Source organism: Anas platyrhynchos, chromosome 35, assembly GCF_047663525.1.
Source record: "Anas platyrhynchos isolate ZD024472 breed Pekin duck chromosome 35, IASCAAS_PekinDuck_T2T, whole genome shotgun sequence".
NCBI classification, from domain to species: domain Eukaryota; kingdom Metazoa; phylum Chordata; class Aves; order Anseriformes; family Anatidae; genus Anas; species Anas platyrhynchos.
In genome coordinates, this window is record NC_092623.1 from 2,611,214 (window position 1) to 2,680,992 (window position 69,779).

General features: G+C 48.5%; 3 protein-coding genes and 1 long non-coding RNA gene across 5 annotated transcripts; all 4 read left to right on the forward strand.

Moving 5' to 3' along the window:
- The first annotated feature begins 23,330 nt into the window (after nucleotides 1-23,330).
- Nucleotides 23,331-37,172, forward strand: LOC119718229 (ATPase family AAA domain-containing protein 2). 2 transcript variants are annotated; one of them, XR_011806137.1, is made up of 7 exons: nucleotides 23,331-23,600; nucleotides 25,339-25,493; nucleotides 27,100-27,226; nucleotides 28,208-28,391; nucleotides 29,387-29,572; nucleotides 31,095-31,557; nucleotides 32,411-37,172. XR_011806137.1 is itself a non-coding variant. In XM_072032052.1 (6 exons), exons 3-6 carry the CDS (start codon nucleotides 27,129-27,131, stop codon nucleotides 31,122-31,124), a joined length of 498 nt encoding a protein of 165 aa, XP_071888153.1. In that variant the 5' UTR covers nucleotides 23,331-23,600; nucleotides 25,339-25,493; nucleotides 27,100-27,128; the 3' UTR covers nucleotides 31,125-31,621. The 2 variants fall into 2 exon arrangements, 1 of the variants encoding a protein (XP_071888153.1); XM_072032052.1 differs by lacking the exon at nucleotides 32,411-37,172 and having other exon boundaries at nucleotides 31,095-31,621.
- A 54-nt stretch (nucleotides 37,173-37,226) lies between these two features.
- Nucleotides 37,227-40,365, forward strand: LOC140000947 (ATPase family AAA domain-containing protein 2-like). The gene is made up of 5 exons (XM_072032053.1): nucleotides 37,227-37,363; nucleotides 38,177-38,630; nucleotides 38,848-38,963; nucleotides 39,350-39,524; nucleotides 39,895-40,365. The coding sequence occupies exons 2-5, from the start codon at nucleotides 38,613-38,615 to the stop codon at nucleotides 40,042-40,044; spliced, it is 459 nt and encodes a 152-aa protein (XP_071888154.1). The 5' UTR covers nucleotides 37,227-37,363; nucleotides 38,177-38,612; the 3' UTR covers nucleotides 40,045-40,365.
- Nucleotides 40,366-40,385: 20 nt separating this feature from the next.
- LOC140000948 (uncharacterized) lies at nucleotides 40,386-41,574 on the forward strand. The gene is made up of 2 exons (XR_011806138.1): nucleotides 40,386-41,281; nucleotides 41,495-41,574. It is a non-coding gene; the product is annotated as an uncharacterized lncRNA (long non-coding RNA).
- Nucleotides 41,575-46,408: 4,834 nt separating this feature from the next.
- On the forward strand, nucleotides 46,409-52,886 carry LOC140000946 (maestro heat-like repeat-containing protein family member 7). Its single transcript, XM_072032051.1, has 13 exons — nucleotides 46,409-46,551; nucleotides 46,929-47,085; nucleotides 47,610-47,701; nucleotides 48,132-48,281; nucleotides 48,465-48,619; nucleotides 48,995-49,142; nucleotides 49,408-49,545; nucleotides 49,981-50,157; nucleotides 50,407-50,562; nucleotides 50,873-50,974; nucleotides 51,136-51,238; nucleotides 51,379-51,438; nucleotides 52,067-52,886. Exons 4-13 carry the CDS (start codon nucleotides 48,246-48,248, stop codon nucleotides 52,201-52,203), a joined length of 1,212 nt encoding a protein of 403 aa, XP_071888152.1. The 5' UTR covers nucleotides 46,409-46,551; nucleotides 46,929-47,085; nucleotides 47,610-47,701; nucleotides 48,132-48,245; the 3' UTR covers nucleotides 52,204-52,886.
- The last annotated feature ends 16,893 nt before the right edge of the window (nucleotides 52,887-69,779 follow it).

Below are 69,779 nucleotides of genomic sequence, written 5' to 3' on the forward strand. Positions count from 1 at the left end.
GAAAAAAAGGGGCTCGGGGTGCACCTAGGAGGTCCACTCTACAGTCGATCCCACAACTGAACAGAGTCCTCCCGCCTGGCTTGCCAAACTGACGTGTGGAAAAGACTCCACAACCATTGGGTTGTAACGTAGGTATACTTTCTTATAGGGCACCGGGCGCACTGGGAATAGCTTCCCTCAAAAAGTGCTCACCTGCCCGGTCATCTCTCACAATTTTATGCACAAACACTGTTACATATTACATGAGCTCTAATACATATTCATTAATTTCCGGAAAAGGCAGACCTCTTCCAAGTACTCATTTCCATACTCCCCACCCTTTGCTCCTTTCGGTTGCGCCTGCGCAATGTATCCTGGTGGTTGTGGGCAGGGGTCTTTCAGGATGAAGGCACCGAGGAAGAGGGGGTTAAGCTCTCTTTGCCTTTGTGGACTTTGACATTCTGTTGGACAGTTTAAGCCTTTTTTGCTTGTCTTTGCCTTGTTTCCTGCCACCAAGTTGTTCATTCATTTTTAACAAGATGTTCATTCTTCCCTCATCCATTAGCCTTGAACGATATCTTCTTTTTACATCTCCTTCTAATCTACATCCCTATAATTAGGATATTTTGAGGTTCTCATCCACATCCCCAATACTTAAGATATTTTACCATATACGTAATGTAGCTAGATACTAATTCAGATAGTTTATTTAACATCTTCCCCATCTCACCCTCCATTAACAAACAGGACCTGGCAAAGCTCTATGAATGGCTAGTGCTTCTGCAGAGGATGAGGAATTCCCCTACATTATGTCAATTATATGTGGCCTGGGCATTACAACCAATTCAGACAGCGTGGTGTGACGTAATTATTTACCATTATATGGATAACATTCGGTTTGGTAGGCCAGAATGCTGCCAGGATTCCGATTTCAAGTTTATTTGTGATACTTTGGAAGCAAAAGGGTTGAAGATAGCCCCAGAGAAGGTTCAATGGGAACAGCCATGGCTATATTTGGGTTGGAAAATATCAGACTCTACTATTCGTCCCCAGAAAGTTGATATAACTATGGTGTTACATAATTTGATAAATGTACAAATGTTCTTGGATAATATTCAGTGGGGTTGCCACATTGTCCAGATTACTAATGATGTCTTAGCTATATTACTACCTTTATTGCGGTGCAGGAGTGCAAAGCACCAGATTACACTAACAAATGAGCAACAGCAGGCTCTTTCACAAGTAGCTTCTCAGGTTGCAGCTGGCGCTGTTTGTAGACGTATAGCAGAAGCTGCACTCTCCTTACTGGTAAGCAATCGTGTGTCTCATCCATTTGCGGTGCTTGGTCAGTGGCAAAAAGAAAAGGGGGAGAGTCGGGGCAACAAAGACAGAAACGGTATCAGGAGGATACCACTGACACTGACAGCACTGGGAATAGGAATGGCATAAACGAAACAGGTGATAGCAAGGGTGGAATGATAGGGCAGCATTTTTGAGTTCTGGAATGGATTTTTCTACCGATTCAGCAAAAATCGCGTGTTCAGACACGGGCGGAAGCTATCGCAGAGTTAGTACTTAAGGGTCGCTCTCAGAATATTGAGATCAGCGGGCAGAAACCAGGAGATATTAGTCTGCCGATGACTCAGGATCATTTGGAATGGTGTTTACAGCAATCCATACTGCTACAAGAAGCTGTGTTAGATTACCCAGGATTGGTACATTCCCAAACTCCAAAGGGGCCTCTCTGGCAAGTTATAAGATCATATAAATGGCATGTAGTACCATGGCTTTCGTCCCGACCAGTGGTGGGTCGCACTGTATACACTGATGCAGGTGTGGCAAGTAGAAAGGCTGTGTGTGTGTGGTACGAGAACAAAAGTTGGGAGAAATACATAATTCTGGAGGAGACAGGGGATTCATTACAAACATTGGCATTGTCTGCAGTTGTTTGGGCTTGTCAATGCTGGATGCATGAGCCGATTAATATCTTCTCAGACTCTGTGTATGTTGTCAACGTGGTAAACCAGATAGAGGATGCCTTGATAAGGCCAACTAAGAGGGACAGATTATTTCTGCAGCTGCGAGATGCCATTCAGGGGAGAACTGCACCTTACTATGTTATCCATATACATAGTCATCAGTTCTCGATCGGGTTAGCAGAAGGTAATTCACAAGCAGACAAGTTGGTGAGTATAGTCACAGAGGGGCCTGAGAGTGATTTTGCACGTGTGCGAGTGTCGCACAAAATTTTCCATCAGAATGCAAAGGGTCTTCGGAGGATGCTTGGATTTACTTGGACAGAGGCAAAAGGAATAGTAAGAGCGTGCTCTTCCTGTAGTCATCATGGACCAGGGCTAGGTTTGGGTATTAATCTACGGGGTGTTAAGGCACTTTAGGTATTGCAAATGGATGTAACACATGTACTGGAATTTGGTACTAAAAGATATGTTCATGTGAGTATTGATACTTTTTCAAGATTCATATGGGCAACGGCGCAGGGGGGAGAAAAAGCACACCATGTATGTAGACATCTGACGGTGTGTGTTGCCATTATGAGAGTGCTACAGCAGATCAAGATGGACGATGGTCCAGCGTATGTCAGGAAAAGGGTTAGAAAATTTATGAAAATGTGGGGAGTAAAGCATATCGCAGGTGTTCCATATTCTCCCACGGGCCAAGCGATTGTCAAGCAATCACATCAGGTTTTAAAGGAACAATTAGTGAGATTGAAAGAAATCAAGGACATCGATGAGCGATTGTCCAAGGCACTGGTTGTCTTGAACCACTTATGTTCGACTAGTGACCGAGAAGACCCTCCTGCAAGTATTCATTTTCAAACAGAAAATAGAGCAGCACCAAATGTGTTACCACAAATAAGAGTGAATTACCTGAGATCCTGCTACAGGAACTTGGAAAGGGCCATTCAGGTACAGAAATACAAATAACACCTGTGATTACAATGATGCTGCTAAGCAGGGTTTAGGGGCTTATGTCACGGAGACAAGGGGTAACAACTATAGCGTTTGGAACAATCGTACAGCTATGGCCTTACCTCCTGACGCTTTTCTGATTTGCAGAGATAGGGCCTGGTAAGGTATCCCTGCAAATGCTATTGGAGGTCCTGTTACTTAGATAAACTCACTATATTTGCTCCTCGCTTGTCACACTTGCATAAATCACCAGACATAAATGGGCATTGCTCACACCGGATTGCAATGATAATGTTGAGTTGCTTGGTGTTCTGACTAGAGTGGCATCTGCGGCCGCACTTAATGATTTAGAAAAATTGGTATGCTCTAAGCCCATGGCACGACAGAGATGCTTGAGGACATGTTCAAAATAGTCTGCGACATGCGTTCTTACAGGATCGAGCTGCTATTGACTTCTTGCTTTTGGCTCAAGGGCATGGGTGTGAGGACTTTGAGGGAATGTGCTGTTTAAACCTTTCTAATCATAATGAGTCAATTCACAAATCCATTACTTTCCTGAAAGAGCACATGAGAAAGATTCAGTATGATATCAATCCTTTCAATCAATGGCTCACTGATTTGTTTGGAACAATGCATAGATGGTTCCTGGGATTAATCAAAGAGGGATTAAGGATTCTGTTTATTGTGTTGTTAATCATCATTGCGTGTTGTATTGTAATAAATGTGGTTAAAGGGTTACTTGCAGAACTGTTACATTGGGCTTGGTTTGCTCAAAAAGAAAAAAGGGGAATTGTTGAGGGATTTTTGAAACAGTAAGGAGGCCGTGACTTGCTGCAGCTGAGCAAACCAAGCTACTAGGACAACTATGAGAAGTTCCCATGACAGTGTTCCCACATAGCCCGACTGAGAATTTAGAAAAATATTGTTGCCAGCAGATGGCTTCAAGGACGAGATCTATGTGACAGCTAATCCCCAGGGGCTTGTTTTCTTGCAGTTGTTTATCTGAGTGCTTTTGACCATTAATCTTGTGTGAGACACTATCCGCCCCTGTTAAATTTGCTATAAAAGTCAGGCTATTCGGGTAATAAAGAGAGAGCATGATCTGACCATGCTGGTGTCTGTTGTGTTTTTGGCCTTTCTTCCTGCAACACCCACTTCTGAACTGGCCTTGTGCACTGCTCATACACACAGGGCTGTTCAGAGACACGAGTCCTTGCCTTGCACTCACATTGGCAGTGCACTTCAGCACTTGCAGGGTCTCTCTGGCTCCTGCAACCACTGCCAGAGGCTGGGAGGCACCTCAGCCCTGTGGTGGGTGCATCGCCCTGCTCTTGCCTCTTCTGGGATGCCCCAAGACATGAGTATTGAGCACAGGGACCTTGGAGTTTCAAGGAAGCAAATCTCAGAGCTGCATTCAGCTCTTGCACTTTGAACTAGACGGTCTCTGAAGGTGCCTTCCAACTGAACTATTCTGTGTTATTCAGGAAGATGCCCCATGGCTATTATGCTAGAATGACGGCATCTGAAGACGCTCTCTGCCCCACTGACCTTCATGACACCCCTAGGGATAGCTGATGGCCTTTGTGCTCACTTGTGTTCCTGTGCATACCATGTGCCTGCGGGTAGCAGCAGCAGCAAAGGATTTCAGGTCCCGTGTCTCCCCTGTACATGGACAGGCCCTGCTCTTCTCCTAAGCCACCCCATCTCCCAGGGAGCCTCTCCCAGGTGAGCCCGTCTGTGCTGGCCTCACCGGCCACTGCTGCAGCCCCTGGCCATGCTCCCCACAGCCCCAGCTGGCGGCGCTGCTCTGCAGAGCCAGGTGGCTGTGGTGCCCGGGGCATGGGGGCACTTTGCAGGGCCGTGCTGGTCAGGCTGGGTGTCAGAGCCAGCTAGTGGGGGCCCTGCCACTGACCACATCCCACAACTGTGGCCATGGGGTGCTCAGAGGTGCCCAGCCTGGCAGAGTAAGGAGCCTCTTTGGACTCTCTTCCTTGGGCACCTTTGGATCTGACAGCAGCTCTGAAAGCAGAAGTGAGCCTTCAGGCACAGCCCTTTTAGGAGAGAGATGATTCTCTGTAGGCCAGTTGTGTCACAGAATCACAGAATCACAGAATCTCTAGGTTGGAAGAGACCTCAAGATCATCGAGTCCAACCTCTAACCTAACGCTAACAGTACCCACTAAACCATATCCCTAAGTTCTACATCGAAACGTCTTTTGAAGACTTCCAGGGATGGTGACTCCACCACCTCCCTGGGCAGCCCGTTCCAGTGCCTAACAACCCTATCGGTAAAGAAATTCTTCCTAACATCTAACCTAAAACTCCCCTGGCGTAACTTTAGCCCATTCCCCGTCGTCCTGTCACCAGGCACATGGGAGAACAGGCCAACCCCCACCTCGCTACAGCCTCCTTTAATGTACTTATACAGAGCAATAAGGTCACCCCTGAGCCTCCTCTTCTCTAGGCTGAACAAGCCCAACTCCTTCAGCCGCTCCTCATAGGACTTGTTTTCCAGGCCCCTCACCAGCTTCGTCGCCCTTCTTTGGACCCGCTTAAGCACCTCGATGTCCTTCTTGTAGCGAGGGGCCCAAAACTGAACACAGTACTCGAGGTGCGGCCTCACCAGAGCCGAGTCCAGGGGGACGATCACCTCCCTAGCCCTGCTGGTCACACTGTTTCTGATACAAGCCAGGATGCCGTTGGCCTTTGTGGCCACCTGAGCACACTGCTGGCTCATATTCAGCCGACTGTCCGCCATCACTCCCAGGTCCTTCTCTGCCTGGCAGCTCTCCAACCATTCCTCTCCCAGCCTGTAGCTCTGCTTGGGGTTATTGCGCCCCAGGTGCAGGACCCGGCACTTGGCCTTGTTGAACTTCATACAGTTGACCTCAGCCCATCGGTGCAGCCTATCCAGATCCTCCTGCAGAGCCTTCCTACCCTCGAGCAGATCGACACACGCACCTAGCTTGGTGTCATCTGCAAACTTACTGAGGGTGCACTCAATGCCGTCATCCAGATCATTGATGAAGATATTAAAGAGGACCGGCCCCAGCACCGAGCCCTGGGGGACGCCACTAGTGACTGGCCTCCAACTGGACTTGGCTCCATTTACCACAACTCTTTGGGCCCGGCTATCCAGCCAGTTTCTAACCCAACGAAGTGTGCGCCAGTCCAGGCCAAGAGCAGCCAGTTTCTTGAGGAGAATGCTGTGGGAGATGGTGTCAAAAGCCTTGCTGAAGTCAAGGTAGACCACATCCACAGCCTTTCCCTCGTTCACCCAGCGCGTCACTTTGTCGTAGAAGGAGATCAGGTTCGTCAAGCAGGACCTGCCTTCCATAAACCCATGCTGACTGGGCCTGATCGCCTGCTTGCACTTCAAGTGCCACTGCAGTGCCCACTGCCTGTTCCTGCCTGCAGTCCCAGCACAGCCCCACAGCAGCACTGGAACCAAGCCACAGGAGCAGCAAAAAAAAAAAAAAGCAAGCAAACAAACAAACAAAAAACAAAAAACAACTTTAATTGAATAAAAAGCACAATAAAATGCAGAATTATATTTCTTTTTGGACAACTTTTGTAATAAAACTGGGGGAAAAACAATCAGCACGAGAACATAAGACAGGCTTTGCTTATTACGCGTACCTTTAAGAGTGATTTGCAGAACAAGGCAGGCAGCTTATTGTTTATGAAATACAGTTGGTCTTCAGTTCCACACAGCATTCTTAAGTTCCTGGTTCCTCATGCTGTAGATGAGGGGGTTCACTGCTGGAGGCACCAGCAAGTACAGAACTGCCACTACAAGGTCCAGGGTATGGAATGAGATGTAGGGGGACTTCAGGTGGGAAAACATGGCTGTGCTGAAATTCAGAGAGACCACAGTCAAGTGAGGGATGCATGTGGAGAAGGCTTTGTGTCGTCCCTGCTGTGAGGGCATCCTCAGCACATCCCTGAAGATCTGCACATAGGACAGAGCAATCAAAACAAAACAACAACTCAGTAGAAAAAAACTAGCCATAGTAATTCGAATTTCCCATAGGTAAGATTCTGAGCAGGAGAGCCTGATGATCTGGGGGATCTGACAGAAAAATTGGTCCAGGGCATTGCCATGGCTGAGAGGTAAAGAAAATACATTGGCAGTGTGCAGTACAGCGTGGAGAAAGCCACTGCCCCAAGCAGCTGCTGCCATGGTGGCACAGGCTCTGCTGCCCAGGAGGGTGCCATAGTGCAGAGGCCTGCAGATGGCGACGTAGCGGTCATAGGACATAACAGTGAGAAGGGAAAATTCTGCTGAAAACAAAAAGACTAACAGAAAGACCTGTGCAGCACATCCTGCATAGGAAATGGTCCTCATGTTCCAGAGGAAATTTGCCATGGCTTTGGGGAGAGTGGTGGAGATGAGGCCAAGGTCGAGGAGGGCAAGGTTGAGGAGGAAGAAGTACATGGGGGTGTGGAGGCAGTGGTCACAGGCTATGGCTGTGATGATGAGGCCATTGCCCAGGAGGGCAGCCAGGTAGATGCCCAGAAAGAGCCCGAAAGTCAGGAGCTGCAGCTCCCGTGTGTCTAGCAGGAGGAACTCGGTGATGGAGCTGCCATTACACATTTATCACCTCTGAGCAAGGGAGCCTGTCGAAAAGAAAAAATGACAGCGTAAAATTTAATTACTTCTCTGACCAAAACCCATTGCAAGTCTCACAGAACACCTTCCCACACAATAATCTGTGCCACGTTCTTTTCAGGAAGAGCTTTCTGCAGCTCCTTAGCTTATGTCCGATTGTTGCTCTGAGGGTGCCACAACAAGCGTGGGGCTCTTCTGTGCGCTCTTCGGCAGTCAGTCCTGGTCTGCAGCAACACTTAGAAGGGAACCTGGAGTGGTCTGAGAAGTCTGCTGGCCAGGGACATCTCCCCGTTTGCAGGTCATGAGAAGGTCAAACAATTCCCTAAGAAAAAACAAAGGTAATGTCGGTACTGTCTGTACACTGAAGTGTGTGAGGTGCCTCATATCTACAGCAATGATCAAGGAGCCTTAGTCTTTAGTACTACTACTCCATTCCTATCCCTCTGAATCACCACACAGGTGGGAAAACGAAGGCAGAGAAAAGTGTAGTGCCTTCAGGTAGGTCTTGCCTTGCAGTTCTGCTGTGCAGTGCCCCGGGGAGGTGTGGGGCTGTGAGCAGCCTGTCCGTGGCAGCAGGCTCTGGGCAGCAGCAGGACCCTGCCCTGCCATGCCGGGGGAGCTCCTTCCACCCGCAGCTTCTCCCCGCAGCCCCTGGGCAGCTCCCTGGCCAGGCTGAGTGCTGAGCCTGGCAGGTGGCAGAGGCCCTGCCCCAGCACACAGAGCCCCTGGGGCACAGCAGGGACCCTGCTCTGCACCACAGCCCTGGGCACCCCTGCCTGCACCCCCGGCTGCACAGCCTGCAGCCAGCCCCAAGAGAAGGGAGCCCTCGGGCCCTGCACGCTGACCCTGCAGCACACAAGCCCTGCATGCCCTTCAACTCCAACACTGACTGTACTCCTGACAGCTCCCATCGGCTGAGGGCTGTGGCAGCTCCAGGAGAGCCTGGCAGGGCATGCAGAAGCATTGCCCTGCACCCAGAGACCTACCGTGGGGAGGTGGCTCTGATGATTTCTCTCCCTGCCAGCTCTCCTCTGCCTTCCCCCCCAGGCTGCCCTGAACCTCTCTCCCACTTGTCTCTCCTTCCCCCATGCCAGCTGCAGGCAGTGCCCCCAGCCCTGCTGCCCCTGGCAGAGGAGCTGCTCCTGAGTGGCTGAAGCAGCTTTTCAAGTAGTCCAAGTCTGATGCAAACTCCAAAGCCTCTCACAGCCTTAATGATTCCACTGAGGGACATTACTGACAAAGCCTCCCCATGGCCTTGTTAGAGCAGAAAAGTGCAGGCAGTGATTACAGGGAGACCAAGGCCATGGAAACGTGGACCTGAGGCTGAGGAAACCTTGATGTGAGCCAGTCAGACCCTGACTCCAGCCCCTGGGAAGGGAGATCCTGTCCCTCCAGTGGGGTTTAGGGCTCTTCCTGGGTCAGTGCAATATGGGGATGGCAATGCCAAGCACAAGGCTACAGGAGGACATCTCCTAGGCTCCCCAAGGAGGATGAGGAGGCAATGAGACTGTGATGCTGTAAGGAGAAGGTGTCTCCTCATAGGCCTCCATGACAGAGACTAAAGCCAGAGCCCAGCATACAAAGCTGTTAGCTCTGTTGAAGGCTTTCAGCCTTGCAAAATATCCCTGACCATAACCACCACAGGGTCTTCTATGGTATCCCATGCATGTGCAACTTTTTCCTTCCTTGCTGGCCTCTGACATCCACCTTGCTTCCCCACCTTGCTCTCACCTGAGCACCTCCCTGCCTTGACTGATGTCTCTGCATCTGCCCTGAGAATTCCATGAAATACAAAGCCAAGGGGTTCTCCAGAATTTTTCTGGGGGACCTGTAGCACCACAGGTGCAAAAAAAAAGATTTCTCCTCAGACCCAATCTCAGTGCCCCAAGCTGCACTTGATGCACTTGATATTTCTTATACTCTTTCCCACTAGAAAGAAAAGCTCCACGTGCTCTGAAACCAGTTTCAGTCTACTCCTCTACTGCCTCCATGCCACAGGGCCAAAGAAGCCCAGGTCTCTCAACCTCCCCACACAGATGGAGAACTTCAGCCCCTGAAGCCTGGCAGACCTCCCCTCCACTCTCTTGAGTTCCTCTGCACTCCTCCAAAACCTGGAGCCACACCCTGGGACAAACTGCTCCAGAGGTAGCCACAGCAGCACTGAGTCGAGGAGGACGATAACCCAAGTGGCCTGGGTGGCCCCCGCTGCCTCTAGTGCAGCCCCGTAAGGAGCTGGCCTTCCTCCCTGTCAGCATGTCCCACTGGCTCCTATGGTGTCCTCGTAGCACCCAGGCACTTCTCCTCAGGGTCCCCCCTCAGCTGCTCACGTCCAACCCTACCCTGATGGATGCGGGTATTCTGCCCCACGTGCAGCACTGGCCACAGCTCCTTGCCACGTTCAGGGGGTTTCTGTCAGCTAAAGGCTGGAGATTCCCAAGGCTCCCCTGCCCTGAAGCTCCCTTTTGTCAGCTGTTCATGGTCAGGTGCAGATGGCTCACCCTGATGGTGGTGACTCTCACAAGATAACAGTGTGAGGAGTGTTAGGACTCCAGAGGCACTAAGGGAGGTACTTCTTAAGTGGAATTTCCTACCCAGGCAATTACCACGAGAACCATCTCTGAAACACCCAATGACACTATGAAGCAAGCAAAGCCAGGACCAGAGGAAACATGTGTTGGGCTCTTTGTATGCTAGGGTATTTTCTGGGGAAATATATACCTCTACAGACACACATGCAATGTGGATTCTTCCAGCAGCTGGTCGTGAACCCTGTGTAAAGCCAGGAGCAGGGCCCAAGATCCCCTCACGTTCCCTGAGCAGATAACTTCCAATGGAAATCTCCCACACTGAATCACTGAACCTCTGTCAGCATCAATGATAATGGAAGGCACCCAGATGCAGTGGTTTAACTGCTTCCTTCTTCTCTCTGGTTTTGGTTAGTAGCTCCTTCCTTATCCGTGACAGGCTCCTGCCACTTTTTCTTGACTTCATTTGTGTCTGGGTGGACAGCACTTGGGTTCAAAGAGAAGATCCTCAAGCATTAAGCTGCTCCTTGTACCACTCCTCTCTGCAAGGCCATATTCCATTGGATTCCTCCACGCAGGCCCACCAACTGGGTTCATGTATGCCCTGTGGAGATGGTGGGGTGCCCATGAGTGTTTCTTTTGTGCCCCCTGGAGGTGCTTGGTTGCTGCAGGCTCTAGCAATTCCCGCTGTGCCACAATCATCTCACATAGGCAGGCAGGAATTTCCCAGGGAACTCAAGCATCTCCACACTTCTCTGATTCTCTCATCCATGGAGGTGCTTGTTGACCCCACGGCCATTCTAACTTTCTCCAGTGTGGACCTTGGGTGTTCCAGGGAGATGCTTGGTGAGTCAGCAAGGAACTAAGTACCCCTGGGGAAATGTCTGAGTACATCAGGAGGAGCCTGATTTTCCAGGGGACATGCGTAGGTGCCCAAAGAGGTGCTTGTGTTCACCCAGAGGTGCTTGAGTGCTCCAGGGCAGGAGCCTGGTTCTTAAAGATTGAGTGCTCCAGGGAGAACCTTGTGTATCCAGGGAGACAGTCAGGTGCTGCAATAAACTGCTTGGGTGCTCCAGGGTGGTGCCTTCTTTTCCCCAAAGATGCCTGTGTGCCCTGGACTGATAGTGGAGTCCTCAAGTCCTCATTTGTTCCTCAGTATAGCTGCTTGCATTCTCTGGGGAAACGCTTGAGGTATTTGGGTGCTTGAAGGATGTTCCTTTGTGCCCTGGGGAGATGTTTCAGTGTTCTTGTTAGGTTCTTGACTTTTGTAAACAACTCTTCAGTTGTCTGGGAGAATTTTTCAGTGCATCTGGAGTGAGATGCTTGAGTGCTAAGAGGGAATTCATGAGTGCCCCACTAAAATGCTGGTGTCCCCTGGGGAGATGCCTGGGTGCCTCGTGGTCATACTTGAATGACCCTGGTAGGTGCTTGTGCACCCCACAGAAGGTCTTGGGTGCCAAGGGAGGTGCTTCCCATCTGCAGTGAGAGGTTTGTGTGCCCCGGGTGGTGTTTTGGAACCCTGGGGAGATGCTTGGGTTCTCCACTCAGATATAGGCATGTGGTGGGAAGATTTCTGTGTGCTCCGGTGAGGTGCTTGGTTGTTCCAGGGAGGTGCTTCTGTGCTGCAGGGAGATGCTTGGGTGACAGGGGCAGAACTCTGTGTGATTAGGGGATAACTTTGTGTGCCCCAGGGAGGCTTTTCTTGTGCCCCAGGGGTATGCTTGTATGCCCTAGGGAGGTGCTTGTGTGCCCTGGGAATATCTTTGGGCTCTCCAGGAAGATGCTATATTCCTCTGGGGTCACTTGGGTGCCCCAGAAGATTCTTCAGTACTGCAGAGAGCAGTTTGTGTGCTCCAGGGAGGTGCTGGAGTGCAACTGGTTTGTTCTTGTGTGACTCTGGGAGGTGCTTGGGGCTGTGGGAAAATTCTCGGTTACCCTCAGCAGCTCCATGGGTCCTCCAGGAAGGTGTTTGTATTCCCCAGGGTGATGCTGGTGCACCCAGGAAGGTGTTTGGCTGACCCAGGGCGATGGATGGTTTCTCCAGAGACGTGCTTCATTGCTGCAGGGAGATTCCTGGGTGCTTTAAAGATATTCTTGGATGACCTATGCAGATGCTTTTCCAGTGCTCCAGAGAGATGTTAGAGTGCTGTGGGGAGGTGCATGGGTCCTCCTGGAAGATGGCTGTGTTCCCTGGGGAGAAGATTGGCACCTCAGGGAAATGCTTGTGTTCCCGTGGAAATGCCTTGGAACTCCAGGGAGATGCTTGGATGCCTTGGGGACATCCTTGAGTTGAAATCTTGAGAAGTGATGGAGTTCTCAGGGGACACCCTATGATTCCCTGGGGAGTTGCTTGGTTGTCCAAGCAGAAACCTCTTTGCTCCAGGCAAGTTCTTGAATGTCCCGGGGACATGCTTGTGTGCCCCAGGGAGATGCCTCACTGCCCTCTGGAGATACTTGCTGGCACCACTGAGTGCTGGGCAGAGATGCTTGTTTCCACTGGGAGTATAATGAAGTTCCTCAGAGAGCTGCTTCGATGGGAATGGGAATGGTTGGCTCCTGCAATGGCATGATTTTGTTCCTGCTGGGCATGTTTTTGTGTCCAAGAGAGGTGCTTGGTTATACCAAGGAGATGCCTGGCAAACAAAGCATTGCCCTGGTTCACACCAACATCTCCCTTAGGCAAACAAGCACATCCCAAGGGTACGCAGGCTTCTCCCTGGAGCACCCACGAATCTCCCCAGACAACTCAAGAATCTCCCCAGACCACCAACCTATCTTACAAGGAGGACCCAAACACCTATCAAAAGCGGAAGATATTTTCCAAGGAGCATTCAGGCACCTCCCTGGAGAAGCCAAGTACCTCCTTGGGAAAGCAAAAAATCTCCCCTGGGAATACAAGCATCTTCTCGGAGAACCCTCTATAGCATCCAAGTATCTCCCAGGAGCACTCAAGCACCTCCCTGGGGCTGAACAACATCAATGTCTGTAGCCAAGAATCTCCAAAGAGCATCTTCCTGGAGGAGACATCTCAGTGGAGCACCAATGCATCTCCCCAGGACACCCAGGAACCTGCCCGGGGCATTCAAGAACCTCCCTGGAGCACCCTACTGTCCACCAAGCCACCCTGGTGTCTCCTGGAGCATGCAAACATCTCTGTGCAGCACCCAGGTGTCTCTCCCAGGCATACTAACACCTCCTTGGGCATTTCCCTGGGGTACACAAGCACCTCCCTGGGATCACCCAAACATTTCCTCAGGGCACCCAAACACCTCCCTGGAACACCCAAGCCTCTCCTTTGAATTATCCCAACATCTTCCCAGGGAAGCCAAGCACCTCCCTGGAGATATTAATCAATGTCCATGTGGCACCCAAGCACCTCCCTGGTCACCCAAGCATCTTCCTGGACATCCCAGAATCTCCCTGGGGCAAACAGGCATCAACCCAGGTCACCCCTACACCTTCCTAAAGCTCCAAATCTCCTCCCTTGGGCATCAAAATATGTGTCCCTGGGGCACATAAGCAGAATCTTGGTGCACCAAAGATCTCCGCAGGAAACCCAAACACCTCTCTAGAATACAAATACCTCCATGAGGCACCCAAGCATCTCCCCAGGGGACCATAACATCCACCTGGAGGACCAACACTCCTCCCCACAGCACTCCAGCATCTCACTGCAGCACCAAAGCATCTCCCCTGGAACCCAAGCACCTCGAAGCACACAGACATCTCTCCAGGTCTGCTTAGTGTCAGGCTGAGTCACCAAGCTTCCCCCTGGAATGCGCAAGTCCTCCTTGGAGAAACCAAGCATGGCCTTGGGGCACAGAAGCACCTCCCTGGATCAGCCCCACAGAGCCTTGAAGTAGGCAAGAATCTCTCCGGGCACACCAGGGTATTCCCAGGGCATGCAAGCACCTCCCAGTGCTCTGTGGAGGTGCTGGAGTGCTCTGGGAGATGCCTGAGATCCCTGAAAATGCCTGGATAACTGGGGAAGATGCCTGTGGGATGCAGAAATCTACGTGGGTGTTGCAGAGACATGCTTGAATGCTGTGGGGAGACGTTTTGGAGCTCCAAGGTGACACTTCTGTGCCCCAGGGAGACACGTGCTTTCTGCAGGAAGGTGCATGGCTGCTGTGTGGAGATGCTTGGGTCTTCCAAGAATGATCCTGGTGCCCATGGAGATGCTTGGGTGCCCCCAGGTGATACTGTGGTGCCCCTTATTTTGCGCAAGGAGAAAAGACGGGGATCCACAATGATGCTTGGACTTGATTTATATCTCCAAGCCAGTGTTTGGATTCCCTAGCAAGATGTTTGAGTCATACATAGGATATGCTTGTGTGATCCAGGGAGGGACTCCAGAGAGGTCCTGGCATACTTCAGAGAGGTGCTTTTTGAACAATCGAGATGCTGCAAGAACTTGCCTGGGAGCTCTGGAGGGACGTCAGAGTACCTTGGGATGTGCTTGGGTTCCCTGGGGAGATGCTTCAGTAACGTTGCAGTGGGATGCCTGAGTGCTGTGGGGAGATGCATGGGTCCTCCAGGGAGATGCTTGGGTTCTTAGGGGTGATGGTTGGGTGCCTCAGGGAAATATCTGTGTTCCTGGGGAGATGCTTTGCAGGAGATCCCTACAGCACCCTGAGCACCCAAGGTTCAGGTTGAGGAACCCAGGCATCTCGCTGGAGCACCCAAGCATCTTTGCAGGGCAACCAAGCATTCCAGAGCAGCAGCAATGTGCTGTGATGCCCTTGCATGATGCCTGACAGATAGAAGGTAAAGCTTAGGTGTCTTGGGAAGATGCTTGTCTACTCAAGTGCACTGCTGTGTGCCTTTGGGAAAACCTCAGTGATTTCAAGAGGTGCTTGTGCGCCCTGGGGAGATGCTTGGGTGCCATGGAGGGTGCTCCAGGATGATGCTTGTATTCCCAGGGGAGATGTTTGCTTTCCCTAGCAAGGTATGTGGCTTCTCCAGGGAGGTGCCTGAATGCTCCTTGGAAAAAAATCATGTGCTTTGGGTAGGTGCTTGGGTCCACCTAGTAAGACAGGTTGGTAGTCTGGGGAGATGCTTGAGTGCTCCACGGAGATGCTTGTCTGCTGCATGGAGAATCCTGGGTACCCTCGGGACGTGCTTGTGTGCCTAAGGGAGATGTTGGTGTGAACTAGGGCAATGCTTTGCTTCTCCAGGATGGATCTTGTTGCACCTAGTGTTGTCACCTCAAATGTCTTCTGGGAAACCCAGCACCTTTCTGAACCACCAAAGGATCTCCCAAGCATGAATCCAAAGAACCCAAGCATTCCTTTGGAGATCCAAAGCATGTGGAGATTAGGCGGAAACAGAGAGTGTTTCGCTACTGGAAGGAGGGCCAGGTGACATGGAAAGAATACAGGGATGCTGTTCGTGTTTGTAGGGAGAAAATTTGTGTGGCTAAAGCACACCTAGAGTTGAAGCTGGCTGTGTCTGTGAGAGAAAATAAAAAGGTTTCTTTTAGATATGTGAAAGGAAAAAGGAGAACTAAAGAATACATAGGGCCGCTCCTTGATAGGGAAGGTCTCCTCACAGACAATGACATAGGCAAAGCAGAGACGCTTAACGCCTTCTTTGCCTCTGTCTTCAATGCCGATGATGGGCTTCGGGACCCAGGGTGCCCTGAGCTGGAGGACCGGGACGGTGGGGATGACAAACTCCCAACCGACCCTGAACGTGTGCGGGATTTGCTACTCCACCTGGATCCCTACAAGTCCATGGGTCCGGATGGGATTCATCCCCGGGTACTGAAAGAGCTGGCGGACGTCATCGCGGAACCTCTCTCAATTATTTTTCAACGATCCTGGGAGTCTGGAGAGGTCCCGGTAGACTGGAAGCTGGCAAATGTTGTGCCGATTTTCAAGAAGGGTCAGAAAGAAGACCCTAGCAATTACAGGCCTGTCAGTCTCACGTCAGTGCCTGGTAAAATCATGGAGTAGATTGTTCTCGAACTTATTGAGGCGCACCTGGGGGACAAAGCAGTCATTGGTCCCAGCCAGCATGGGTTTGTGAAGGGTAGGTCCTGCCTAACTAACCTGATTTCCTTTTATGATAAGATCACCCGTATGGTGGACCAAGGGAAACCAGCTGATGTGATTTTTTTGGACTTCAGCAAGGCTTTTGACACGGTTTCCCATAGGATCCTGCTGGACAAAATGTCCACCATACAGCTAAATAAAAACATCATACGATGGGTGAGCAATTGGCTAACGGGCAGAGCCCAAAGGGTTATGGTGAATGGGGCTGCGTCAGGCTGGTGGGCGGTTGCACCTAGTGCTGTCACCTCAAATGTCTTCTGGGAAACCCAGCACCTTTCTGAACCACCAAAGGATCTCCCAGGCATGATTCCAAAGAACCCAAGCATTCCTTTGGAGATCCAAAGCATGTCTCCAAGGTGTACTGCCTGGATCAGCCCTGCAGAACCTTGGAGGAGACAAGAGTTTCCCTGGGCACATCGGGCTCTTCAATAGGTTGCTCAGGAACCTCCCTGGAGCACCCTGGAATCTTCCTGGAGCAACCAAGGAGATCCTTCGAGACTCCAAGCATCTTCCTGAGTCACCCCGGCATCTCAGCTGTGTACCCATTGAGGACAATTTCCAGGAACACAGAGATCTTCTTGCATTACCCAGGCATCTCCTTGCTGTACCCAAGCACCTCCCTTGGACACACAAGCATGTTCATGGGGAACACAAGCATCTCACTGCAGTAGACCAGCATCACACTTAGCAGCAAGCATCTTGCTGGGGAAACCAAGCACCTCCCACAGGAACATAAGCATCCTCCTTGAGGAACCAAGCATCCTCTTGGACACAAAGCAAATTCCTTGGGACATGCAAAAATGTCCACTGGAAACACAAACTTTTTTCTTGAAAACGCTAGTACATGAACAAGACACACAAGCATCTACCTAGAGCACCCAAGCATATATCTGGAGCTCTAAAAAGTCTTCCTGGAACACACACAGCTATGTCCCTGAGGTACCAATCTTCTCCCCAGGGAACCCAAGCATCTTCCGGGTGGATCCATGCACCTCTGCACAGCACTCAAGCATCTCACTGGAGCTCTGAAGAATTTCCAGTGTGAACCCATCACCTCCTGATGCACTAAGATATCTCCCAAAGGCATACAAGCATTATTCTGAAAATCCCAGACATCTGAATAGAGAACCAAACCATTTCCTTGGAAGAACGAAACACCTCCCTTGGGAACATTAGAATAAACCCATGGGTGCCCAGGCATCTGCATAGGTCATTCAAGTGTATGTTTCAAGCACCCAGGAATGTCCCTCGAGCAGTGAAGCACCTCTCCGGAGAAACCATACATCACCCAGGGTCAAACAGTCATCTCCCTGGGTACACAAGCATCTCCCTGGGGAATCCAAGCACCTTCCTGGAGGACCCAAGATGTTCCTTGGGGCCCATAAGCATTTTCCCATGGCACACAAGCACCTCCTGGGGCACACAAGCACTTCCCTTGGCACCTCAATTATCTGCTTATGCATCACAGTTACATCCAGGGTCACCCAAGCATCTCACAGGGGCAACCAAGCAGCTCTCTAAGGCACTCAACAGCACAATTGGAGCACTCCAGCACCTGTCTGAAGCACACTGCTCTCTGCAGTACCCAACTGCCTCCTGGGGCATCCAAGTGTCCCCCAGGGGAACTGAGCATCTTCCTGGAGAGCCAGCGCTCCCCAGGGCTCCAAAATGTCACCTGGCGAACACAAGTATCTCATTGACTAAGATTTTAGGCACCTCTCTTAGCATGCAACAGCTTCCATGGGCTGCAAAAACACCTGTCAGGGTCATTCAAGTATGTCCCTGTGGGCACCCAGGCATCTCCCCAGGGGACTCAATCACCAAATTGCAGGAACCAAGCATCTCCCCGAAGCCCACCAGCATCTCCCTGGAGCCAAGCATAGAATCATAGAATCATAGAATATCCTGAGTTGGAAGGGACCCTTAAGGATCATCAAGTCCAACTCTTTACACCGCACAGGTCTACACAAAAGTTCAGACCATGTGACTAAGTGCACAGTCCAATCTCTTCTTAAATTCAGACAGGCTCGGTGCAGTGACCACTTCCCTGGGGAGCCTGTTCCAGTGTGCAACCACGCTCTCTGTGAAGAACCTCCTCCTGATGTCAAGCCTAAATTTCCCCTGCCTCAGCTTAACCCCGTTCCCGCGGGTCCTGTCACTGGTGTTAATGGAGAAAAGGTCTCCTGCCTCTCGACACCCCCTTACGAGGAAGTTGTAGACTGCGATGAGGTCTCCCCTCAGCCTCCTCTTCTCCAGGCTGAACAGGCCCAGTGCTCAGCATCACACAAAAAGCACCCAAACATCTCCCTGGAGCACCCAAAATCCTCCCTGGAGAAACAAAGCTTTACTCTTGTGGTGTAATTGCCCGAAATAACTAGGAAAATAAAACTAACATTCACATTTTTAAGAAAAAGGTACCGCATTGAAGAGGCTTTCAAGGTAGGGCATAACTGCATTACCTGAGCGTTCCCTAGGCTCCCAACCTTAGATGCTATCGCGCTGGGGAAACTTGGCATGCTAGCACTAAGGAAGAGCACGGAGCGTAGAGTGGAGTGGGGACACCATGGCTAGGCTCTGTAACCAGGTGGGAACTCAATTTGTCTTGTGCACAAAGCTGCACTTTTTGCCACCCTGAGCCAAGGACCTGTCATGTTTTGACAAATGCTGTACCCTAGTGTACATTTCGCTCATCATAATATCATTATAATACCAAAACACACCTCCATCCAAAAAGCTACCTGCCTCCAAGGTGCGACCACCCCTCACTGAGCATGCGCCCTGAATTTCTTGGAGACTATTACTTTAAACGGAGATGGGAGAACTTTTCACCAATCATAACTAAGATATGCTTGACTAGAGCCACTCAAGCTCCACCTAAAAGATAGAAAATAATATTAATTGGCCCAAGATAGAGGGGATGGCAGGGAAGATACCACCGTCAGGGGAGATACCATCCCGAGGACATACAACATCCTTAGGACCTCCTGACTCCTGGGATCAGTTGATGGGCTGAGCCTCTCTTCCCCCCTCATTGGGACGCCTTTGGGTGAGATCTGAATACTTGCTTACAAATCTCTCTAGAGTCTTTGTTCCTTTTAACGCGTTTATTTCTAGGCTGCGCATCTGTAACACCTGTAACACCTGTGTATTTCATGCATGATAGCTTGCTTTTGCAGACAGTCACTATCGCCAGCAATAAAGAACCTGATTATCTGTTGCTGTAATAAACCATATTTGATTGCATTGTGATAGCTCTCATTAAGTGCAACTAGGGTAAGGGTGGTTATCCGTGACAGTTCAGTGTTCTGAATCCAGCCAGACCCCCAGACGGTTAATGTGTTGTTGCTGAATGTCTGACTGGAACCCCAGATGGTTAATGCGTTGTTGGTGAATGTCCGACTGGTTCAGTACCCTGAATCCGACTGGGCCCGTAATGGTTAATCAGCTACACCCCTTAACGCGACAACCCTGAATCAAACAAGCATCTCCCTTGGGCACGCAAGCACATCTCCTAGGGTACACAAGTATCTCCAAATAGCACTCAAGCATTTCTATGCAGACACCAGGAAACTTTCAGGATCACAAATCCATCTTCCTGGGACGTCCAAGAAGCTCCCTGCATCACCCAGATGTCTCCTTGGAGAAACCAAGCATCTCCCTGCGCACCCAGGGAGCATCTGGGCAGAGCAGCCAAGAAGCCCGGGGAGCACCCAGATTGTTCTTGGGATAGCCAAGAACCTCCATGGAGCAAGAAAGCATCTCCTGAGGCACCCAGGCACCTCAGGGGTGCACAAAAGTGTCTCCAGCACACACACCAGCACATGTTTTGAGAACACCAGCATCTCACTGGGCAATGGTCCATGGAGCACCCAGCACACAAGTATGATCTCAGGGAACACAAGCAATGTCAGGAACGCAGCACCCAGGCACCCCCTTGGAACACAGGCATCCCCCTGGAGCAGAGGAATGTCTGAGGCTGAGCAGGGCCAGAGTTCCGCTGCAGCCTAAGCAGGGGCTGGAGCTCAGCAGCTGCTTGAGCAGGGGCTGGCTTTGAGCAGCCCCACAGCACAACAGGAACCAAGAAATGTTGTTGTAGACCTTCCTCCTAAGTGTGATACGAAGGTTATTGGGTGTCCTGGGAAGATATTTGGGTATCTTGGGGAGACGCTTGGTTGCTCCGGGAAGAGGCATGGGTTCTCCAGGGATATATTTTGATGTCAGGGGAGGTGTTTGGTTGCCCCGAGCAAGACAGTTGGATGCTCCAGGAAGGTGCTGGATTCCCAGGGGAGTTGCTTGTCTGCTCCAAGAAGATGGGTGTTGTGCCCAGGAGGGTGCTTACACGTTCCACCGAGATGCTTAGGACCTGCAGGGAGATGCTTGAGGGACCAGGGGAGAACCTTGGGTGCAGCAGGGATATTCTTATGTGCCCTGGGGAGGGAGGTGCTTGTGTGCCCTGGGAATGTCCTTGGGCTCCCTAGGAAGATGCTCTTATTCCCCCGGGAGATACTTGGGTGCCCCAGGAGGTGCTTGAGTAATGCAGAGAGCAGTTTGTGTCCTACAGGGAGGTGCTGGAGTGCTCCAAGTGTGCTGTTGAGTTCCCTGGGCTGGTGCTTGTTTGCCCTGTTGAGATGCTTGGGTGCTCCCAGGAGGCGGCTGATTGCTCCAGACTGGCGCTGGAGTGCTTGGCGGAGAGGTATGTTTCCTCAGGTGAGAAGCACTGGTTTACTGGCGACATGTTTGTGTACCCCTGCGAGGAGCTTGTGAACAACAGGGAGCTGCTGGGGGTCCCTAGGCAGGTGCTTGGATGCCCCTGGAGTTGCTTGTGTACCCTGGGGAGATGCTATGGTGCATGAAGGAGATGCTTGGGTGCTCCAGAGACATGCCTGGGCGCCCACGTATTGTGCTTTGTTGCACCAAATCAATGGAAATGTGAGTGCTCTGGGAATGTTCTTGGCTGCCTCTGGGAGAAGACTTTGGGATCCAGGACGGGGCTCGGATGCCCTGAGGAGATGCCAGCATGCCCTGGGAAAATGCTTGGGTACCCCAGGAAGATCCTTGGTCTTCAAGAGAGGTGCCTGGGCTCCCCAGGGAGATGTTGGGCTGTTCCAGGGAGGTGAAAGGTTTCTCCGGGGAAGTGCTGGCTTCCATCCAGGAGATAATTGTGTGCTACAAGGATGTTCTTGGGTGCGTCATGGAGATGGCTGTGTGCCCATGAGTGATGCTACTGTTCCCCAGAGAGGTGCTCTGTTCCTCCAAGAAAGTTTTGGAGTGAAACGGGGGAGGTACATTGCCCTGGGTCAAACAATCATCTCCCTGGGTACAAAAACATTTCCCTGGAGAAAACAAGCACCTTCCTGGAGGACCAAGGAGTTCCTCGAGGTCTGTAAGCATTTTCCCATGGCACACAAGCACCTCTCTGGGGACCACCAGTACCTTCCTATGGTTCACAAGCACCCCTCTGGAGCAACCAAGCATCTCACAGGGACAGACAAGCACCTCCCTAAGGCACTGAAAAGCACACTTTGTGCACTCCAGCACCTCCCTGGAGGTGCACAAACCACCCTCTGCAGTACTCAAACATCTCATGGGGCATTCAAGTGACCCCAGAGGAATAGAGCATCTTCCTAAGAAGCCCAAAGATACTCTCAGGGGACCCAAGCTGCTTCTCCCCAGGGCATATAAGCATAACCCTGGGGCACAGGAAAAGCCTCCCCGGAGCACATACATTTCTTCCCTCATAATAAAATGTTCTGCCCCTGTCACCCAAGCATCTCCCTGCGGCACAGAAGCACCTCCCTGGAACAGCCAAGCACCTCACTGGAGCACTCAACAATCTCCCCACTGCACTCCTACATCTGAGTGGAGAACCCACGCATCTCCCATCTCCCCAGGGCTCCAAAACACCACCTGGGGCACACAAACCTCTCACTGCAGATGGGAAGCACCTCCCTTGGCACCCAAGAGCTTCCGTGGGGTGCACAAGCACCTACCAGGGTCATTCAAGTATGACCACGAGGCACCCAGGCATCTCCCCAGGGGACACCAGCATTTTAGTGGGGCACTCATGAATTCCCTCTTAGCACTCAAGCATCTCACTCCAGATGCACTGAAAAATTCTCCCAGACAACTGAAGAGTTGTTTACAAAAGTCAAGAACCTAACAAGAGCACTGAAACATCTCCCCAGGGCACAAAGGAACATCAAGATCCTGCCAGGCATCATCTGAAGGCGCATCAGCATTTTCCATCTGGCACCCAAGCATCTCCCTGGTCACCCAAGCGTCTTTCTGGACATCCCAGCATCTCCCCAGAGCAAACAGGCATCAATCCAGGTCATCCCTACACCTTTGATATAGTATAAACTCACTTTAGGATAGAATAAAACTTGTGGTTAAAAGTTAGCAAGGACAAAGTAAACGACATCTTGTTATCTGTAGACCTTTTGTTATGTTTAAGCATCTTGTTATTTGAAAACATCCCAGTATCTGTTAACCGTTAGTCAGGCTGAGACTTGAGATAACTTGAGTCAATTGTCTTGTCTTGTTAACTGAGACTTCCTGTTATCTGCCGACCCTCAGTTAAACTGAAAGCCAACTCAGCATTTTTACAGCTTGGAAAACAACTGATTAAGCAAAGGTGAAAAGTGCATTATGAGGAAGACCTACGGCCTTCCTCCCAAAGACCACTGCCCACATCCTGGAGACCCCGGCCCACAATTCTTGGAAGGCTTTGCGCAAGCGCAAGGACTGATAAGCTAATTAGCATACGAAGCGAGGGTAGGCGGGGTTAGGTAATGAATATGTATGCGTGCTGATTGAATATTCATTGTTTCGCTGCATAAATATGAGATATTTTGTCACTTCGAACGTGCACGATAGGCGGAAGGATCCCCCGTGCATCCAGCGCTGCAATAAAGAATATACCACTTAAAGAAATTTTGGCTTTGATCTTTAAATCACCTTCCAAAAGCCCCAAGGCTCCTCCCTTGGGCATTAGATAACGTATCCCTGGGGCACACAAGCAGGATGTCAGAGCACCAGAGAATCTCCCCAGGCCACACAAACACCTCCCTTGAATATGCAGGCACCTCCATGAGGCTTGGGTCTCTCAAGGTGCTGCTTGCTCCTCTAGTTAGGTGTGTGGGTAGTTGGGGGCTGGCGGCCGGAATATGTCGCGCTGCACGGAAAGGTGGAGCCCCTCCCTTGATGGGCAGTAGCGTGTGGGCTGTGCTGTAAGCAAGCGGAAGTGGCGCTATGGGCCTCGGGTAGATAAGCCCATGGGACTCGACAATAAACGGCGTTTGCCACCCACCACCTTGGTGTCTGTGAGCCGATGGACCGAGCGGCCTGGGGTTGGTCGCCGCTGCCCCCTGAAGGCGACAAGTGGTGCCGAAACCCGGGAAAACTCCGGGATTCGGGAGAACGGCGGCCGGAGCGGCGGGACCAGCCCGGCGGGGAGGACGCTCCCGGCCCAACAAGGAAGATGGAAACCCTTGTGAAGGTCGTATCCAAGTTGTGGAAGCTGTGGGGTGGCTCAGCTGAGGAAGCCAGGGGTGCCGGTGGGGACCGAGACCCTGGGGAAATCTGGGAGCGGCCACGGCCATGTGCGCCCCAGAACGGTGCTGAACTAGAAAACGAAGAGTCGGGTGAAGAAGCCTCCTGCGGGAACGGGGAAGAAGTGCTAGGTTTGACTAACACGTGCAAAGGGGAGAAAGCAAACGGTTGCGGGGACGACCGGGGAGGAGGTAGAAGCGCGAGAGAGGGGCAGAGAGCCGATCGGAACGGCCATCCGAAAAAACGCTGCAGTGGCTCAAACGCCTCGCTGAGAAGGCGGCGGGGAGAGCCACGAGGGAGAGAGCGGCCCGCCCGCAGGGGTGGGGGGCAGGGCCAGGACTCGACGGGAGGGGACCGGAACTCGGAGGTGAGCAGTCAGCCGAGCTCCGACTCCGGATCAGATAGCGATTCAAATTCGGAGGAGGAGGAAATGGGGACAGATAGCGAAAACATCCCCAACCGAAAGAAAGCTGCACCGCGAGGGGGAGAAATTCCTCTCACGGATTGAGAAACTTAAGATTGTGTGCGCCGTCTGGGCTCTATCGGCCATGCTAGCGTTCCCGGTCTGGGTGACAGACGGGGGGCAGAGGGTTCACTCACCAATAAACCCTGAGGATGTCCAAGCGATTGTTAAAGCCATTGCGGATAAAGGGCTTCATTCTGCAATGGTCTCCACCCTCATAGATGGTGTTTTCGGGGGAGACGACGTGCTCCTGTTTGATATAAAACAAACTTGTCGACTGATCTTTGACGGGGGGCGATGATCACTTTTAAACAAGAATGGGAGGACAACTTAAATTCAGTCCATCCAAGTAGGAAAAGTAAATGTGGAGAGCTGTATCTTGGCAAAGAAGATAGTAGGGAGCAAGGAGGTTTAGCAGTCAGGATGGAAGGTGATGCCATGAGGCTTACAGGCTAGTAATGTTGTAGTGAAAGCCAGCCTTCCTAAACAAAGCTGCCTGAATAATTCCTGTGAATAACATACTATGTTCAGCTATTTCCTAACAGAGACACGGTGCTGACTGCTTCTTCAGAGTAACGTGAGTTAGTGATACTACTGAAACAGTTGGGGTTCAGATGTAGATCTGATTTCTCCTAAGCACGCTGAATTCACAGCTGTTGATCCTCCAGAGGAGGCTTTGCAATTGAACACGTGGAGAATAGGTAAATTTCCCGCTGTTGTTTTCCTCTCCTCTTGTTTTGTTTTGTTTTTTTCCTAGTAGCATAGGCTTAAGACTCTGAAGAAACGGGCTGCTTTTTTTCATTTCCAACACTGGCTGTTCCTCCTCAGCCCCGCCTTGTATTTTTTCAGTCATAGGGTATGTGAATGTAAATTCTTGGGAGAGAGGTAGAAAACTCTGTTTCAACTGTTGTTTTTTCAGCTGTGTGGGGAGAACAAATAGGGTGGTTTTGAATATTCTGGCTCTTACTCAGAGCAGCATGTGGAGGGAGAGAGATGCGTTTGCTTTTTTAGTGCAATGGCTTCAGAAGCAAGAGGGGAAAAAACACTTTCTCTGGGAGCTGGAGAAGGTGTCCTAATCACCGGAGAGGTTTCTAAATGGCATATCTTTGCGAGTGTTCCTGTCGTCCGGAGGTTTTTGTTTGTTTGTTTGCCTTTGGAAGGTTTTCCTCTTAATATTCACGTCCTTCAGCAGAAGTGAGAAATGTGATTTTCTTTTGTGCAGTGTCACGGACCCTCCGAAATCTGCTGGGAATGATGAATACCTCGCCCAGTACCAATGTGATGACGGTGGAGAGAAGGAGAAACCAAGAAGATGAAAAGAACGTGACCTCATTTCCAAAGAAAACGTTTTGTCCGGCAAAGAGTCTTCTGAGCCTGGTGAGAAATTGCAGTAAACTTCCTCTCTCGAGTCTGACACTGAATGTAGCTCTAAAAACCTTTCCTCCTCAGCTATTACAGAGAGATGCCAAGATACAAAGAACGAGACTAGTGAAGAGAAGGAGAGTCAAAAAGCAGGTCCATCCAGCAAGAGAAGGATAAAGTTGAATGCAAAGAATACAAACTGGAGCTCCTGATTGGCTTCATGCTGCACTCTGTGCTGTTCTTGTCCTAATCCTGGTCTCTCCATAGATAATATGGTTTAAATCCAAATAGAATCATGCGATGAGGAAGATGTCCCTGCAACAAATTCAACATCTAAAATCAAAGGCTACATTTTTCCGTGGTTTTCTTCCTGAGCAGAAGTGCGTAGTACTCCTTTTATATTAATGTAGAGATGATTTCAAACAGTCTTGAAGTGCTTGATGACTTAACAGTCTGCAGATTTATTATCAAATCAAAAGAACGTGACTTGGTAGACTATTTTTTTCGCAGTTTTGAATGACCAGTAGGAAGAAGGTTGTTCCGGCATCAAACAGGATCTTGGCTTCACCCGGACAAGCACTCTCACCAATTTTCATGGCACTTTTTAAAAGATCAGTAGAGAATATTTTACAAGTTGTGCAGAAGATGTTCCCGTATGCACAGCTTGCGCTAAAGGAGGACCGACAGCAAGATATAACCACAGCATCCACTTCTTTATAATTCTGCTAAAGCAAAAACTTGTGGTTTGTGCAATCAACTTAAACCTTTCAGATATAACGATGGTAGAATTTTATTTTTTGCATGTGCATGTCTTTCTTTTGGGCATGTCTGGAAGATAACGCGTAGGTTTTATTCTGGATTCAAAACTGAAATGCCAAATGGAAACTCTGAATGACTCAATACACAGTAAAGGACGATGCGTTCTCTACTGAAGCATCCTGCTTCTGACGACAGCTAAGATAATTAGCATTTGTAGCGGTTGACTTGAGGTTTGAAGTATAATGCACCTATTTTTCTTTAAAAAATCAAAACTCAGATATTTGGAGGGGAAGCATTTCTAGGTCAATGTTTCTAATTCCTTTCTGAAGAATGTCAGGACCAGGATACAAGTGTAACTGGTCTAAGCTAAATATTGTTGTAGCTATCATCATTTTTAACCAGTCTCCTAATGTAAATGTTTGTGGATCATACTATACACGTGCATGTGAGATCAATTAGCATTGATACTTACTAGATGAATGGAATTCTGTGACCATCACATCCTTTATCACCGTGCTTTCATTGTGGGAACCTCCTCCGGAAAGAATTGGTCTTGTTTTTTTTTTTTTTTAGTTATTTAGCAACTGCAGAAATTGTTGGTAATCTCCTTTATTCCAAGGGGGAGAAAAAAATCACCAAGAGTAGCATACCTTATACGCACATATCAGTGGGACTTAGTACGGCTTTGTAGGGCCTTGTGCCATCTCCTTAAATCTGTGGTGGGATGAACTCTAGGAAATAGCTTTCAGTGTGTGCTCTCAAATGAAGAAAGGGTTTTGGCACTGATTTAGAAGCTGTATTAATGTAAGAGAAAGAGACAAAGGGTATTCAGGAAAGTTAACAAACCCCTTTTGCCTTTCAGACCATTTAAATCCTATTTTACAAGATGATATGTTCGATGGTGATGATGATGCATCCTTGGTTTCTGGAGATGAATTAAAAGATGGAATGCCTGACGGACCAGAGAAAAAACGCCTCTGTTTCAGCAGGTAAAGAAAGATAGATCCCTGTTACGTTTAAATTCTCAGGTCTGCTGAGTCTTTGTAAACAGTTCCAGCTGTTAAAAGTGCGAGGGGTGGTAGATGAAGGGGTAACATCAAGTTTGTGTGTTGAAGGGGTGCTTGGTATTCACAAGAAGAAAGGGTAAAGGGACTAAAGTTGTAATGAAGTTGCTGTGAATGACCAAATTGAAAAGCCCAGGCTTCTCTTCCTAAGCCAAAGTGATCTGTAGACTACCAGAACACGTTGACTTAATCCATGGCATTCTTTGAAAGACTCAAGACCACATAAATGTCCTGCCTGTCCTTTTAGCTAAAAATACCCCAACTTTATGGGTTTGTGTTGCCACCTTTTGTCCTTCTGTTTTCCAGGATTGTTAAACCAGTAGTGAATTATGTAGCCGAAAGAAAACTGAGAAATGGCTTGTTAAAACACCTTGAGAAAAATTTGAACGGTGTCTTTATTTGTTAAGCCACCAAGTTGTGTTAATCTTTTGGTATTTTAGTATGGAAGTCATGCAAGCCCACCGTTGGAAAGTTAGATCATGTTGTTGCAGCTGGATCAGTTATTTTTCTCAGTTTCTATTGCTGTGCTGTCCAGAAGATTTTCTGTGCTTCAGAGCAAAGCTAAGTCTCTAGCATCTTTGATTTAAGCCAGCAAAGGAACAGCCTGATTGTAGTGGGGAAAGAAATGCTCCTAGCAAATTTATTTCCTAGTAGTAAAGCAAGATTGCAGGGATATTAATTGGCAGTCTTGGTTTAGTAAAGAATAGGAAACACAAGGGAAGAAGATGAAACAATTGGAATGCCTGAATAACTTAACTGGAAATCTTACATGTATTTAATATACCACTGCCATTTGGATTATTTGGGGAGGGAAAAGAGAGTCTATAGGAAAAGTACTTGGAACATCTGTGTGTCTGTCTATTCAGCACCTCATTTATAAACTTGTTTTCTTAACTCTTGTTCTAGGAGTGCTTTCTGCGAACCAACATCACGCCGGCCCCGTCTGCTAATAGTAGGAAAAGAAGGGTACGGCCAGGTTTCATACGTGGCACCCGCGGTGTTGCACGCTTTGGAGAAGTTTCCCGTTCACACCCTGGACCTTTCTGTTCTGCTTACAAACGTTGCACTGCCAGAAGAAATCTGCGGACAGGTACCTTTTTTCTTTTTATTCTCATCGGATTCTCTGACTGTATGTAAAGGATCAATCGAGTTGCAAGTAAGGTGAGCAAAATTCATTGGTAATGGAGGTGGCCTTGTTTTAATGTGCTGGGATGTTTGCTTCTGTCTGAAAATCCCCTTTTCTTTTAGACAGCACCGCAAACAATCTGGATGTTGTACATGTCCACATTTTCCATACCCAATTTCACAGTGAGGATGTTGCTAGCAGCTCAGGAAGCTGGGCGGTGTTGCTAATAAACATCTCTTTGTGGAAAGAAATACTGCTCATCTCCCTGGGATCCAGAAAGTAGTTCTCATTGCCTCCTAAGGCTGTGTGCTCCCAGTAGATGGCTCTGTACCAGACTGCATGTCAGCTACTTTTTGTAGCCTTCTTTTAAATTATAGTAGTAAGGCAACCAAGGTTTGGGGCTTGTGTTTATTTTGTTTTCACACGGACATAGACAACTTGTGCCGTTGCAGTATGTGCAATAAAAGCATTAACATTCACAAAACACTTCATTTGCACGCTGATGTGGTTTTAACTAGAGAAAATGAACAGATTTGGTGTTTTCACTTTTAGGCAGGAAATCCATTTTATTGTTTGGCATCACTACCTCAAAATATTTTTACCTTTAGTGGAAACGTTTGAGAGCCATACAAGTAAGGACAGACATGTTACACGACTGAATACTGATGTGTCCCATAAGAGGGACATTTCCTTTCTTTGTTAAGCGATGATTGTGGCTGTGGCCATACAGCTACGGTGTCTAGCCACTGCCTGAATATATCCTTCCCATCTTCTGACTAGAGTTCTCCGAATACTGATAATCTGAAAGGGTGCCCAGAGAAATTCCTTATGTGAAAGGATGCTTGCCACTCTGTTCACGTTGCTTCATTTCATGGGGCAGTCAGATGGCTATGTAGCTATGTATTAACAGGTTATTCTCCGTGTTTCAGTTTTCTTACCCAAGCTTTCCTTTTCACTAGCTGATCCGAAATGCTCAGAAGACAGCACCAAGCATAATTTATGTCCCAGATATCCATTTATGGTGGGACAACGCTGGACCTGCCTTGAAACTTACTTTTCTAACTCTACTACGTAACATTCCAGCATTTTCGCCAGTTTTGCTGCTTGCTACGTCTGATGTATGTCACTCAGATCTCCCAGAAGAGGTATTTGTCAATACTTTTCTTACTATTTCTTCAGTGTCTTGTAATTTATGAATGCTTTCAGCATCAAAATGCTGTGCTTTGTTAAATGCATACTGTTATTACTCAGGCACCCTAACAAATCACTTAAAATTTGCTTAGAGAAAAAGAATACTGTGAAAGCATCTGCTTAAGGTTTTTTCTGAGTCAAGCAAGTGACGTTCACCCCTTTCTCATGCATGCAAATAATAAATTAATACAATAATTCCGGTGGCTACAAAGTGGTTCAGTCAAGAATATGCAGTGCTTGAAATGACAAGAGGATGTCTTTACTGAAGAGATTTCTTCTGACAGTCTGCCATTCCATGCTATGTTGGGTAAACTGCTAATAATGCAATTTAGTAGAGAATTGAAATGCAATTTAGTAGAGAATTGAAACACTTTGATTTAAAAAAAAAGAAATCAGTTTCTTTCTTCAGATAGGCCAAAGCTTTCCAAGCTGGAAAGCTGAGTTCCAATTTCTGCTCAAGTAACTTTGGAATGGAATTCTAGTTGTATTCCTAAATAAACTGTAGTAAAAGTACATGCAGGACTTCATTGACTTCTGAGAGTTTACATTAAGGGAAGGTGCCCAAAACAGGAACACGCTGTTCTCATTCTGATTATTTTGTCTCAGTTAGTGGGGGAAGAGAACGGGTCTTACCTAGACGTGTTTATTATCAACTGCTTTGAAAGTGCTTGAGTTCCCACAGAAGTTTTTGTACAGGTTCTGAATTCCTTCTAAAATAAGTAGTGAAATTCCTTACCTACCTTTTAATACTAGAAATGGAAAATGGAGGAAGACGTAGAGGTACTAGCTACTTCAGGCACCTTTTGGTAGAGAAATAAAAACTCAGCAAAAAGCTCTCACTTGTCTGCTGAAGCCTTTCTCTTCCCTCTATAGCCATAAAGGTTCTAAGTAAAGGATGCATCAAGGCAAGTAAATACAAAGGAAGTGATGTTGGACGTGGTGAAAGGCATTACTTTATCAGTGTAGCATACAATCCCTTCAGTGAGCTTTAATTCTACAGGTGATTCTTAAAGGTGATATTTGAATTTGCCGTGTCAGCCTGTGAAAATGTAGCCTTTTAAGGCCAGGAAGATAACTTTTTTCAGTTTGTGTTCTTCAGGTTATTATTAATTTTAAAAGGTACTCGTCTTTTTGGAATAGAAGATGAGTTTTTGTGGCCTTTAAATCTGAAACGTCTTTCCTCCTTCTGCTTTAGATCCAAAAATTATTTAATAAGGAATTTGGAGAAGTGTGCAATATTGAGTTGTCTGGTAGGGCAGAGAGAGCAGCTTTTTTTGAGGACCTAATTCTAAATCAAGTGGCTAAGCCTCCTGTAAAGAAAACAGGTGAGGAGGATATAAGAAGTACATCTAAAACTTTCCTATTGAAGTTACTAGCTCTTTGGGATTTGCTTTAGTGGTCATTTTCTGTCAGTAATTTGTCATATGCTTGTATTTGAGTACTGTAAATTGGCTAATTTTTCCTGATTAATTGAAGTTGATCGGGCATTGGAAGTCCTGCCTGTAGCACCAGCGGCTGAGCCTCAGAAGCCACAAGAGGAAGAAGTAGGGATGCTGGAGGAGGAAGAGGAGGATACCTTGCGTGAACTTAGAATTTTCTTGAGGGACGTTACTCACAGACTTGCCACTGACAGACGTTTCAGGGAATTTGCAAAGCCCTTTGAAACATGGTGAAATTTCCCACCCTTGATGGGTCTAACACAAAAACTCTTTTCTCCCTTCTCTCCCCTGTCCTCTTTCTTAATGTAGGCAGTTGAGAAAGCCGAAATTGGAACAAAAAAAAGAATATAACACAGGTAAGTGGCTGTAACTCCCCGGGATACCTATTTACGCTGGTTACTGAAGAGGATGGCACTTGGTCACTCCATCGCTTTCATTTGGCCCCAAAGCCTTCTGTAGTCAGCTGAATTCACTCATCAGTGACTTTTCTGTGAAGAGAGGTAGGTGCAAATAGGAGATTTTATGAATTCCTTGGGGAGGGAGCAGTGTGAATTGCAGCTTGGTAGGCACAAAGCAAACTGTTCTAATTGTGCAAAGTAAATTGATACTTGGTAAGTTCAAACTTAGTTTTATAGTTGGCAACCACAAAAGTAAACCTTAGCTGTGATCCTACCACCACAGTGGCGTAGCTCTTCCCTTCCCCTTGTCCTCTTGGCTCTTTTAATGACAGTGCAAGCAACAAACGTGTGCCAAAGGGTGCTGTATGGTAAACAATGGGCAGGCTTTTTTCTAAAAAGCACGAGTTTGAGTTATGTGGTGTTTGGGTGTTTCTCTTGAAACGATTCTTACCTCCTTGAGCTGTTAGATCATAATGCAGGAAATGAAAGTGCTGCATGCATAAACAGAGTAATAAAACATACACCTCTTAGGAAGAGGCTTGCAATGTAATAGTGTTTGTTTTGAGCACTGTTAGATACAGTTTGACATGAATGGAGTGAAAACACCTTAGAGAAAGGTGTTGATTGTTCTCCCTTTTCCAAGACAGAAATAACTGGAGTAGATTTCCCTCCTGCATGGAACAAAAGTTGCACGTTTGTTTTTGTCTGGATAGCTTTCAGTCTCTTTAAGAATTTCTCTACAGGTCACAGTTTTAAGTAGACAGTTTAAACGTGCAGAGCGATAAGTAAGTGGAATGCAGTGGTTGTGACAACAACTTCTGATCTGAAACTTAAGAAAAATCAATCCACTTCAGGGTGCCTTTTTTGTTTGTCTGTTTACATTTTACAAGAGCAATGGTGAAATAAGGAGAATCCCATCTTCAGTGTTTCAAAATACTTTGTTTCTGCGTTTCAGTCACCAGAACATTGAGGAGTAGAGCTGGTGCAAAAACTGTGAGACGAGTCCACGGAGAAAACAGGGACTTGGAGCTGCGCCGCAGCTGTAGCGTCGGATGCAGTCGGTACTCTACTACTAACTCATCCATTCTATTTGACAAACTTATAACAAAGTAAGTCCTCTTTTCTTGCAGACCTCTTAAAATGATCTTTCTTAGCAAGGCTTTGCACTATGGCATGGTGTTGGCCTCGACTTGCTCTGTATTTTGACAGCAAAGAGGTATGGCTGCTCCTGGCATTGAGAGTTCAATTCGTTGAGTTTTCCCCATTTGGCAGTTTTCTTAGCATCAGAAGTGCGTTCATTTTTAATGAACTTTTTGTTCCATACTCACAAAAGTGAATGTAATGGTTGATTAAGAAACTGAGGACGGTTTGATACAGTCAAAGCAAAGTAGTCCTAGCAGTTCTGCATTTCTGTCCATGGTTTATTTCTGTTTCTGAAGCCAAAATTGTTTTCTGCTTCAGAATTTGCTTTCCTTGCATTTCATCATTTTCTACAACACGAAACTGAGATTCCCATGTAGAGAAGAACAAACAGCCTTTCCTCGGTTAACAAAAAATGACTTAATGCTACTGTGCAGAGCAACTTAAGTAGGATTAAAAGTTGACATAATTTTTTTATAACATCTTACTAGGATGTCAGAATTCTTATTTTCCTCCTGCATTTAAATATATATATTTTAAATGTGCTCAGTAAGAGGGGAAAATAAACCTGAAAACAGCGTATGGTTGCAAATCCTCAAAAGCTTGTTCTTAAATCTCTATCAAAAATAAAGATTTGACCTAATTTTTTGGTAATGTCTAAAATCTTGGCTAAGTGTCAATGACTTTTGCTTTGTGCATACTACATTAAAATCTCTTACTGATTATGTGTGCTGTTTTATTTTTTTCGTACATGCCTAACTTTGCTCTTACATGTCAACTTTGTATCTTAGTACTGCGGAAGTTGTGCTACAAAAAATGGCTGAAATGGAGCAGATGCGTAGATGCCAAAGATGTTGGGAAGATGTTGAGGTACAAATGACAGAGCAAATACTCCGTCAGTTTGCCACTTTTGTAGAGTATTTCACGTAGGGAAGTAACTTAGTTGTAATTTTAATTGAACTGAAATAACTTCCTTCCAAAGAATAGCGTGGTCTAAACTACCATTTGGTCTTGCTCTCTGGTTATATCTTCATGTCTTACTGATACGGTTGTGCTCCAGATATCTTTTCAGAGTGGAGGAAGCATCTTCTGCAGAAGATGTGGGATAACGGGGAGATGCTGCAATGCATGTCTTCCACTCCAGTTTCTGAATTGCCTTCTGCTTTTTGAATGGACACTGTTTACAAACAGCTGTTTCGGACTTGGGTTTTTACTCCAAATGTTACTAAAAGCTCTGCCTGGGGGACTGAATATGCAAAAAGACTGGTGCTTTCCATCAGCTTGGCAGTTTAAGCTGTTTAGCTTTTTATCCTTAACTCCTAAATCATATTTCTCGTCATGCTCAGGAACGCACTTACTTGGAAAGCTTAACAAAAGGCAGTGCATAGCTTCCTGTGTTGGTCACTCGCTCGAATTTTGATTCCTGTTAACGTTTTTTTTCCTGAGAGCTCACAAAGAATCTCCAGTATCATGTAGCTTTAATCATCTGTTACAGGCAAATGGAGCTGTTTTCTTTAATTGACCTAACTTGCATTTCGGAATTCTTCCTTGGTTGCAAACTGCTCCCAGAGTTTTCAGGAACTGGAAGCCTTTCAAATTTCCAGCTGAATGAACTGATGGCTACTTTATGTATATTTGTTCGTGTGCTGGCCTTGCCTGAGAGCTTAAATAAACCCCTGTCTCTAGAGGAACCCCTGTTAAAGTTGTATGCAGCAATCATACTTCCTCTGTCTTAGTGTTGCTCTATTAAATTAAACTATTTTATTAAATTACTGTTCTTTTGAATGATAGGCACATCATTTTAAAACTTCCCGATAACCTACTTTCATAGCTTTTTGTTTAGCTCTGAATGTCCTTCTTTTCCTCTCAAATCACAGAATGGTTGAGGTTAAAAGGGGCCTCTGGAGGTCACCTGGTCCAACCTTCCCCTGCTCAAGCAGGGACACCTAGAGCTGGTTGCCCAGGGCTGTGAAATGAATCCAGAATTGTCCACAGTACTTTTTATTAGCATCTCTCACACGCCTGTATGATTTCTTTTGGTATGTCTGCTAGAAAGGTAGTTCTTTTTCCCTGGTTCTGTCACGCTGTAGGTTATTAACCTATGATTAACTAACGCACTCAGTTGTGTATCTGGGCAAGTATTTAACCACTGCATGTACTGAGCCCTGGTTTAGAGCAGAAATTCTTGTTACTGATTGTGGGTGCACGCAATCATATTCCCATTCTCTCCTCTTGTGCAATAATTTATTTTTTGTGTGTATAGGGGGTGCCTCGATAGTGTTACTGTGTAAGCATCAACAGACAGACGTGTCTGTCAGTGGATGTACGTGTATGCACGTCTGTTTTTCTGCACGTTTGTGACCGATCTTTCTTGCTGCTTGGAATTAGGAGAACCTTGATATCTTCACCTGTGTGAAGTCAGACTTTGAAAGAACTGGACCTGGCAGTCCAGATGAGATTGGTGAGTTCTGGTTTTAAGTTTTCTTTACTCTGTTCTAACCAAAAGCCTTGTCTTAAACAATGGAAACAAGCTAATCTACTGGGTATTTGTCTTCTGTAAAAATTCTGTGTTGCTTTTGATTTCACAAGCCTTAGTATGAGCTCTAGGGCTGTACTGTAGTGAGCTCAGAACAGGTGAAAAAAAAAAGTAGATGAGCTGACGAGTTAGATTATGTGATAGAGCTCACCTGCACACCTGCAAAGGAGCTCAGAGAGACAGTGACAGGAGGCTGAGCCCCAGAAAATAGTTTGCTCCTCCCTTCAGAGGCGCAGAGGAGCAGAGAGATGCACAGTGGCAGGTGGGAACCCGAGGGAAGTTCTTCAGAGGAAGAATGGCTGGGCCATGGACTAGTAAGGGAGAAGCAGAGTTGACTCCTTTGGAGGTTTAGTTAGGAAAACATTAGCTCAAAGTCTTAACAAGAGTAGCTTGAATACAAGGCGGGGGCCAGTCTAGAGGGAGAAGCTTGGTTAAAGTGTGTGGGTTTCAGGGAGCTGTGCAGTAGAGACTTGTAGAGAGGAATTTTAAATAGCATGTTGAATGGGAAATGAGCCCGGGTCAATTAATTGATGATCAAAATGCAAACTACAATTTTAAATCAGGAAAGAGCTAGAATATACTTTTATAATGAAAAATACGCCAGAAAAGAGTGAGGAAAGTGTCAGTGTTGTTATAAAGGAAGTTTAAAGGAAGTTATTGGAAAAAGGAAAGGGTTAGAGGAGCAATAAAGCAGAGAAATTCATGCTGTTGTGATAGAAGGGTTGGAACACCAAGGACTGGAGATGGTAGTGATCACAAACTCATTTACTGATCGCTCAGTTTTCCGTGTGCTGTCTGTATACCCCATGGCACCTACCTTGCATTCAGAAAGTAATGCAGCCTTTGGGGTTAAAAAATAAAAACCAAAGAGGGCAGTGCTTTCCAAGAAAAAAAGATAAGTCCTTTTGGCAAACAGGTAGGTGAATGGAGTATGTATGTTCCTTCCTCGGTGTCCTGCTGTTAACGTGAGAGGATATTCTCCAGAACCCAGTAGATAATTGCACTCTGGTTCTTGTGTGTTTTACCATCTTTCATGAAACAACTTCAGGTTACTTGACAGAAGCTAATGGCCTAAGCTTATGTGCATTTGGCATTGTTTTCTCATTGGTGAGCTTCAAGCCTGTGTCTGGCCCATTATTGCTCACAGAATTTGTGGCAGAGCTAGACTTGGACTTAGATTACTACGCTTAGTCTTAGCCCTACAGATTATTAAAACCCTTTCCACTAAATACTTTCTGAAACTAAGAAGCGACTTTCTGAAATAGCTGTTTTCAGAAGATCTGCATCTTAGCTAAGCAATAGGACAGAATTTTGCCTGTTGTTAAACACTGAGGCTGACGACAAGTCCATCAGCAGTTTCAGAGAGGACAGAACAATGTCTAGATGCATGCTCATCTGCTAGGATTTGTGATTTCTGAAACGTGACTTGCATAAATTCATCTTAAGGTTTTGCAGGATCCACTGTGTCCTTAAAATAATGATAATAATAAAACTTACAGGCATCTGTGTAATGCATTTTGGATTTCATATAATTTGCAAAAGTACTTAGCGATTCGTTGTCATTTTGTGGTACACTACAAACATCAAAAGGAAGTGAGAACAAAGAAAATGGTGGTGAAGATGTTCCAAGGCGTTACAACCTTCGACAGAGTAAACCTGCTGACCGCTACCAAGCTCCTATGGAAAGTAGGTTGAACGCACAGTTTCTCTTAAAACCTTATTTCTTGCACATAAGTGAGATAAAACTTTTGAATGCAAATACATGTGTTTGCGCACACAGTTCTGTTTCAGTTCTGTACCTTCATTCTGCACATGAACTTCACTGTTTTTATCAGACACGTGTGTCCTGTGGACATTGTATTTCTTTGCTGTTTGGCATACTTAGTGCTATGTATCCTTGATATAACAGTACTTAATCACACTTAATAGTCTTGCTCTTGTGATTTTCAGTTCACCTTTAAGCAGGGCGTAGTTTTCCACTTGTGCCATGCACTGATGAAAAGCAAAAACAGTTAAAAATTCTTCTGGAATTAGGGATGAGTGAAACACGTGGTATTTTCTTTATCTTGTGATATCCTCCTCTCTTAAATGTATCTGTATCATTATTCTAAATTCTTTCCTTTCAGTAAGACAAAGAGATCGAGAGAGGACTAACTCGGGCCAGCCCCATTCTGTCAGACAGAAAGAGTCACTTGAAAATGCTGGGTCACAAAAATGTAGGAGACGTGCCAGGTTGGTGTATGGCTAGTGATAGCTCTTACTTATCCGTAGAGCTGTCAGTCTCCTTACTGCATAATGCTTCAAAGGGTTTTCAGTTTAGTGGTAATTACAGAGTAAGTTTATGAACGGTACTTTGGTAGTCTTAAGGTAGAGAGGAAAGAAATATTTGGAGGGGAGGAGGTGGATACTTTTAAGTTGGTTTCTTTTTTAAATCCGATATTTGTGGGTCACTGATAAGATGATTATGGAGGTAGTGTCTTGGGTTTCTGTAACTGAAATTCTTTGGTTCTGGAACTGAAGCCAGAATCCCCCCTTAAAAATCTTAGTCAGACTATTTAATCTTGAAGGATAGAAATGATTTTCTTAAAACCGAAAATAATTGTATTCGATTTAGAGGGAGAGGCTTTATGGAAGTTTTGTTAGATTTAAAAAAAAAAAAAAGAAAAAGTTATCAGTCAAATACTGACTCTAGTTTCTGTTTGGAATCAACTAATGTTTCTATGTGAAGTTAACCTTAAACAATAAAAGATCTAAATGAAATCATAAATTGCCTTAGTAATGATAAAGGCTTTTTGGATTCTGTAAGCAGTTAGTGCGTAGAGAATGCTGTTGATTGCCAGATATTTTGTTGAGCATTCTTGAAAGCAGACAGTTGTCACGAGGAAAATCATGTCATGGCCTTTGAAATCAGATTCCTAAGGAGTACAATGGACTGGAAAATAGATCTCAGAGTAAATTTTGAGATAGAATTCCCTTGATTTTTGGTGTTACTGAGTATCTGCTCTGTTTTCTTTTGAACTTTCTGGTCTATATGCTTGCTTGCAGACAGAGACGTGCAGATGACATCAGTGATTCTACACCCTCTTGCTCATCTCCCTTGCTTAGCACGTGTGATACGGAGGACGGTGGTGAGAGCAGTGAGGATGGCGAGAGCATATCTCCAAGAAGGTTGCTGTCGTTAGAGAATAGGGGAGGGATGAACCTCCTTCAAATTAATATTTAGCCATGCTTAAGTTTATCTGAATGTAACTGTGTAAGTTTATGTCAATTAATTAGGTCTTCTATATGTTAATTAATGTCTTCTACATTTGCTTGGCATTATTACAAAAACCAAAAATCTTCGAGCTGCATCTTAAAGAAAAAGAAGCCCTATAACTTCTCCTTAATTCGAATCAGGACTTTTTGAGTGAAACGTCAGAAACGGGACCTAAAGAGAGTTCAGAGGGATCAAAAGAAAGTTGGAAGAAGTCAGGGAGATGCAATGCAAACAGATAGTGCGGTAAGTCGTAAACTAATCATCGTGTCAGCGAGTGTTTCCAGTGATTACGAAAGATCTCAGTGTGCCATCTACAACTACCTTTGATGGTTTTCTCTAAAGCAACTTCAAAAATTGCCCAGAATGTTTCCGTTGTGCTGAGATAATTTCTGATGAAACCTTGATCTAGATTGCTGCTTTCTTTAACATACAAACTCTGTTGTGTTGAATTTCTCTCTAGATTGGATTTGAGAACGTGGGTGGTCTTTCGGAACACATTGCAGCTTTGAAAGAGATGGTGATTTTTCCCCTCCTGTATCCAGAAGTTTTTCAGCGGTTCAATATTCAGCCCCCAAGGTAACTCATTACAGTGATAAATCGTAAGTCAGCTGTTTTCAGGAGAAAGATCAGTTAAGGTATCAATATGCTTCCGTGCTTCAACATTTTTGGCAGCGGTGAACGTTTGTTTTAGTAGTAGCAAAAAGTGGTTTCTTAAAAACGGATAGAATCAAGAATATTTGTAGGTTAAAAATAGAAGCAATGTCTTAAAATTTTAAGTTTTACCATCTGGTGTTTTTAAAAAGTTGGGTTAGTTGGGTTGGAGTGGTTTTGTTCTCCGTTTTATGTACAAGTCAGCTTGATTAGTTTGCAAGCAAGAAGGGATTATCTAGTGGAAGTCAATTGTAACATGTTGCCTGGAAGCCCAGTTGTTTTTCCTGCCTACTTTTGCTTTTTTATTGCAGAGGCTGTCTATTTTATGGCCCCCCAGGAACAGGGAAAACACTAGTTGCTCGTGCACTTGCCAGTGAATATAGCCGAAGTGACAGGAAAATATCATTTTTTATGAGAAATGCTTTGGACTGCATGAGAAAATACGTGGGGGAATCAGAACGCCAACTTCGTGTGTTATTTGAACAGGTGAGGTTGAAATGCACAGTGTATTCTGTCAGAGTTGAAACCATTATTTTCTGTGGTCAACGTTTTTAAGTAGAACTTGCTCTTTTTTTGTATTTTGTTAGTTTTTTTTTCCCACTGAAATGGAAATGCCAGTGTTTCTGCTGTGAATGTCAGCTGTAAGAACTACTGGAACGATTTGCTTCCTGTCACCCGGATACAGTGGGTTGAGACAGACTGTCTTCTGTTAGTCATGCCAGATACTCCAGTAGCTCTATCAGTAGAGGTCCCAGAGGCTAAAATGAAAGATGTAGTTTAGATGACATTCCAACCATGATGTTTTTGTGCATTTTTCCTTTAAATAATGCTGTTTTACTCTGTGTTTTCGTGCTAGGCCTATCAGATGCGACCTTCAATTATTTTCTTTGATGAGATAGATGGTCTCGCTCCTGTGCGCTCCAGTAAACAAGACCACATTCACAGAATCACAGAATTTCTAGGTTGGAAGAGACCTCAAGATCATCGAGTCCAACCTCTGACCTAACGCTAACAGTCCCCACTAAACCATATCCCTAAGCTCCACATCTAAACGTCTTTTAAAGACTTCCAGGGATGGTGACTCCACCACTTCCCTGGGTACCCTGTTCCAGTGCCTAACAACCCTTCCGGTAAAGAAGTTCTTCCTAAGATCCAGCCTAAAACTCCCCTGGCGCAACTTTAGCCCATTCCCCCTCGTCCTGTCACCAGGCACGTGGGAGAACAGGCCAACCCCCACCTCGCTACAGCCTCCTTTAAGGTATCTGTAAAGAGCAATAAGGTCACCCCTGAGTCTCCTCTTCTTCAGGCTGAACAAACCCAGCTCCTTCAGCCGCTCCTCGTAGGACTTGTTCTCCAGGCCCCTCACCAGCTTCGTCGCCCTTCTCTGGACCCGCTCAAGCACCTCGATGTCCTTCTTGTAGCGAGGGGCCCAAAACTGAACACAGTACTCGAGGTGCGGCATCACCAGAGCCGAGTCCAGGGGGACGATCACCTCCCTAGCCCTGCTGGCCACACTGTTTCTGATACAAGCCAGGATGCCGTTGGCCTTTGTGGCCACCTGAGCACACTGCTGGCTCATATTCAGCCGACTGTCCACCATCACTCCCAGGTCCTTCTCTGCCAGGCAGCTCTCCAACCACTCATCTCCCAGCCTGTAGCTCTGCTTGGGGTTATTGCGCCCCAGGTGCAGGACCCGGCACTTGGCCTTGTTGAACTTCATACAGTTGACCTCAGCCCATCGGTGCAGCCTATCCGATCCTCCTGCAGAGCCTTCCTATCCTCGAGCAGATCGACACATGCACATAGCTTGGTGTCATCTGCAAACTTACTGAGGGTGCACTCAATGCCCTCATCCAGATCATCGATGAAGATATTAAAGAGGACCGGCCCCAGCACCGAGCCCTGGGGACGCCACTAGTGACCGGCCTCCAACTGGACTTGACTCCATTTACCACGACTCTTTGGGCCTGGCTATCCAGCCAGTTTCTAACCCAACGAAGCGTGCGCCAGGGGCGTGGCCGTGCGGCGGCCGCTGGCGAGATGGCGGTGGTGGTGGGGGGCGGTGGCGGATCCTCGGCGTCCTGCGCGCCCTCCGCCCGCGGCCTCGAGCGGCCCAACCCGCTGGTGCGCCTCACCCGCCCCGTGTGCCTCGAGGTGTTCGACAGCCCCGTGCGCATCACAGGAGTGCTAACTTCATGGAACACCTTCAGAGATGACACCGGTTTTCATACGATACTTTTGTGGTACGTGTTTCTACATCCTTGGAATACGTGAGCCTGATGACTCTTAAAACCCAGCTTTTTTTATGTAGCCACTACTGTAAAATGTAGTCCTTGCAGATGGTATAATGAGAGAAGTGGAATTACTGTTAAGTCAGAGGAGGAGACAGCTGGTTTTGTGTTGTGTTAACCAATATGGCCCTGGCAGTAAAGAATTTCTGTACCCTTTGTTCATAGGATTATGATGCTGATGAAGATGACATGATGGCACAGGTTTTGATGTGTTCTTTGCGGGATAAATAAAATAAAAAAGAAGACTAATTGTCAAACCAAGCTTCCATGAGAGGGAAATGGCTAGCATTCTTGCACTTCTCCCTGTCCATGCCAAGATGAACTCAGGCATTCAGAAATACGGAAGACTTTAATCTTAGTTTTGAATCCCCGTTTGATCTTTTGGTATCATTCTTGTTTTTTATTAATATGACTATGTTGCTCAACCACGTAAGGCTAATTTTCTTTTTTGTTTCACACAAAGCTTATTTATAGGTCAGTGTGGAGGAGACAGTTCTGTTTTCCTTCACATCTGCCTGTTTTCTGATTGCTTTCTGCCAGTTGTGCTAGTTTGACTAAAGCCAGAAATACTCCAAATTGACTGGCATGAGCTAGCTGGTAAATCTCTTCTTCCCCTGATCTTGTTTACATTTCTTAAATGATAGTATGAGAGGTGTCTTTGTGGCTCTTTTCCTTTAGTGAGACCCCTAGGTGCTAACTCACCAGATTAGTTCCTGTTTCAACTGGCCTATGATGCCTGTGATTTCATGATGTTTACCAGTGTTTGAATTCTCACAGGCAGCCTCTCAATTATATGGAAAACATGTCTTCAGTATGTCTTCAAACTGCAACATTCCTTAGCAAAAATGTTTGAAGCTGAGTAAGAAACTAGTTCAAAACACTTTAGTTCTATACCTGATTACGCTTTTGTTCCATACTTTGACCATAATTTCTAGCCTGCCTGGAAAACAGAACTTTGGTGTTAGCTAAAATGCGTAACTTTCAACTGTTACAGCAAATATTAATCATTTGTTGGCCTTACTAAATTGGTGTTTAAAAAATCGGTATTCTAGGAATCTTAAGCCTTATGCTTGTAGGGGAATTCAGAAGCTTTTTCAATATCCGTATCTTATGTAAACTAAAAATTTCATATATATATTCCTAGTTGTTCCATCCCTCAAGGCAAGCTGGTAGCAAAACTTATAACCCGTAGCACTTGCACAGCACTGCCTTCCGCATTGCAGATTCTAACAAGTATTTTGAATTCCTGTTTTTACTTAAATGTCGCTAAGGTAGCTGAAGCTGTGCTTAGATTGTTTTCCATATACATACAGTATGGAGGTATAGCTTTCAAAGAAAATGTAAAATATAAACAAGTTTGAGTTCATAGACAATGGATACTTGATACTCAGTTGTACACTTTCATTGTAGAGTTTCATTTTTAGTTTAACACTAATTGCACGATCTGTATGCTGAGATCAAGCAGTCTCAGAGACCCGAACAGAACTTGGAAATTGGAGTAGTAGTGCTGAGATGTCTGGTCTCATTGAACTTGGCATGCCTGATTGGAGCAGTGGACCTGCATCACCACAGAACTGAGTACTAACCAATTTATTTGACCAATAAACTTCACACTCTGCAGACTGCAGCATAGCCTTACCCTTAAGAAATGAAACGCACCCCAGCTAAAACATCTTGATTAAACTTTGTGTCCAGCAAGTTTGTGGCTTCTAATATATTTAACTTGGTTTTGGTGTGCTTTCCCTAATGTGGTAAGGCTGGTATAGATTCTCACTGAGGTATCTGCTTGGTGACTGCAATCTTAGTCTTAGGGAAAAAATACATCAGTGTGGGAAAAGTACTGTGTTATGGGGTTGGTGATTCCTAATGCTTGGTCTGTGAAGAGATTACAAGGTGCTAGTGGTTGGGTAGGGATTTCTAGGTTCTGGCTATGACAAAGTTTTGTGATAAAGATTGGCCTGAGTCTAGATTTCTGCAACTGTTCTAAGTGCACTTCCACACAATTCTGACATTCATAGGTATTACAGTTTTGCACCTACATAAAATCTGCTTGATCTTTGGGGAATGGAAAAAAAAAAAAGGATGATGACCTGTTTAATTTACTGTGAACACGTTAATTTATCCTGAAAACTTGTAACTCAATGCCAAAACAGGTGCTTCTAAACGATAGTTGAAACCAATTTACTAAGCCTGAGATCAGCATGTGGTCTGTGTTAACTTACCTATTTTTTATGTCTTAAAACGAGTCTTGTCCTTAAAAAGCTTGTCCATTATGACTACTCCTGGAAGAAAGTCATGTGGAATGTAACAAAATTTACTGAACCGGTAAGTAAAACTTGTATTTTTCTATTAGTTCCATTGTTTCAACTCTTCTGACGCTTATGGACAGCATAGATAACAGAGGGGAGATCGTGGTAATCGGAGCTACCAACAGACTGGATTCTATAGATCCTGCTTTACGAAGACCAGGACGCTTTGACAGAGTTCCTCTTCAACTTGCTAAATACAGAGGTGAGAACTTAAATTCAACATTAGTGCTACCGTGGCAAAGTCCAACTTTATAGGGAAAAAAAATTGACAACTTGAACAAAAGAGTGGTATGTAGAGACACCGCCTTGTTCCATGGAGGGCAAATCTGGTACTGGATATATATGGTCAGGATGATACCACCAAGTAGTTAGTTCTATAACCAAACCTTTCATTCCCAAAGTTGTACCTGTTTACTTAATTATTTAGTCCACTTGGGCGCTTTCATCATGAAGTTGTGTTTTTGGTCTCAATCCTTCACTTATGAATGAATAGGGGACGTGTTTGCATTTGATTGTGCCCCGGATCAGTGATAGTAGTTTGAGTCATAATTTTGTCTTTTTTTTTTTCTTACTAGGAAATTAAGAAAGAAATCTCAGCCTTCTGGTCCGACACGTAGTCTTCAACATACTTAATTTTTACGCTCCAGAGGCTTTTGTTGCACACTGCTCTGTTATTTGTAAGCAATTTAGTAAATAGTATCTCATATAGGGATATAAAATCTAATATATATGTATTTTAAGATATTTTAAATTTATTTGACCTTTCGTAAATATATTTAAGTACTTTTATTTGATATTTCTGTTCTATATATGTAGCTCTCTATTTATTATCCTATATATATAGGATCATAGAGAAGTGAGAAACAAAGGAAAGAAACCAAAGGCACCTTCCCCCCCATCCACCCTCTTCCACCTCCTCCCCCCGAGCGGGGGGAGGGGTGTCCCATTGAGAGCTCTTGGAGCACCCATCCCTCTGGGTTGATCCCTGGCTGCTCTGACCCTACTTCAGTGCCACTCACAGGCAGCACAGGGCAGGAAGGGTGCCCGCCTCCCTTGGGGGAACCGGGGGCTGCCCACTGAGGTCTTCTGGCAGCCCCGTATCCCACGGGGCAGCTGCTTGCCAAGCCTCGGGGCTTCTGGAAGGTGGAAGGCAGTCCTCATGGCAGGGACCGAAGCCCCGCAGCGCTGCGTCCTCCTACCTGAGCCCCTCGAGGTCCTGCTGCTGGCCGTGGGTCTCCCCTCTCACACTCCTGGGGCAGTTGGTGGGATGGCTCCTCCTTTGCCACACTTGGGAGAATAGGCAGCTACGATGGGAGGCTTTGGATGCTCTTCATTACCTCTTCCGATTCATCCAGACAAACAGTAAGAGAAGCTGTGTTGGGCTGCCCTCCCCTCCAGCCGAGAGGCTCCCCCCAAAAAAAACGGGACTGGCTGGATACCCCTGGTGGGGTGGGGGGTAAAAGCAAAGGGTAAAAAGGGGGGGGGAGGAGGAAAGGAGGAAATAGGGTACAAGTGGTAGGGTAAAAAGAGGGGGTATGAGGGGAAGGGCATACGGACTGGGGGCAAAAAGGGGGAGGGGGGCTAGAGGGGGCACTGGGGCTCCACCGGCCCTTCTGACCTGGACCAGCTCTGCTGGCGCTGCCGAGCTGTGCTGCCCGATGCCCGGTGCCATCCCGGTTGTGCTCTGCAGGTGCTGCTGGAAGAGGAGCCCTTGGACGTTCTGCACACAGCAGTGCAGCAGCAAGCCATGCTTGCACTTGGCCACTTGAGGTATGTGCCCAGCCCCTGCTCTGGCCCTGGGCCTGGCTTCCAGGCTTCCCCTGTCTAGACAGCAGCCTGGCAGTGCCAGCCGCGGGGCCGCTGCTCGCCAAGCCTCGGGGCTTCTGGAAGGTGGAAGGCAGTCCCCATGGCAGGGACCGAGGCCCCGCAGTGCTGCATCCTCTTCCCTGAGGCCCTGCTCCCAGCACCGTGACAACGAGGCCCCTTGCTTTCTTTGCAGCTATGTCAACTTAGCACTGGATGGCAGGAAGAAGAGCATCCTGCTCACCTGTTTCAACAGTGTTTTCTTGCTGCCCTCACACGAGCATTTGGAGGGCCAGAGCCGCGTCTGCTACTTGAAGGTATGCTCTGGGAGAGCTCTTGGAGCACCCATCCCTCTGGGTTGATCCCTGGCTGCTCTGTGCTGAGATCTGTGCAGATCCTGGCAGAGGGAGAGGGACTGGAGATCCACTGCCACCCCTTTGTTGTCCTTGCAGACCCTGGACGCCATGGACCGCATGCTGAGGCTGTTCATCAGAAATTCTCCCCTCTCCGGCTTCACTGAGCTCCAGGACATCTTGCAGGTCTGCCACTTGCCAAGAGCAGTGTTCCCAGGGGCGCTTCCTCACCCGGAGGGAATTCAGCATCCACTCCAGAATGGACAGACCCTACTTCAGTGCCATGCACAGGCAGCACAGGGCAGGAAGGGTGCCCGCCTCCCTTGGGGGAACCGGGGGCTGCCCACTGAGGTCTTCTGGCAGCCCCGTATCCCCTGGCTGCAGACCTTTCCCCTCCACAGACTCCTCCTGTGTCGGAGAAAAGCCTTGCCCATGGCACTCCTGGGCTTCCTTTACGTCTACACAGCGGCAGGAATTGGACCCCTCTTCCCAGGCACTGCACTGGTCACCACTGGTGCTGCTGCTGTCCACCTGCCTCCCTGTCCGTGGTGCTTTCCTCCCGAGATCGGAGTGCTGCGGGAGCCCAGCACTGATGCTCCTGCTTTAGCGGGCATCAGCTCCCAGGGCAGACCAGCACTTTCTCCCCTCACAGATTCTGCTGCTCTTTGCCAACTCCCACAGAGAAGCTATTTGCGAGAGGGCCGTGGGGAGGGCCGCGAAGCTGACCGGCTGGCTAGCCACACGCTTCTCACCGGAGGTAAGGAGCCACGCACCCCTCCAGCCAGCCCACCTCCCCTTCCCCGCAGACCACATCAGCCTGCAGCTCAGGGGTGCTGCCGAGGCAAGCCCGGCTACAGACCCTCAGCTAGGGCTCAGCCCTGAAGCAAGGGCCTTCAGCCCTCCTTTGCCCATGGACCCCGAGTGGGGGATGTTCCCAGTCCCTGAGAGCACTCTTGGGAGCCAGCTCTGCCCCCCGTCCTGTGCAGGCCTCAAGCGCCCAGGGAGCACGGTGGGAGAGCAGGCATGGCCAAGGCTGCTGACTCACCTGGGAGCCAGCCCTGGGCACACTCTTGGCTCCAGGACTTTGGCCCCAGCTGCCTCCCACAGCACTTCCCTCCTCTCTCTCTCGCCCAGGACCACAGCGCTGATGGAGGATACACTGAGTGCAATGTGCCGCTCCTGGGACAGTTGGTGGGATGGCTCCTCCTTTGCCACACTTGCGAGAACAGGCAGATACGATGGGAGGCTTTGGATGCTCTTTATTACCTCTACCAATTCATCCAGAAAAACAGTAAGAGAAGCTGTGTTGGGCTTCCTTCCCCTCCAGACACAGGCACTGCCTGAGGCACTTGCTTCTTCTCCTAAGTAGTGCCATGGAGCGCTCTTGTGGAGACCTCTAGAGCGGTCTTCCTAGAGAGAGGATCCCTGTATGTCCCCCTCGTATCCCTGCACTACAGCGCTCCAGCCCTTCGAGCCACCCCCCACACCTCAGTTAGGCCAATAGCGTTTTAGTTGTGCGATTTGCACGCAGGGCTCTCGTTCCTTTGCGTGTCCCAGGCTGGGAGCATTTGCATGTGTACCCCTGAGGCACACGTCAGCCCTTGCTCTCTTGCCATCTCCGTTGCTCCCATCAGCTGTCTGCCTTTGCTTTCCATCTCTGTCCAACACTGCCTCCCTGGGCTCTGCAGCATCTCCGCCCTCCTCAGCCATTCCTACTCAAAAGCTCTTTTCACCACTTGGTAAGCCTCCTAACAAAAGTGGCTTGTCCTTGTGAATCTTCTTCTTTTTGTCCCCCTCCGCTGCCGCCGTGTTTAGGAAGAACAGCGCCAGAAGCTAGTCAACAGCCTCAGGGGAAAGCTGAGGCCATACCGAGGCTTCCTTTACCCACTGCCACGGACATTGCCACGGTAATGAGTTCCTCCCTTCCTGGCACACTTGTCCCAGCAGCAGCAGGAGACTTGTGGGAACACAGGGCTCCAGCATCAGTGCGGCTGGTGTGGCCTCGCTGTTCTGGCCCGCGCGGTCCTGCTGTCCCTGAGTAGGGCCTTTCCATAGGCCTCCCAGCAGCAGTTTCTCCTGGCCCTCCTGGCCACCAGCAAGCCCCGCATATCTCCAGGGCCAGCACCCTGGGCCCGTGCCTCCAACCCTGGTCCCTCACCCCGAGGGCTCTTCTCAGCCCCCACCACGCAGGGACTGCAGCCCCTGCTTCCTGCTTTCCCGTGGGCACTGCTGCCAGCACGCTCAGGCATCTGTCTCCAGAGCTGCTCTCACCGCTCAGTTCTGCAGCACCATCGGGGCACTTGCTGCACCGTGTCTTATGTCCCTTCCTCCTTGCAGAACTTTGGAAAATACCTCCAGCAGTCTCAGAGGACAGACGTCATCCTCAAGGTCATTGAAGCCCTGAGAGACTCCAACACATACGACAAGCAGGAGGTCAGCGGTGTGCTGGACATGGCCATCGAAGACCCTGCCTCCTGGCTGACCGACGTAAGTGGCCTGCAGTTGGATTGCCCTGCCCGTTAGCCCATGTCAGGCCCCGCTTCCTCCCTCCCACGTCCAGCCCTCTCAGGCACCGCAGGCAATCCCTGGAAGCCATCCCAGAGCCATGGGAAGGGCAGTTGTGTGAGTAGTGGCTGAAAGTACGTCTGCACTCCACTTTTGCCTCTCCAGGTGCCAGAGATCGTGAGGTGCATCTACAGACACGTGGAGTACATCAACACGGCATCAGCCCGGCGCAGCCTGGACAGCCTCATCCTCTGTCTGGCCAACCAGCGGCCAAGGGAGGTGGCCAGCACCCTGCTGCAGATGTGGCCATCATCTGACAGGCATGCCAACCTTCAGGTCTTCTTGTATGGGAGGGGAGGGGACAGGAGACTTTCCGCCTGACACATCCACAGCAAACTCCAGGGCCCTGCTCTGCGTTTCCAGAGCAGGGCCCTCCACGCCGCCATGCTTTCCAGCCGTGGTTCCTTGGCCACAGCCAGGGCAGCCAGAGCTGAGCAAGCCAGCCAGGATCCCTGCCACCACAGGGAACGTCATCTCTGCCCTCTCCTGCTTGCCTGGACAAGGCTCCCAGGGCACCCCAAGGGAGGGGGGCGGCAGGGCCAGGGCTGCAGGACAGCCTGGGGCCTGCAGGGCCTGTGCAGGCCACGGCGCTGGGGCGGAGTGTGCCCTGCTGACTGAGTGCTCCGTCCTTGCAGCGCTGCCCTGGCCATGTGGGAAACCATGTTCTCCCAGAAGCAGACGATGGAGAATGTCCTGAGGGAGACACTTGGCGTGCTCCAGGAGCAGAAGCTGCGCGGGCTCCCGGGTTTCATCCCAGAGGACAACTGCATCCCTCACTTGGCGGTGAGTTACTGGACGAGGCCTTGCTCCTCTTCAGGGCCGTGTGTGTGCCTCTGCCCATCTACCCCCAAACTGGCAGCTCCTTCAGGACGTCCGTGCGGGAGGAGCAGGCAAAGAAAGGCTGCTGGGTGCTGCCAGGCACAGGGCACTCAGGGGCCCTGCGGCCCTCCACAGCCACAGCTGCCCCTGGCCTGAGGCACCGGGAGAGCCAGGAGCTGCCTGCAGCCCTGCAGGCTCCGACAGTCTCTCAATGCTGTGTTCCTTTCAGCTGCTGGCCCACCCAGATGTTGGAGAAGACGACTTGGAGGCCCTGCGCCACCTCCAGAGGCTCTTGAAGCATCCCAACCGAGTGACGTACTCGGTGGTGCTCAGCGCTCTCCTCCCAGCGTCAGAGACACCTGTCACGGTGAGCAGGGCACACTACTGTGAAGGCCGGTGGGCCTTTGTCCTGAAGGTATCATGGCCTGCTCCCGGCCAGCTGGGAGGGCTCTGCTCTGCCCGCAGCTCTGTGGCGCAGAAGAAATGGCCAAGAAATGAGCTGGCCATGGAGGGGCCCAGCGGCTCTCTGGGGAGCTTTCCATGCATGCCGTGTACCTTTTGGAGCAGGTCCGAAAAGGGGGCACAGAGTCTTTGCTCAGCTGCCCTCCTTTTCCTACCCTTGCTCCCCTCACATACGCAAGGGCTGCCCATGGCCATCGCCTGTCTGCTGGCTGCTGCCCGGTGCGACTCTCGTGCTGCCTCTGCGCGAGCAAGATGGCAGCCTGGTGCTCTGGCACCACAGGCTTCTGGCCAGGGTGGCCTTTCATCGTTTCACCAAATGGAAACTCTGTCCTTCCTCCAGGCAAGAAAACTTCCCGTGCTGCTGCCAGGCATCATTCAGGGCCTGCACGTTGCCAGGGCTGATACCAAGATGAAGGCCCTGCTTCTCATCGGAAACGTGATGGATCACGTGAAGAGGAAGCAGGCCAGCTCCATCGCTCTGCAAGTGGCTGGGGACATCCTGCCACTGTTTAACGATGTAAGGCTGCTGCAGGACCTGAGCCCACAGATGGGCACTCTCATGACAGCTGCCCCCCGTGAAGGAGGCCTCTTACTTTCCCTCTAGTGGGGCTGTGTCCTTTCACTGTGGCTACAGATCTGGCCACAGCTCCTCTGAGCACACTCTGATTCTGTAGCACCTCCGTTCACGTCAGCCACCCTAACGCCCCTGCTCACCGCGGGCAGGGAGCAGCTCTTGCTGAAGTCTTCCTCTCTTCCTCCCCACCAGGAGTGCAGCCAGCTGCAAGAGCTCTCCATCTGCCTCTACAACAAAGTGATGCAGGCTGTGTTGTGGTACCACAAGAGGCAGCTGAAGAAGGTCGTGCAGAGGGGCCTGCTCCCACTCTTTTTTCACCTGAGTGACCAGACCCAGAGCGTGGCCAAGGTGCGTATGGCATACCTGACTAGAGGGACTAGCAGACTGACACCACAGGGGTTGCCTGGGTGTCCGGGGCCAGGGCTGAAGGTAATCGGGCACTTGGCATGTGTGTCCCTTCGGGGTGCAGCTGCCTGTGTCATGGAGAATGGGGGCGCAGCTCCCCTCCTTCCTTATGCCAAACGCAGTTCACACTCACCCCCCACTGCATTATCCCACCGGGGGCTGGGAAAGGCCTGCAGCCCTGCCAAGAGGTGGGCGTTGCCAGGTCCCCTTCCCTGGGCTCTGGTGCCATCTCTCAGCCTCTGCTGCTCTGCAGGCCTCCCTGGAAGCCCTTGTCACCGCTGCAGACTTCCTGAAGCAGGGAAAACTCAAGCACCTGGCGCAGACAGAGCAGACCTGGAAGATCGCAGAGTACTTGGTAAAGACAACAGCTCTCTCCATACCTCAAAACCCCAGCCCCACAGGGCTCGTGGCTGGGAGATGGGAATGGCCTGAGGGGAAGGGGGGGTGTTGGCAGGAGGGGGTGGTCTGTCCAGCCGGGCAGGGTCTGCAAGCCCTGTAACCTTGCGCTCTCTCCAGCTCGTGCAGGACAAGGGAAAGGTGGAGAAATACCTGCAGCAGAGCCTGCCGTACCTGCAGCACACTCAGGTCGCCTTGCGGGAGGCAGCCGTCAGGTTCATCGGTGAGCCACAGCCCCCGGGGTCCCTCTTTTGTCAGCCTTTAGCAGCCCCAGTGTCCCTAGAGTCCCCCCCGGGACTGGGTCCCCATGCAAGTGGGCCTGGGGGCAGCCTTGCAGGCTTCTGACAGCAGCTTTGTGCCTAGGTCTTGCCGCGCAGCACTGCAAGGACCAGAGCGAGATGAAGATCCATGAAATCTGCAGCAGTGAGTGAGGGCAGCGGGGTGTGGGTCCACGACCGGTGGGGCAGGGGGCATTCACCTTTCTCAGAGGGAAGGGAGAAAGTTTGTATGGCCAAAAGCTCGGCTGGGGTTGAAGCTGGCCAGTACTGCGCTGGCTAAGAAAAAGGGCTTTTCTGGAGTATGTTAACAGCAAAACACATCTGTCTACAACTTCCTTGTGACGGGGAGCAGAGAGGGAGGCACCGAGCTCTCCTCTCAGGCGACCGGTGATAGGAGGCGAGGGAGTGGCTTAAAGCCGGGTCAGGGGATGTTCAGATCAGATTTTGGGGAAAAGTCCCTCCCTGAGAGGGTGGTTGGGCACTGAAGCAGGCTCCCCAGGCAAGCAGGCATGGTGCCCGAGCTCGCGGGTGTTCAAGAAGCATTTGGACAAAGCTGTTGGATATGTGGTGTTAAGTCCTGTGCCGTCCAGTGTGCAGTCAGGAGTTGGGCTCAGTGATCCCTTCCAACGCAGGATAGTTAATGATTCTCTGACTCTAACCCCTTGGTCCCTCTGTGTCTTTGCGGGAAGTGACGGGTGGAGGGGTGGCAGGCTCTGCCCGCAGTCTCTGCAGACAGGTGGGTTTAATTTCTGCTCTGTTTCTCTCCATTGCAGTCCTCCGGCCCTTGCAGAATGACGAGGAGGAAAGTGTTGTGTCTCTGGCCACTCAGACCATCTTCATCCTGACACGTCCAAGGGAGCAGCTGACATCGAGCTGGTGCCGGCGGGCACTGTGCTGCTGCCTCTCCTAAGCCAGGGAGAGGCACAAAACCTTCAAACGCCTGCATTCCATTAAAATTCCAACACCACGTGCAGGGCCGTGGAATCCTTTGCATGGTGTGCTGAGCATTCCAGCCTCTACCGTAGTGGGCAGCTGTAAGGGTTTTAGGTGGTGTGGTGGGGAATGGCTTAGGGGCGGTGGCTTATGGAAAACGGACTCCACAATCCATAAGATTGTAAAGTAGGTGTGTTTATTCAGCGCTGGGCGGCACGGGGGTAGTCCCCCTGTGAGAAACAAAGTTGTGTTTTTGCAGTACAGAACTAATTTTCTGTATTGCAAGGTAGTTGTGTAGTCATAACAAGGAGAAATGCTAAGTAGATGAGTGGACGGTAGAAGGCCTCGCTGTTCCAAAATAAGTTGCAAGCTTGAGACAAACAGGATGAGCAGTATGAGAACAGTAAAACAAAGATCACAAGACCTCAACACACAAGAAGGGAGAAATTCAAGGGTTGAAAACAAGACAAATGGTACATATATGGTATAGAGGAGGGTCGAGCAGCTTGTGAACCTGTAGTACTCTGCCAATGAGGAAACAGGGGAGGTGATCAGGTGTCGGGTAATAGGGCATAAAAGGTTAGGATTTGTCTACTAAAATGCGCTCCTGATTGACAGGACGCCCGCCCTTGCAATCGCGAATAAAATAGCTTCACAGAAGATTCTGTCTAAAGAAAGTTATGTGAGATTTTCCTCACACCACCAAGGTCATGCGCACCTCATGCGGCAACTTGCCTTGCTTATCTGCAGCAAAGAGTTACTAGGCCTGAAGTTCCACAACGCACCTGTACATATTCACAGTCTGTCCCCACTTCGTCTTAAAATTAGTCCCAAGCAGTCATTGCTGGAAACTCCTCCCATCTGCGCTTGCGCAGTGTCTCCTGGTGGTCGTCATCAGGGGTCGTGGGGATGAAGGTTGGTGACTCTTCCTCGTCACTGCAAAATAACATCATCTTCCTATCCATAAGCATGCTGTAAATATTACTCACTTGAAGAAGAGCTGCATGCAGAAAAGGCACCTACTACTACATAGATGGCTATACTCTCAAAGATCCTAAAAAAAGCTTCTTGCTTTAGGTAATTTGCACAATGTACCACGGCTAGCAAAGACGCTGAGCAGCATCCTAGCTTAATGCCATCAGCGCTCTATCTGTGCTTGATAAGAGTCTCCTAACTCCCTCTCTCTGTCCCCCCATTTCTATATAGTTAGTGCATTCATTTCATTTCTAAAAGGTAGTAAATTATTGTATTCTCCTAACTCCCTCTCTCACTGACCACCTCCCTGGTGCAAATGGGAGGAGTTTCCGGAAATGACTGCTTGGGACTAATTTTAAGACGAAGCGGGGACAGGCTATGAATATGTACGGGCGCGTTGTGAAACTTCAGGCCCATGTAACTCTTTGCTGCAGATAAGCAAGGCAAGTTGCCACGTCAGGTAGTCATTGGTGGGATTACCCCCCGTTCTGCCCAGCGCTTACAAGCTTACTGATTGTGGACTCCTTTTTCTTTAAGTCAGCTTGCCTGTGGGCACCGGGCTCCTTTCAGGGTCTGCCGAGGCCCCCGTTTGCTCTCGTGTCTCTTGCCATCCAGCGCATCCCATAGCCCCGGGGAACACCCTTCAGCACCCTGCGGAGCCCTGCCTGTCCCCTTCCGCAAGGGTCAATGTTGAAGATCGACTCCACCTTAAGGGCCATAGTGCCTTTTGTGGCTTCTCTGGTCTCTTTGAAACAATGAGGATAAAACAGAAAAGATGTAACATAGCAAGCTGAAGGGATTGCTGAACTTGATAAATTGTTGTATCGGCCTTGCTTTTGTATATAAGACTCAGTTCTAGCCACAAAATCAAGGCTGAAGAAGAAACATGGTGCCCATGAAATTAGCCTTAATTGAATTAGCCTTTCTTTGCCTGCTCCTCCTGCACGTACGTCCTGGAGGAGCTGTACATTTGGGGGTAGATGGGGAGGGGTGAGGGTTGTCATATTTACCCAGATACTGCCCCTTACATAATCATATCTCCCTGTCTCTAAGGGGGAAACGGATCCTAGGCCAGGAGCTGGTGGGGCTCATTGAGAGGGCTTTAAACTAGGTAAGACGGGGGACGGGGCTGAAACAAAGCTTGTTAGAGCTGTGCCGGGGGGACAATGGCAAGGCTGGGAGAGAAGGCAATGGCCCAAGTGAAGTGCATCTCCACTAATGCATGCAGCATTGGTAATGGCATGCATTAATGCCATGAGCGCAGTGTTGTGGGGAAATCCCTGAGTGCGTGCAGCAGGCTTCAGAATTCACTTGCAGAGGCAGGAAATGTCCCCATCCCGCAGCACCGCTGCATCCTGCCAGCGTGCAGGGTTCTTTAGGTGGGTCAGAGTGTATGGGCTGATGCGTTTCCAAGTTGAGAGAGAGAAGCACGTCTTTTTGAGGTAACAACTCGTAGGATCTTTGCGAGTAAAGCCATCTTTGTAGTAGTAGGTGCCTTTACCGCATGCAGCTCTTCTTCAAGTGAGTAATTTTTACAGCGTGCTTATGGATAGTTGTTGTTTTGTTAACAACTTCTTACGTCGTTGTTAACAAATGATGTTATTTTGCGTGTTTTCTCTGTGGTTCTAGGTCCCTTCTGATTTTTGCAGAATTACGGGGCTTCCTGCAATTGTGACCTTATGCCTTCACCTCTATTTCAAATATTATCAAAGTTGCAACATTGGTGGTAAAGTGATGGAGCAGGGTTTAGGGGAAATGTATCATCCAAGTTCCCTGTGCCAGAGTGTGTTGCCGACGGAAGGAAGACACAGACGCTCAATATGAGTGAACAGTGAACTTCAACTTTAATGGATAGCTCAGTCGTCTTTTATCTAGTTTGAACATAATCAACTCATACATATTGCAGAAACTAAGCTCAGGATTGGTTAACACTTCCCGGGCTTTTCAGTCTGGCCCTCCTTCTTTTGGCTACCTGTCCCACCTTAGGGACTTTCCCCGATGGCCCAAGGGCATCGTGTCCTTGAGCCTGATTGGCTCTCAGCCAGCTGCATACGTGCCAAGGCTCATGTGAGTTGAGTGCGGTGCTTCACCAGCCCATTGTCTCCCAACTGCTCAACATTCACATGTCCTGCCTCACTTAACGATTCCTCCACAATTCCCCCGTTTTTATTTTGCAGCAACTATAATCAATATAACTATAAGTAGAAAACGAAGTTCCTCTTTGACGAAGAAAAAACCATCCACCCATGTTCCCAAAAACAGATTTAAACCAACCTTCAAACCAACTATCTTGTACTACAATTTTTTTTTTTTTTTTTTTTTTTGCGTATGATCCCTTAACCATTTCAAACATAATCAACTCATCAACGAAAGGATCAGACGCAGAAGCGAGGAATAGGCAAAATGAACTTTGTCCGGTTTGATTTGCCCAAGTGACCCACATATTGGTTTGAGGATCGATTTTGCTTAGGATGGCACTATTACGTCCAACCATCATTGTCAAAGATAATGCAACCAAAATCCCTTGTGCCGTTAGATCAGCCATGGTTGCTGTTATTCGTACTTGATGACTTTTCTTCAATGGCTGGTTTAACACACCGACTAGGCACCCAGGTTGGCCCTGTAGGGGAAGAGATACACACATAACCTCGCCCCATATAAATCACATCAGCAGGCCCCAGCCATTGTCCCGTTTTCATATCTCGGTACAGTACTCTCATGATACATTTATTATCATTTTCAGACTTAATGTAATGACGTGTCGCGGGTGGTTCCTCATCATCTCCAAATACACACAAATGATTGAGAACAAATAAGGTTTTATCCACCCTCTCTCTAATATCTGTAATGTCTTTAAACTTTTCCAAGTACTGCTTAACTGTTCCATTAGCCCTTTCTACTATAGCTTGACCAGTTGGTGAATGTGGAATACCAGTTATATGCTTAATGTTCCACAGTTCCATAAATCGCTTAAGTGGCCCACTAACATAGGCTGGACCATTATCTGTCTTTATGGTTTGTGGTACTCCCATTACTGCAAAACAACTGGCAAGATGACGTCGTACATCCCGAACTTTTTCCCCAGGCTGCGGTGTAGCCCAAATCATGTGATTATAAGTGTCTATCGTTACATGCAGATATCTCAATCTGCCAAATGCTGTGACATGAGTGACGTCCATTTGCCACACTTCGTTGGTTTTAATCCCTCTCGGGTTTGTTCCGATTCCGATTCCCACACCCGAATTGTAATGACTACACGTTGGGCAAGCTTTTACTATCACCTGCGCATCAGCTCTAGACAGTTTGTAAGCCCGCGCAAGTCCTTTAGCGTTCTGGTGAAAAATAGCATGAGCCTCCCGAGCTCTGCAAAAGGGTGACAGTGGTGCTTCAGTAGCTGTTGCGGCGACTAGTTGGTCCGCTCGAGCATTGCAGGCCTTCTTCCCACTGATGACTCCTTATGTGTATTACTGCATACGGTTCACTTCTTTGAGCTATGACGATCTGTAGACCGATTATTAATTCTGACAGCCGTTCATTTTTTAAGTCTCTTAAGGCTGAGTCTTCTATACGATTTGCTATGCCTACTACATATAAGGAATCGGATACCACATTTAACGGAACATCTCTCCATTTTATAAATGCCCATACTACTGCAAGAAGTTCTAGTGTCTGTAATGAGTCTTTATCTTGGGCTTGTAAAATTTGATGTTTCCAACCATGCTCATCCTTCCAAGTCACTGCAGCAGTTCCAGAACGTTTTCCTGCGTCAGTGAAAACTGTCACTGCATTCTTAAGTGGGATAGACGATCGTTTTGGCTTAGTTATCCATCTCTGGTTTTCCATCCATGTCAGAGCAGTTGATTGTAACGTTTTTGCTACTGTAGTAGCGCCATCCTGTAGTAGTGCAGCTTGTAACTCTTCAGAATTTTGTATATACCATTCCAAATCGCCTGGCTTCATGGGTAACCAGATAATATTTGGAGGAACCCCATCCACATGCAATATTCGATTCCTCCCCTTCTTTACTAATTCTGCTAATGTTGCAATTTTTTCTTGAATTGTTCGTCGAGGTTGTAACGGAGGAGCTATCCATTCTAATACCACAGTTTCTCCTCCCTTCTCCCCCGTTTTTATTTTTTGCTGTGTTATGGCACCCATCAGGCATTTTGAGCCACATAGAACGGTAAGATCGAGTGGCTTGTCAGATATACGTCGATGCGTGACACTCGTTGTGATCAAAGATGCGATTTGTTGTAGTATTTCTTGTTGTTTTTCTGATAGTGTCACTTTTGAAGCAGGATCAGTTCCTTTTAATAACAGCCGAAGGGGATTTAACAGTTCATTCGGAATCCCGACTACTGGCCTGATCCATTGTAAATCTCCCGGCAGTTTTTGAGCATCATTAAGAGTTTTGATATCCGATTGGATTGTAAGTTTTTGAGGCTGAATGGTGGAATCTGTAATTTTCCAACCCAAAAACTTCCAGGGACTTGTCTCCTGAACCTTTTCCGGTGCAAGTACGAGTCCCATTTGTTTTAAGGTCAGTGTTAAGTCATTTTTCTGTTGTAGAGAAAACGGTTCCTTCTGGGCTAACAAAATATCATCCATGTAATGATAGATTATTGTCTCTGGCCATTTTCGTCGAATCGGTTGCAGAGCTGCGTCAACATAAAGCTGACATAACATAGGTGAATTACGCATTCCCTGGGGTAATACAGTCCATTCAAATCTTTGATCTGGACCTTCACGATTTATTGCCTTTAAACATACTGTGATTTTTTGTCGTGGTCAATGCATGCCAAGCGTTAATAACGCTATTTTTCGTGTGGAGCCAAATGCTCCGAGTCCTCGGTCCTTATTGACCATCGGTGGTAGAGATGCCGCAAGGTGTGGCAACGGAATTAATTGAGCTATCTTTGTATTCCGCGGCACATGCATTGGAGGAAACATTGCAGAAACTATAATCTGTATTTCCCCACAATAGTCTTTATCTGTAAGTCCAACCAATATTTGTAATCCATTCAAGGTAGCAGACGATCTTCTGATCAAATAAAGCTCCTACAGGATCACCATTGACAATAACTGGTCCCATAACTCCTGTTCCTACCCTGGTGGGTTTAGAGTCCAATAGCGTTACATCTACTGCTGTTGCCAAATCCAAGCCGAGACTCCCTCTGGTGACTGGTCGGAGGTAACCGGTGTCGTTCCGGCCGCTGTGGTAAATGCCACTTTTTGTGTCGTCGCGGGGCGGTCCTTCCTGTTGCTCTGGCCGTTTCCCGACGCACCATACCGACAGATGACACCACACTGATCTCGTTTTGCACTCTCGTTTCCTATGTCCGGTGATCCCACAGCGAAAACAACGCGGTTGCAGTGAAGTCCCTCGGCCAGTAGGACGGCCTCCGGGCGTTTGCAAAGGAGCAAGGGCAGCGAGTACTTGATTCTGCGATTGCTGTGCAGTCTCTCTGAATACCTGTGCCTGTTCTTTCATGCTATTCCCTAGTTGTTTTATTACATCTACCAACATAGCCTGCGTACCTGAGCCATCCTTTCTAAACCCTCCTCAATTGTCCAAGTTCCCGGTAACGTAGCTGTTGCAGGAAGCACGGCCGAAAGCACGACAGACACACAGTAGAGTCAGATCATGCTCCATTTTATTGCCCGAATAGCCTAACTTTTATAGAGAACTTAACAGGGGTGGACAGTGTTTCACACAAGATTATTGGTCAAAAGCACTCAGACAAACAACTGCAAGAAAACAACCCCACCTGCAAGAAAACAGTCCCCTTGTGATTAGCAGTCACGTAGACCTTGTTTTGGTATCAGCTGCTGGCAGCAATATTTTTCTGCACTCCTCAGTTGTGCGATGTGGGAACACTGTCATAGGAGCTTCTCACCGTTACCCTGGTATCTTGGTTTGCTCAGCTGCAGCAGGCCGTGGGATCTGAGCTGTTTCCAGATTCCCTCAACAATTCCCCCTTCTTCTTTTGAGCAAACCAAATCCGCCACAGCAGTTTTACAGGTAACTCTTTTAGTTATACCTACAACACACCACGATGATTACCACCACCATAAATCAAATCGTTAATCCCCTTGTGATCAAACCCCGCAACCATCTATACTTTATTTTAAACAATTCATCGAACTATTAAGTGAAAGACTGATATCATTTTGAGTCTCTGTGTATACTATTCTTCTGGAGTAGGTGATGCCCGGGACAAACAGGGTGACAGTATACCGTGCTGATCAACTCTGGCACTCATAGATTTTTGTTTTGCTTGATCTCGGTCGCGAGTGCAAGCATTGCTGACAATATCAGAATCTTCGTCAGTAATTTCCCCATCCGTTGGAACATTCTGGACAGCTTTCACGAACCGGCTTGGTACCCAAACCGGTCCGGCTGTTGCAGAGACACAGAAATATCCCCGGCCAATGAACAGGACAGGGACTGGTCCCTTCCAGACTCCTGTAGCAGGATCTCGGTAACTTACTTTTATTTGCGGCAGCACATTTGGTGCTGCTTTATTCAAGGTTTGAAAATGGATACTTGTAGGAGGATCTTCTCGGTCACCGGTCAAACATAGATGATTCAAGACAAATAACGCCTTGGATAGTCGTTCATCGACATCCTTGATTTCCTTTAACCTTGCTATCTGTTCCTTTAAGACTTGATGTGATCGTTCGACAATTGCTTGGCCCGTGGGAGAGTATGGGATGCCGGTGATATGCGTTACTCCCCACATCTTCATAAACGTGCTGATCTTTTTGCTGACATATGCTGGGCCGTTGTCCGTCTTGATCTGCTGTGGTACCCCCATGATGGCAAAGCACACTGTCAGATGCCTGCATACATGGAGTGCCTTTTCCCCTCCCTGTGCTGTTGCCCATATGAATCGTGAAAAGGTATCAATACACACATGCACATATCTTTTAGTACCGAATTCTGGCATGTGCGTGACATCCATTTGCCATACCTCGAGTGCCTTAACACCCCGTGGATTAATACCCAAGCCTAACCCCGGCCCATGATGACTGCAGGAGGGGCACGCTCTTACAATTCCTCTAGCTTCTGCCCAAGTAAGTCCAAACATTCTCCGAAGACCTTTTGCATTTTGGTGAAACATTTCATGTGACACACGTGCACGCATAAAGTCACTTTCTGGTCTTGTTGTAATTATACTCACCAACTTGTCTGCTTGCGTATTACCTTCTGCTAATCCAATTGAGAACTGGTGACTACGTATGTGAATGACACAGTAAGGTGCAGTTCTTCCTTGAATGGCATCTCGCAGTTGCAGAAACAATGACAACAATCGATCCTTCTTAGTTTGCCGTATCAAGGCGTCCTCAATCCGGTTCACTACATTGACAACATACAGAGAATCTGAAACGATATTAATTGGCTCACGCATCCAGCGTTGGCAAGCCCAAACAACTGCGGACAATTCTAGCGTTTGTAACGTATCCCCCGTTGACCCCGTAATTAGGTGATTTTCCCAAGTGCCATTCTCATACCACACACACACAGCCCGCTTACTTACTGCACCGGCATCAGTATAGACTGTGCGCCCCACTACTGGCCGAGGCGACAGTTGTGGTACTGTTCGCCATTTATATGATCTTATAACTTGCCATAGAGGCCCTTTTGGGGCCCGGGAATGCACCAATCCTGGGAATCCTAGCACAGCTTCTTGTAGAGGAGTGGATTGCTGTAAACACCATTCCAAGTGATCCTGAGTTATTGGTAGACTAATATCCCCGGGTTCCTGGCCGCTGATATCAATACTCCGAATGCGGCCCTTACGTACTAATTCCGCGATGGCTTCTGTCCGGGTCTGGATACTCATTTTTGGCTGTATCGATAGAAAAATCCATTCCAAAATTCGAAACTGTTGCCCTACCATCCTTCTTTCATAATTGTCTATTTTAGTTATCTCATTTCTACTTTTGGGGTCAGTGGCATCCGACTCACACTGTTCCTGTTTTTGTCGGCCCTTATTTCCCCCCTCTTCCTTTTGCCACTGACCAATCACTGCATATGGGTGAGACACATGATTGACTATTATTACAGAGAGTGGAAGTTTAGCGACACGCCTGCAAGCCGCGCCATCTGCAACCTTTCGGGATATGCGGTAAAGGGCCTGCCGTTGTTCATTTGTTAGTGTAATGCTCTGTTCTGCCCTCCTACCCCGCAACAAAGGTAACAATAGAGCCAGGTCATCGTTAGTAATTCCTACGATACGCCTGATCCACTGAATATTGCCCAAGAATGTTTGGACGTCTGTTAGATTATGCAAAGTGGTAGATATTTTGACCTTCTGTGGTCGGATGGAAGAGTCTGATATCTTCCATCCCAAGTACAACCATGGCCGTTTCCGCTGAACCTTTTCTGGAGCTATCTTTAGTCCTTTGTCTTCCAGGGTACGCTGAATAAAGTGTAGATCGGAATCCTGGAAGCAATCCGGCCTGCAAAACAGAATGTCATCCATATAATGGTAAATAATGACATCACACCATGCTGTTCGAATTGGCTCCAAAGCCCAGGCTACATATAGTTGACATAACGTGGGGGAGTTCTTCATACCCTGGGGAAGCACGAGCCATTCGTAGCGTTTTGCCGGGGCTTGCTTGTTAACGGCAGGTACCGTAAAGGCAGTCCTTGTCTGCTAAGGGAATTGTAAAAAAACAGTCCTTTAAGTCTATGATCAAAAGGGACCAATGCTCAGGCAGCATGGTTGGAGATGGCAAACCAGGTTGTAAGGCTCCCATAGCTTGCATTTGGTCATTTACTCTTCTGAGATCTTGTAGAAGTCGCCACTTTCCTGATTTCTTTTGAATCACAAAAATTGGCGTGTTCCAGGGACTTGTGGACGGGCGTATGTGTCCTGCTTGGAGCTGTTCTTGAACTAAAGTCTGTGCTTGCTGCAACCTGTCTGTCGTCAACGGCCACTGCTCCACCCAGATAGGCCGATCGGAGTGCCATGTCAAGGCCAGGGTGGGCAGTTGCGCAGCAGTGGCCACTAAGGAAAATCCTTGCTGTCGGTAGTAATCACCGCCCCAAGCTGAGAAAGTATGTCCCTTCCGATTAACATTTGAAGATTTGCAGGCAATGCCATCACGTACAGTCTAGCTGAAATTGTTTTCTCTTCGAATTTCAACGTCACAACCTGTGCGCTGAGATATGTCGCTGAGCTGCCGCCAACTCCCGTAATTCCAGTGGCTGGAGATGTTAGTGGCCAATGTTTTGGCCATATCATGGTGCTGCAGATCGTAACATCCGCCCCAGAATCGATCATACCGGTGACAGTAATTTGGTGTGATCCGATGGATAATGTCACATTCATCATGGGTCGGGAGGCCAGAGATCTGGTGAAACAGATAACATGGTCCGTGGAGCCAAAGCCTCCTGCCCGGTCGACCTGTGCCCCCGCACAGGGTTGATGATTCTGGAGTGCAACAAGTTGGGCTATTTTGGTACCTTTTGGAATAAAGAGGGGTGGGTTGAGCGTATATGCCATGACTTTAATTTCTCCTACGTGGTCAGCATCGATAACCCCCGGAATGACCATCAATCCTTTAAGGCCTACAGAGGATCTACCTAATAGCAAGCCGCCTAATGGTGTATTTGATAGTGGGCCTTGGATCCCCGTAGGAATGGCCGCTACAGACTTATCAGAAAGCGTGATGCTTACTGCTGTTGCCAGGTCCACCCTGAGGCTTCCTCTGGTGGCAGGGGCACTGCTGTCGAGAAATCCGCCCCGTCTGGCTGTGCTGCGGCTACTGTTGTCGTCGCGCGGCCGATCGCGCTCCTCTTGGAGTTTCCCTGATACCTGCACACCGATGTAGCATGTGTATTAGAACGACATAGGTCGCACCAGGGGGTAGCTGTACACTGTCTTCTGAGATGGCCGAGCCTCCCGCATCGATAACACCGCCACTGCTCTTGGGAGTTGCGTCTCGAGGGACTACCATTGGATCGGGACACTATGGCAGCCAAAGGATCACCAAGGGCCGATGCAACAGCTTGAGCCACCACAGCTGCTTGCTTGGACTGATCAACACGCTCTACCCTCTCCAACATCTCTTCAATGGGAGCATTTTTTGGTAGCGTAGCTAGGATGCTTTGGGTTTTTGTGTTCGCGTTGTCAAAGGCAAGCATTTTAAGCACGCTCCGTTTCATGTCTGATGACAGGTCAGGATGATCCATGACTGCTGTCCATAATCGGTCGATGAACTTGGCATAAGATTCACCTTGGGCCTGGCGAACTGAAGCAAATGGAGGAGCTTTCTTTTCCCCAGGGAGGGCAAAAAGAGCTCGTAGGGCAAGCTGTGCAGCTGTCCGATGAACAATCTCTGGGAATTGCAACTGAAGCTGAGGATCGAAGTACGGGCCTGTTCCTGTTAGCATTTCAACTGTGGTGCCATATAGGGGGTCTCCCGTCTGACGCGGACGACTCACTTCAGCTTGTGCCAACTGTAGCCATTCTCTTTCAAAAATTAACAGTTGAGAGGGAGTTAACAACAGGCGTGCTATGTTTTGGCAGTCGAAGGGACACATCAGATCTGCCTGGAAGATCCAATGAATTATCTGTTGTGCTGCTTGAGAATGTAATCCGTAATCTGTTACTGTTTTCCTGGCTTGTTGTAGAAGCTTCCAATCATGTGGCATCCATGACCCGGTGCCTTGTCCAGAGTCGACAATAACTGGACATGCCAAGGAGGAGGAGGCGTGCAAATCTCCGTCGAGGATGGCGTCACGTATGATACCCGACCACCTGGTTGACCTCGGTGTTGATGAAGCCGGGGTGACCGATGGCGGGGGAGAGACACCCTGGGTGGATTTATGGTCCCCTGGCGGCGGCGCGGATGCCGGGGGCCTCGCATCGAGCTTTTCCGGCGCAGGAGGTGAAGAGGGCAGGTCAGAGGCCGCATCCGCACCGGGCTCGGACAGTCCCTTAGCAATAGCTGCAGCCGAAGCCTTTATTGAAGAGGTCATGCCTCGAACCGGGGTCAGCATAGGATCCACCGGAAACAGTTGTGATAACGAGGTGTCGGATTCCGTACTTGATGTTTTAGGGGCCCCAGACTGCACTGACAAAGCTTGCGTCGCTGCCATGACAACCTGGCGGTCGGCCTTCAGACCGTTTAGGGCATCAATCACCAAACGCCAGGTTTTACATAAATCCGTATCAAACTTCCCCTTCTTGGTAGATGTCTGCCATAAACAGTCTCCTATGAGTTGCCACTCCTCCGGGCTAAAATTTTGGGGGGTCTCTTTCAGAAAGCCCTCCTTCTGGGCCCAAGTTACCAATGATTTAACCTTTTTCGTACTGCAAGCCACGCCTCTCATAGTGAGAATGTTAGAGAGAAGCTTCACGGCCGCCTCCGCCTCCATGGTTACGCAATCTCCGCCCCGCTGTTGCTCGGTGACGCCTCTTATCTCCCGTAGCAACCCGACTCCGGACGGCCTGCGTCGCACCGTGATCACGTCAATTTCCCGCGGCCCTCCGCAATTCCACGTCCCGCCGCGACTCCGTTTACCCGCGGCCCTCCACAATTCCACGTCCCGCCGCGACTCCGTTTACCCGCGGCCCTCCGCAATTCCACGTCTCGCCGCAACTCTATTCCCCGCGGCCCTCCGCAATTCCACGTCCCGCCGCGACTCCGTTTACCCGCGGCCCTCCGCAATTCCACGTCTCGCCGCAACTCTATTCCCCGCGGCCCTCCGCAATTCCACGTCCCGCCGCAACTCTATTTCCCGCGGCCCTCCGCAATTCCACGTCTCGCCGCAACTCTATTTCCCGCGGCCCTCCGCAATTCCACGTCTCACCGCAACTCTATTTCCCGCGGCCCTCCGCAATTCCACGTCTCGCCGCAACTCTATTCCCCGCGGCCCTCCGCAATTCCACGTCCCGCCGCAACTCTATTTCCCGCGGCCCTCCGCAATTCCACGTCTCGCCGCAACTCTATTTCCCGCGGCCCTCCGCAATTCCACGTCTCGCCGCAATTCTATTCCCCGCGGCCCTCCGCAATTCCACGTCCCGCCGCGACTCCGTTTACCCGCGGCCCTCCGCAATTCCACGTCTCGCCGCAACTCTATTCCCCGCGGCCCTCCGCAATTCCACGTCTCGCCGCAACTCTATTTCCCGCGGCCCTCCGCAATTCCACGTCCCGCCGCAACTCTGTTTCCCGCGGCCCTCCGCAATTCCACGTCTCGCCGCAACTCTATTTCCCGCGGCCCTCCGCAATTCCACGTCCCGCCGCAAAAACCCCGTTTCCCACCGTTTTCACGCGTCTCTCAGCGGGAGTACCGCGTCTCACCGTGAGGCCTGTGTACCGTGTTTCCGGGCCGGTGTCCGGTCTGCTCAAGCGCCGGTCGGATGGGCGCTCCGAAGTCCCGACGGCGCGGCGAGATCGCGGCGCCGCTGGTCCCGGCGCCGCCGGTCCCGGCGCCGCTGGTCTCCTGGTCTACCTCCGTTCGGATGTGCCGGCGCCGCTGGTGTCCCGCTGCGCTGCGATGTTTGCCCCGGTGCCGCTGCGATGTCCGTGCTCGGCTGCGATGTCTGCTCCGGTGCTGCGATGTCCTGCTCCGGTGCGATGTCTGTTCAGGTCTCCCGCTGCGATGTCCTGTTCAGGTCCTGTTCAGGTCTCAGCCTGTTCGGGCGCCATATGTTGCAGGAAGCACGGCCGAAAGCACGACAGACACACAGTAGAGTCAGATCATGCTCCATTTTATTGCCCGAATAGCCTAACTTTTATAGAGAACTTAACAGGGGTGGACAGTGTTTCACACAAGATTATTGGTCAAAAGCACTCAGACAAACAACTGCAAGAAAACAACCCCACCTGCAAGAAAACAGTCCCCTTGTGATTAGCAGTCACGTAGACCTTGTTTTGGTATCAGCTGCTGGCAGCAATATTTTTCTGCACTCCTCAGTTGTGCGATGTGGGAACACTGTCATAGGAGCTTCTCACCGTTACCCTGGTATCTTGGTTTGCTCAGCTGCAGCAGGCCGTGGGATCTGAGCTGTTTCCAGATTCCCTCAACACGTAGCTAATATACTACGAGTTGAAGGGTTGCAGTTTTGAATTGCACACTGCTTTAGAATAGTGCCCTTCAGATAATCTGGTACCCCAGCCGCTTGTATTGCGTTTGCTACTCGATCAATAAACAACCCAAATGGTTCCTCCCTTCCTTGCTTGATGCCCATATAGGATGGTATCCCCCCTGGCTCTCTAATTTGGTCCAAGGCTCTTCGAGCCAATCTCATTGATTCTTTAGCTTTGTCTGGACCCAGCAATGCTTGTGTCTCTAATCTATAATATGGTCCAAGTCCCATCAATTCCTCCAACGTGACACCATACAATGGATCTCCAGGTGCCCTTATTACAGCTACTGCCTCTTGACAAACACTTTGCCAATGCGCATTAAAAAGAAGCTGTTGATGTTGTTTTAGGATCAGCTTCATTATACCACGTATGTCCCCGGGGAGCAATATATTAGTTCCCCAAATATAATCTAACATTTGCCGAGTAGGTTCCCCCTTTAAACCAGAATCATTTACTGTAGATCGTAATTGAGTTAATAGTTTCCAGTATAAATTTGTCATATTAACGGTCACATTACCCTGTGCATCTGTTGGCGAGTATACTACCGGAAAACCTTGTGTTAACTGTGCTGCCGTTTCATAATTCCCTTCACGCAGTGCCTCATTTGCTATTTGCCTCCATCGCTCCTTTCCAAGGCCAATAGGGCCTGGGTCAAAAGGCACGTTCAGGTCAACAGGGGGCGTAACAGCAAAAGCCTTCGATGGCTGCAGACCTTCTCCTCCCTGCGCCCCCGTTGTGAAGGGATTTATATTTGATGGAAATGAGTTAGCACTGGTCCTTTCACTTGCTCCTTTCTCACTTTCTATTGGAGCAGTTGGAGCTGTTGGTAGTGAGAGCTCCTCCTCTGCTACAGAGGACATTGTCACAGGCACCCCCGAAATTCCCGAGGCCCCCTGTGTAATAGTAAAAGTTCTAACGGAAGGTGGCAACGGGCAATCTGTTCCTTCCATATTTATTTGCTGTGGATTAACACTATCAACCCTGCTTGGTGGTCCTGACCACTCTGTTGCAGCAGCGGCAACTCTTTGTTCATCTTTATGTGTGGCTAATGCATTAGCCACTACTCTCCATGGCCTCATCAAATCTCCCAGTAAACTTAACATCGTTCCTAACATCATCAAACAATTTATTTCCAAATTTACGTCACTCTGTTTGTTCAAAAACTGTATCAGGACTTGTAAAACAACCCTTAGCTAGCCCATATACTAATAACCCTGGCAAATCTTTTTCTACAATCTGTATCTAAAATGCTCCGCTTTTCTAAAAAGCATTTGAGCAAATAATACGCCGCTTATCTTTTCATACCTTTATATACGTCGATTGCAGCCTTTGCAAAGACCTCGGCGGCGCTTTTCCGGCGGGACCCTAAATAGGCTCATCCCGGGTGCGGGGACTCCCTTTCACCTTCCGAGCTGCAGATCTCGGCGACGCGCGACCGGCGGGATCCACTCCCGGGTGCGGGGGACTCCACATCCTTTTCACCTTCCCGGCGCGGGTGCAGGGATTCTTGTCCTTTTCACCTCCTGGGCTGCGTTGCAGGACCGGCTTCTCCTTTATTCCGTCCAACCGTGGCCCTGGATCACTGCCAGCAGTGTCCAAATCCTGTTCAGACTTGTCCCTGTTCGGGCGCCAATTTGTTGCCGACGGAAGGAAGACACAGACGCTCAATATGAGTGAACAGTGAACTTCAACTTTAATGGATAGCTCAGTCGTCTTTTATCTAGTTTGAACATAATCAACTCATACATATTGCAGAAACTAAGCTCAGGATTGGTTAACACTTCCCGGGCTTTTCAGTCTGGCCCTCCTTCTTTTGGCTACCTGTCCCACCTTAGGGACTTTCCCCGATGGCCCAAGGGCATCGTGTCCTTGAGCCTGATTGGCTCTCAGCCAGCTGCATACGTGCCAAGGCTCATGTGAGTTGAGTGCGGTGCTTCACCAGCCCATTGTCTCCCAACTGCTCAACATTCACATGTCCTGCCTCACTTAACGATTCCTCCACAAGAGTGTATCTGAAAACAACAGCAGTAGGCATGTAAGATGTAGCCCTTTTCCAGGGTGGGAGACAGTTTCTTTTGTATTTGGAGCTTTTTCCTGCTCTTTTGCTGGCTGTAGAGTCTTGTAACCTTCTGGATTTTAAGTGCTTGGAATTCTCTTAATAGGGGGATATTTAGCATCAGTTGCTGGCTAACTTGGTTTTGGGATGTGGTGGCGTATGCTTCTGTTTTGGGGTTATAAGTTAATCTACAAATATAATATTTGTAACCTTTTTGGGTTATATTTTAATCTCTAGATATATCAAGCCATTCTTTGTGAATCCTCTTCAGAAGATAGGCGCAGTATTATCAAGAGACTGAGCAGGGTCACCTTTTTCATCTGTGAAGGATAAGTCTGCAATTACCCGTGCTGGGGCTGCTGTGCATTCATGTCCTGTTGGCATTTGTGGACCTGTAGTGGTTTAACCCGGCTGGCAGCTAAACACCACACAGCTGTTTGCTCACCCTCCCCCCTCCCTCTCTGGGATGGGAGAGAAACGGGAAAGCGAAGCCCGTGAGTTGAGATAAAGACAGTTTATTAAGACAGGAAAATAATAGTAACAATAGATGTAATAATAATAACAATGATGGTGATAATAGTACTACTACTAATACTGTGTACAAACAAGTGATGCACAATGCAATTGCTCACCACCTGCTGACCGATGCCCAGCCTAACCCCGAGCAGTCTGGCCCCCATCCCCCAACTAGCCACCCCTATATATTGTTTATCATGACGTCAGATGGTATGGAATACCCCTTTGGCTAGTTTGGGTCACCTGTCCTGGGTCTGTCCCCTCCCAGCTCTTGCTACACCCCCAGCCTGCCCATTGGCAGGACAGAGCAAGAAGCTGAGATGTCCTTGGCTTAGTATAAGCACTGCTCTGCAACGATTAAAACATCGGGGTGTTATCAGCACTCTTCTCATCCTAAGCCAAACCATAGCATTCTACCAGCTACTAGGAAGAAAATTAACTTTGTTTTTAACTGAAACCAGGACATCTATCCACCCCTTATTCCATACCATTTATGTCATGCTCAGGTTACACTCTTTTCCATGCATTCTAATTAGTCACCTATAGTAGTGATAACATACAGTATTATATAGTAATGAACATGGTACAATTCAATTCATGGGCTATTCTCACCCAGTATTAAATCTCCTTGAGGTACACACCGGACCTCTCCGTTCTTTTGCATCACCCACCAAGTGTATCCAGGTCCCTGAGCGAAAGCAATTCCACGAATGGGTTTGCCTTTTCCTGAGGCAGGAGTAGCCCAGACTGTTTTACCCAGCATATTTCTTACATGCACTACAGGAACTTTATCCCCATCTACAGTACGTAACAGGTGGCCTTTGCCAAATGCGTATCCCAATTTTTGAATGTCCCAGCGCCCATTGCTTTCAAGGTAGTCTTTAACAGGCCATTGT

Bases quoted from the DNA above. Each gene is read 5' to 3' on its own strand.
- LOC140000947 (XM_072032053.1), top strand. The intron at 38,964-39,349 runs GTAACTCATTAC...TTTTTATTGCAG, and splicing joins TTCAATATTCAGCCCCCAAG to AGGCTGTCTATTTTATGGCC. The intron at 39,525-39,894 runs GTGAGGTTGAAA...TTTTCGTGCTAG, and splicing joins TTCGTGTGTTATTTGAACAG to GCCTATCAGATGCGACCTTC.
- LOC140000946 (XM_072032051.1), top strand. From the start codon at position 48,246: ATGGCCATCGAAGACCCTGCCTCCTGGCTGACCGAC. The intron at 48,620-48,994 runs GCATGCCAACCT...CCGTCCTTGCAG, and splicing joins ATGTGGCCATCATCTGACAG to CGCTGCCCTGGCCATGTGGG. The intron at 49,143-49,407 runs GTGAGTTACTGG...TGTTCCTTTCAG, and splicing joins ACTGCATCCCTCACTTGGCG to CTGCTGGCCCACCCAGATGT.
- LOC119718229 (XM_072032052.1), top strand. From the start codon at position 27,129: ATGTTCGATGGTGATGATGATGCATCCTTGGTTTCTGGAGATGAATTA. The intron at 27,227-28,207 runs GTAAAGAAAGAT...CTCTTGTTCTAG, and splicing joins AAACGCCTCTGTTTCAGCAG to GAGTGCTTTCTGCGAACCAA. The intron at 29,573-31,094 runs GTATTTGTCAAT...GATTAATTGAAG, and splicing joins ACTCAGATCTCCCAGAAGAG to TTGATCGGGCATTGGAAGTC.